The 71,532-nt window shown below is 45.3% G+C and overlaps 1 protein-coding gene across 6 annotated transcripts; it reads left to right on the forward strand.

Annotated features, from left to right (window-relative positions):
- The first annotated feature begins 2,109 nt into the window (after positions 1-2,109).
- On the forward strand, positions 2,110-46,613 carry INF2 (inverted formin 2). 6 transcript variants are annotated; one of them, XM_074825274.1, is made up of 23 exons: positions 2,110-2,215; positions 21,103-21,511; positions 22,843-22,958; positions 23,496-23,655; positions 24,494-24,527; positions 25,594-25,735; positions 25,839-25,980; positions 26,498-27,355; positions 28,566-28,711; positions 28,798-28,859; positions 29,488-29,590; positions 29,675-29,760; positions 30,291-30,391; positions 31,712-31,782; positions 31,887-31,994; positions 33,008-33,078; positions 33,717-33,837; positions 34,398-34,562; positions 35,266-35,368; positions 36,214-36,372; positions 37,376-38,137; positions 39,609-39,668; positions 43,078-46,613. In XM_074825274.1, exons 2-22 carry the CDS (start codon positions 21,118-21,120, stop codon positions 39,665-39,667), a joined length of 3,963 nt encoding a protein of 1,320 aa, XP_074681375.1. In that variant the 5' UTR covers positions 2,110-2,215; positions 21,103-21,117; the 3' UTR covers position 39,668; positions 43,078-46,613. The 6 variants fall into 6 exon arrangements, with proteins under 6 accessions (XP_074681375.1, XP_074681376.1, XP_074681370.1 ...); XM_074825269.1 differs by lacking the exon at positions 2,110-2,215 and having other exon boundaries at positions 39,612-39,668; XM_074825273.1 differs by lacking the exons at positions 2,110-2,215; positions 39,609-39,668.
- Positions 46,614-71,532: the final 24,919 nt, after the last annotated feature.

The raw sequence follows: 71,532 nt of genomic DNA on the forward strand, positions 1-71,532 counted from the left end.
GGTTGCAAGGTTTAAAGGTGCAAAGCACACTGCAGATACAGGTCCAGAGAAGAAAATCAGCTCCTGCATCCCCTCAGCCACATCATGTGTGCTTCCAGCTCTGGACACACATGCACAATGTGGCTTTATCCCAACAAAGAAGCATTTGTGTGTTCACTGTTCACCCCCGCACTCATATCTACTTTGGTCAAAAGGATTTTGGTGAAAATGTGGGGCATTTACACAGAATTTCATTTTCTCTTCTCGTCTTGTCTTTGCTGAGCTTTGCTCCTCACTTCTACATGATGGTGAGAGCCTTTATAGCCCAGCAGTTATAATTTATCTTCCGTAAGTAACTTTTAGGGCTACGTGTACTGCCCCACTCATGTTCAGGTCAGAAAGCATGATTGACAAGTTTCAAGCATTAGGGTAAAGATGAGTAAAACAGTGACACGAAGAGGAAGAGGGAGAGCTGCAGGTAACATATCTCCCCAGCCTCCCTGCTACCCATGTTTGTATGGACATAGCTGATAAATGGGTTAAAGGATCCACTGGACAACTGCCCCAGCACACACAGTCACCATGTGGAAGAGAGGTCTCAAACCTGATGCTGAAAATACCCAAAATGGGCTTATGCATGAGGCAGCATGAGGGGAAGCCCCACAGGTCCTATCATGGCCAGGAGCAAGGTGTCTTGCCTGCCTTCTGCACGGCCAACCCTGCTCATGTGCCAGGGCTGCCCCAGGATGAAAAGGGAACAGACAAAGGCAAAGAAGAAGAAAAATGAACTCAAGTATAAAAGATTTGTTTTCCCTGTTCCTCTTCACACACCGAAGTAGCAAAAACTTGCAGAGAAGGGAAAAAGTCTAAACTAAAACAGCAGCAGCAGCAGCAAAAGACAATTACTATCTCCTAAATAACAAATAGCTCTTTCAAAATCAGGTTTATACCCTCAGAGAAAGATTCCAGGGGACACATCCGTTTTTCCTGCTGTGTAGATTTGTAAAACAAATTAGGTACCCACCTGAGTATTGCATAAGACACCAATTATAAACATTTATTTTGAGTAAAAGAAAAACTGATGAGCCATGCTGTACCATCCCTGAACGATGCAGGCTTCTTCCATTTCTCTCCTCTTCCACTAAAAACAGAGGAGTGTTTTATGAGCAAACAGTAAAACCTCAGGTCTCATTTTCCAATTTGAAGTCTCAGAGATGCTCAGCACTGTGTTCTTACCCTGTAACTATCCTCCAGTCTCCTGTAATCACACTCAATGGTCTAACCTCAGCTCTCACTGGCTTGCAGCAGCCCTTTGCAAAACATTTTAGCATGATTTTTATATCAGCTATCCCCGTCTCCCCCACCCGTGATTTTCTCTGCCAGTTTTTCTCTCTGGATGGTGAAGCTGAGTGGCTCTGCCTGAAACCAGAACCAAGTCTGGCCCCTAACACCTATAGAGGACAGCATTTCTGACCCACGAAGGGAAACAAACTTTTCCACCAAACTCTCCCCACTTGGCTGATATTTATCTTAACCCCGGTTTCAGTGCTCATCTATAGAGCTGACGTGTTTTACCAAAGGAACAGGCATCCCTCCCCTCCTTTCACAGATGTTGATGGTGAAGCACTTAAATTGCTGAGACCGAGGCGCAGGGTCCCTTGGGTCTCTGGCCGCCTGGGCAGCCTGTCCCCAGCGTCCGCGATTCCCCACTCCCTTCCCAGCCCCGGGCCGTGCGTTCAAGCCCCCGTGGCTGGGCGGAGAGGGATCCCACCGGGGCATGGAGCAGCTCGGGCTGTAAAACGCCTCTCGCCGGGGCAGGAGGCAGCGCTTGGCTCCAGGATGCCCACAGGCGACAGGAAGAAGGGGGCACCCTGGGGGACACCTCCCGGGGGGGCGGATCAGGACCCCTCGGTGCGGGGGGGGACGCAGCAGGTTGGCGCCGGGGAGGCTCTGCCCGGACCTCGGCCAGGGCGAGCCCGGGGGAGGGCAGCGGGGCCGCCGTCGGGGATACCCCCGGCTGGGCAGGACCTCCCTCCCGGCCGGGAGAAACTTCCTCGGCGGGGCCGGGCTGGACCCCCCGCCCCGCCGCCCCGCCCGCGCTCCGCCCCGGAACCGGGCGCGGCTCCCGCGGGCGGGCAGAGGCCGGCGGCTGCGGGCGCCGGCGGAGGGTCCCTGCCCGCCCCGCCGCAGGGTCCCTGCCCGCCGCGCCGCCCCCCGCCCGCAGGAGGCCGCCGCGGTAAGGCCGAGCCCCGCCGGGGGCGATCGCGGGAACGGGGGGGGGCGCCTCTCGGTGGGGAGAAGTTGGGCGGAATCCCCACCGCCACCTTCCTCCGCCCCTCCCGGGGTTGCAGCCCGGCTGGGCATCCCCCCCCGGCTCTCCCCCGGTCCCGGCCGGTGAGACGAGGCTGGTGGCGAGGGAGGAAAGACCGCGGCTGGCTCCGCGGGCTGCTCGGAGCGGCGGGGGGATTGCAGGTGCAGCGGGGGGGGGGGGGAGGCGTAGGTGGGACCTGGGCTGGGCTGCAGGTGTGACAGTGACCCCCGCTGCCGGTTGGAGCTACGTCGGATCGGCGGGAGCCGGCCCGGACTGCAGCTGGTGCAACAGTGCAGGGCAGAGGTGGGACGAGGGCCAGGCGGCGAGGGCATCCCTGGAACGGCCAGGTGGGAGCTGGCCCGGACGGCAGCTGCGAAGATGCCGCGTACGGGCTGGACGCGGCTCGGATCGCAGGTGCGGCGACGCGCGTGGAGGTGTGACCCGGTCCAGATTGCCAGCGCGACGGTGTGACGCGTAGGGGCGACGTGGTCCAGATGGCAGGTGTGACGGTGCGATGTGCAGGCAGACCGTGGTCCGGCTGTGCCTGGGTGTGACAGCGCATCTGCTAGCGTATAGCGTACGGCTGCTGCGTCTGCGCGCGGCGCTGGGCCGGTTTCAGGCTTTTATTTTGAAAGATGCTGTTATCCAGTGGTTTTTGGACGAGGTCTTCCAAGTTCTGCTTGGGTTTATTCACATACTTCTCTTGTGCCTCGTCCTCCCTTTTGCTCAATAGCTCTGCGATGATGAAGTGGCTTCTTGCAACATCAGCACCAGGAGCTGAATTCCAGAGCTTGGGGGTGGGGAAGGGGTGCTCGCGTACACTGATCTTAGAAGTACCCCCAGACGGTGTTCATGGTCCTTCCTCCCTGTACTAGATCAGCATTGTGAACTGTTGGTCGTTTTTCCCAGATTCCTAAGACTGAGGAATTTCTCTGAGTAAACATGCTGCAGGCTGCGAAACACGTCAGGCTGCAAGGAAACTTCTGGCCTAAGTCAGTTGAAAAGAAAAGTTGGAGTCAGCAGAGTTACAGTAAGGTTGCAATCGTCCTACTGAACTTGCTCAGAATTTGGGCTGTCTGGCTACTAATCTCATTTATCTTCGATCCACTTAAGCTTGTTTTTCCACTACGCACAGGGACAGTGGCTGCCAAAACTGGAGGGCGAGGGGGGATTGCAGGAACCTATGAGGATATGTGATTTTTTTTTTGTCCTGTTATAAGTTAATAATCCCATTCTAGGCTGTCATCCAAGATTTTTGCTTCAAAAATGCAAGCAGTGTACAAGACCCATTGTATAAAAGATAATCTAAATGTAGGACAGGAAGGGACCCGGCAGGTCAGCAAATCTAAACTCTGAATGATATTACGCCTTACTGCACACCACTGTAATTCATTTGTTCCCAGTCTCCCGGGAAGGGGAAGTTTCAGAACTTTGTTGAACTGATATTAGAATTTTTTTTTCCTAGTATACGCATGTCTCTTACTTTGTCCCAGTATATCCATGTCTCTTACTTTGTATGTGCATTATGATTGCTTAGTTCTCCCAGTCTGATGCTTTTCTCTCTTATCAGTATAGAAGTAGGAGTTGCATGCTTTTCTCTTCACTGTGCAATGCCAAACAAGCTAGAACTTGCTGTCTGCTTTCATGAAGCAGACTCCAGCTTCTGCTGATCCCCAGCAGTCCTGCACTGGGCTTCTCACTCTTTGACTTCCCCGTGGATGAGCAGAGCTTCAAGGCTCAGAGGTCCATCTGGTGCCTCTCGTTCTTTGACACCTCATCTAGAAATAAATACCTCACCTGGTAGGTACTGCAATTAACCTCCTCCTCAGGCTCCTCCTGTCCTGTAATGGGGGTGGGAAACTGGGATTTTCATCTCCAGGTGTCCATCTGACTTCTGTTTTCTGTTCTCAGCTCTGATCTTATTCCGGCCCTTTTATTAATCCCATTTTTATCACATATCCCCATGCTCTGTGTTGGTGCGGTGTTCTCCCAGCTTTCCCCTACTCACTCTGTTGTGAAGGGAGATGTTAAGTAGGATGGAGTCTCCCTCGCTTTCAGTAGTGACCCCTGCCAAACTCAGACTGACTCCTTCCATGAGACTGGCTGTCAGATCCTTTTAGGTCTGTGCCCTATTTATTACAAAATTTCGTCTTTTGTGTCTTAACTCCTGGTTTCACTGACCTGCGTAGCAAGTGGCTGCACTTCAGATGTGTTGGAAGCTGAACTCTACTCCTTTCTTGTGCGCTAGGTGTGCCGGATAGGTTTCCCAGAGCAACTGAGTAGAAAATTGTTCTTATCAAAGCAAAGTACGTTGCATTTTGTCCCTCCTTCCCCCCGTTTACTTCCATGTCTTCAATAATTATTTTTTTTTCTGCGACAATTATTCTGTTGATGAGGGATTCTTAATCCCACCATTGTACCATAACCAGTCATGAGTAGAAGATGGGTGTAATTCGGCAATGGGTAGCAACACAATGCCACAGATTAGGCAGCGAACAATGTTCATAGAGCTGAAACAGTTGGGGGAACTTCAGACAAACTCAGTGCTCGTATCTGAGCTCAGATTTAACTCCCAGTTGAATATCCTTGCTCTTAATATTTGCTATAAGGTCTATCAATAATGATTCAGAGGAAATACCACCCACTGAATCAACAAAGTCAACTCATAGGATCACACAGTGGCACTGAACTAATCCAGCTCTGCTCGATGCAAAATACCGCAGTTGATAGGTGCAAACAAACATATCACAAGGAGTTATCCCTGTTCCATTCGTTAACATTGTAATTGCTTTTTATCTAACTAGGTGAAAAATAGCCAAACATATTGCAGAAGCTAGATAGAGCCCTGTAGTGTGATACGCCCAGCGTTCAGTGCAGGAGGGAGGCTCGAGAATGCCTGTGTGCTTCTGACCTAATATATTATAATCCCTTTGGTATTATCCACCAAACTCAAGTTTATTCCAGTGTTTCTCAGCATTGCGTGTGCAGCAGTTTATCATACAGTGCTTGTAAGCGTTGTGCTGCAGAGGCTGCCTTCATCTCCCAGTGGCCAGAAAAAGCACTGAGAGTGCCTAGTGCCGCAACAGAGCGGGCAAACAATCTGTATTTTAATTATAAAGAGGGCTCTTGGGTCCCATGCTGTCAACCGAGATGCTAAGACCAAATTGGGAGAAGGGAAAAAGTTATGTCAGATTTTGAGCCTTGGCTTTCTCCTTCTAACAGAGGGCAGCATCGTGCTGGTAGGTCTGGTGTGGAGTTGTCATGGCATTCCAGTGGTTCCAGTTCTGCAAGCATGCTGTATGAAGTGGAGCAAAGCGCAAGACAGGAATGCTTCAAAAAAGGGTTTATGCTACGTTTGTGTGACTTCTCAGTGCCACTTAGATCCTTGTCAAGGGCAAGTATTGTCTAGTTCCTTTTTCCTAGGAAAAAATAACTAGTGAGCAACAGCCAAGCCTTATGATTGCTACTAGATTTCATCAATGGTAGACTAGAAGCTGATTTTGTGGAACTGAATGTGGAAAAAAATAGGAAGAGGGTGTGTGGGGTTCATGAGCCCCTGAGTCATAGCCTGACATCTACAAGAGTGGCTGCAGTTAAAAGTAAGCAGTTGTATGATGTGGCAAATGAACATTTGTTGCTGTTTTGTCAACCTAGCCTTTCACATCTGTGGAAAGCATCAGGAGAGGGTCTAACAGCATGATGGTTTTTCTGTTTGATGTAATGAACAGGAATTGTTCACAGATTCAGCTGTTTCTACTAGTTTGATACCTGAGCTGACATTTCAAAGTGCCGGGAATGCTGAAGCCACAGATCAATGAAAATCTGAAGCAAGCGTTTGCAAAAAGCTCTGTAGCATTGATGGTGTATTTCAAGGTGCTCTGAGAAACCTCCTGAGCTGATAAAGGAGACAGGACAAAGCCAGAAGGAGGAGTGAAAGCCAGTGGATGAAGTCCTCATCCCAGCATTGGAGTCACTCAGCCGATTCTCCAAAATGTTTAAATACCCTAAAAGTAACAGCTCACTTCAGAGGAGACATTGCTCCAGCACTACGTCCAGTAAAAAAAGTAAAGGCAAATGAAGAGCTGCCAAATTTTGTAGTTGGTAGGGCGCAATGTTGAACTTGGCATTGTTATAGTAGGTGTCACCAGGTGGTGCTATTTTGCATTGACTTTGCATTTGTTTTTCTTTCCATGACCATTATTTTGCCTTGGCTGAGATGTATATGGTATTAATTTGGGGGAATGTTTAAGGGCAGAGAGGGAATTTGCTCTTTGTGTTGCTGCTCCATTAGAGTCTGTTGTGCAGGTGTCCTTGGTCAATCCTTGGTGCTGGGAGAACTTTCCCAAAAGGGACATGAGAGAAATTCCAGTTGATAGGTTTCATAGCTGCTCACAGGATACTCACAGGTTCAGTAACACTGATTTCTCCCCAAATCTGACTTGCAAAGCCTTCTGTTGCCACTGCTGCTCCCAAGTTTTATGGTTAATGCCGATGCAGGACATCACTAATGGCAGCAGGCAACCTCGGGACTGCGTGGGTCTCCAGTTTTCCAGCTGGGAGAGCTGAGTCATGTTTTAATGAGCGAGGACAGGAGAGGAATTTGGAGATCACTCCAGGAAAGTGTGGGAAAGGAGGCACACTGCAACCATAAAACCTCTAAATTTAGTTGTAGTTTAAAATGGAAAATATTGGTGATTTTGCCCCTGTGGAGGTCAAATGAATTTGGAGACTCACAGGTCTGCTCCGCTCCTGCCTGCTCTCCTCAGGGAGTCGGAGCTGCCTGACCCCCCTTGCCCCCCAGCAGGGCCAGTGCCCCACAGGGGGATGTGCCAGCCCCTCCCCATCCTAGTGGCTGCACAGGGAGCTGGTCCCTTGCTGGAGACACAGCTTGTCCCCAGCCTGCCCCGGCAGGCGGAGGGGATGAAGGAGGGAAGCGGCAGTAGCAGAGCCCCTTTCCTCTCTCCAGATTGATGAATGAGGATGGCATCACTTCTATTTATTTATTTATAACCGTGGTGAGCAGCTCTGTTTGTGTCAGTGTAGCTAAGGAATAACTTTGTTACCCTCCACTCTGTCAGTTAAATTGCATTATCTTTAATAAGGCAGCTATCTCCATGCTGCTTCTGTTGTGCTGGTTTCCCCTATCTGGGAACTGTCTACTCCTCGTCCGTTCTGCTTTTCTGTTAAGTCATTGCACGGCATTCGCTGAAAGCAGTGAGCTAAGCATTAGCGTTATTTTCTGACAGAGGCCCCAGGTGGAAACAGAAGTTCCCATAGTACAAGGTAGCAGCTTTTTGCGAGCGATGGTTTTCTTCCCACAGCCTGCCAAGAAACCAAGCCGTGGCACATCAGCTCTCTCTACCGCCTGGCCCAGGTGAAGGTAGTTCACCTAAATAAAAGGATGGTCCCTGCTGCCAAAGAGTTTACTCTGAGGAGTGGGTGCAGCCCCTCACGGGCTGGGTGTGCAACCCAGGGGGGCTGCGGGAGGAGAGGCAAAGCCACACAGCCCCCCTGTACCATTAGTTTTGCACTGGCCTGACTTCCAGCCGCAGTGCTGCCCAACACCAGGCTCATCCCCTCCAGTGCAGCTGGTCCCTCAGGGGCACGGGGTGGCACCGGGGGGTTCCAGGGTCTGGCTTTGGGGGTTTGGCCCCTTTGCTGCTCACAGCTGTGTACCCTGGGCGGCTGCCTCTACTGTGTTGGCTGTGTGAGTAAGCCTCCCTCCCGCCCCAGAAACAGCCACAATCTCCTCCTTTGTGAGTTTGTAGCTCAGAAAAGGCTGATTCATTCTCTGAAGCAGATTAATTACTTCTGCTATTTTAAAAAAAAAAAAAAAAAAAAAAAGAAGAAGAATCCTTTAGAGTTCGTCGGCTTAACTTTCAGCTGCGTGTACAATGCAGTAAAGCAAATGTGCTCTGAGCCAGAGCAAAAAAGTTTGCATGGAAAAAAGAAACTATGGGTTGCAATATTTACCTGGTGCTTCAGCAGTGGGGTCTGCAATATAGGAAGTATTCATGAACATGTCTTGTTCTTGACTTCTATGACAAGTGGTGCAAATTTGAGCCTGTCATGAAGGTGAATTGGGAAACAAATATTTTTATTCCCTGATATGTTTTATAACTTGTTTCCCTTCTGGTTTACATCATGCTGATGTGGCACCCGGCTCCCCGATTAGCTTGCATCCGAAGCCTGGCTGAGCTGCTCCATTTCTTCCTCGGAAGGCTGCTTTCCAGCCTGCTTGGCTCTGTTCGCTTGTTTATGCACTGATGGGCTGTAGTTCCACATTTCAGAACAAGCTGTCCAATATTCATGAGTTATTTTGTATTTACCAAGTCCTGAGGCTTCTTTTATAAGCTGGGGGATAAATTCTGGGTTTTGTTATTTCCATTGCTGGAAATGGACTGAATCTCCACAACCATTACCAAGCCCTAAACATGGCCTCTATTTATCTAGAAGAAAGGTAGGGGAAAGAACTATCACAAAGCTAAATTGATTTACAAGTCTGTAATCCCCAAACCCCTGTTCTGGTAGGCAAGTGCTGAAGCAAGCCATATGTGTAGAGATGAATCACTTATAAAATTATATCCTAATATTGGTTGTATATTTATTTATCAGATAAATATAGTGATTTTCCTCTTGAAGATCAGTGACAGCCACATGCTCAGCTGGTATAAAGCACTGCAGCTCTTTGGACTATGAAAACCTGAGGATATGACTGAACAACTCATTTCTTTGCAAAGAGAAAAACAATACCAACTACTTGTTTCTAAAGTAATTTAAATTATTATGCAGGAAAAACTAAGAGATGAAAGTGATGGTGTAAGATATCCTGCATGTAAGTTAGGCCTATATATAGTGAGGCCATTTTGCCCCAGCATGAAAATTTCCCATCATAAGCCTCCAAAGCACTGGGCTATATTAAAATCCCTTCACATTAATTCCACAACTGAGTTAGAACTGAAAAGATAATATCTAGGAGGACAACTTTAGGTCTTCTCGAAACAGCTGGACCAAGTACTGTGGCAAAGTGAAGGGTTAAGCCAGTCAGTGTTGTAGGATTACTGTGTTATAAAATAAGGACTTCAAACTTTTTCATCCAACAGTAGAGAAAATATTCAGAAGACGTCTTTGGAGTGGATTAGTTTTGAAATCATGCTAAGCCACTCTTCAGCAAGAATTTATTTTAAACAGCTCAAATGCTTAACTTCTTGAATTAGCAGCTGAGCACGTTCTCTAATTACTCTTAGTAATGTTCATATTCAGACAAACTCACAGAAGAGTATCTGGCAGTATCTGGGTCTGTTCTTAACATGTGCAGTATGTACTTTGCCTGGGCCATTAGGAATCCTAGCTATGGTCAGCCTTATCTGAACAAAAATGTTCGGGATGTTTGGTTTTGGGCTGTTCACCAGGTGAGATGCCAGCCACCATGATTCATCAGCAGTTGAATGGAAAAGCTGATCTCGACAGGAGGGAGTCACGTTTGCACCCTATTTGGAGAACAGCTGGAAAAACGCTGCTTCCTTATGCACTATTCTGGTGTCTCAGTAGCTGTTTTCAGTGGGAATGTCCATAAGTGTTAATATGGATCTGGGTAGCTCTTTGGCTTTAGTGGTGATGACAGCCCTTTCCCCTGTGATCCTCCTGCATCATACTGGTTTTTAGGGAAGAGCTATTCCCTGCCTGAAGATCTTAATCCTTGTGCAAGTGGGAAGAGTGTGTGCCTGTGCCAGAGGAGCATGACTAAAACCTGCACAGGACCTGCCTGCCTCTCTCCCTCTGGGGCAGGGCTTGAAAGGTCTTTTTTTTGTAATTACATCTTCTCACTACTGCAGCACCAGTGTGTGTGCAAGGGAGCAGAGTTCGACCGCCTTGGTAGCCTTCATCCTGGCAATTCCTAAGCGGTTCCCCTGCAGCCCTTAGCATGGGTGTAATATATGTATGGAGGATAAATAAACTAAATAAGTATCAGGCTCTTTACTCAGCCTGTGCTTAGGAGCACATACATCCTTTAGAGACCCTTGCATGGGTCTATGCCCTTTGCTTTGGGTAGAAGTCCTGGTGCAGTTTGGGATTTGGGCAGAAAATTTTTGTCATTGCCTGTCCAAAGAAAACACCAAGTTCCCCAGGGTTAATGGTTTAATCTCCCGGGGTGGAAGCACCCTCCCCAAAACAGGATGTTTTTTTGTTGCAGAAGCTTCCTAAAAGAGCTGTGGAGCAAATATTTCGGATGTTTAAAGCAGATCGACCCCATTAAATACAAAGTTCCCGGAAATACGCATGTGCTGGCAGTAGCAGAGTCCTTTATTTTCATTATCTGAAGTATCCATCAGATAAAGAGTACTTCAGAAGGCTTTTTTTTTTCTCCTTACAGCATCATCTAAAGTGAATGTATTCAGCAGAAAAGCAGTCAGAGAGTTGGTCTGTGACAAGAGGGCTGGAGGGGTGTCAGTCTCCAAGAAGGGCAGAGAAATTCAGTGACCAGAAGGGCCAGCAGTCAGCTTTGCAGCTCCTGTCTTGCTCCCATGACTTCCTGAGGATGCTCAGATGTCTCTGCTCCCCAAGGAGGGAGCAAACTGGCTGCTTTCACTGTGCTCTCCCAGTACTTGTGAAGGTCATCACTGGCCCACCTCACCTGCTCCCCAGCAGCTCCTCTGGCATCTCCTGCTGTCTCCATGGCACAGGGTCAGCCTGCAAAGGCCAGACGCCTTCCCTTCCTTGTGGGCAGCGGGAAGAATGGGCTCTCCTCCTAAATTTGTATGTCTTCACCTGGCCAACCCCCTTTTCAGTGCCCTTTCAGCACTTTCTTTGACATTGGTTCTTCTGGTTGCTTAACACAGAGTTCAGTTCTCAAATGGATGAAGGTGTGTTGTTGAATTATCCATATTTCGTTCCGGTACCCTATTTTTTCCCCTATAAACATGGTTGTCTTCACTGTCTCCATAGGAGCCGCAGTATCCAACAAGCCGATCACAGAGATGCAGAGGCAAATATTACACCTGTAATTCTTGAATGCTGTCTGTGCTGATGTTTAGTAATTTAGTAGCGGGTGATGCTAGGCATTTTAGGCAAGATCACCTAAAAAGAGCCATTGCAGCAGACCTCTGGCTGGCATCTCTCCCTGCCAGCAGAAATGAGCTGGGTGTCTCCTTTCCAAAATCCTTGACACAACTTAGAAGAAAAGCCACTGGCACAGGAGCTGATTTGTCACATAAACATAGAGCAGCGAGAAGACACTGATTGCTGTAATTAGGAATAATCTAATTCCTAAGGGCAAATGGGGTGTATTTATTTCTGTTTAATTGGATTCCTGCATTTTGTGGACCTACCATGTGGGCGGGGGAGCCACCTTACCGCGATCCGGAGGCAGCAGAGCGATACTGGAGCTGGAGAGGGTCTTGGCTCTTCTTTACCTAATGTGGGACTAAACTCTTAGTTTTTGATTTAATCTGTCTGGTTTTGATGTAATTACTATCCAGAGGCCCACCAAATCATCTGCTAGAAAATCAGGGTTGGATTGATTTGCTGGGGGGAAACCATTAGCCCTCTCCCTGAGCAACCTGAAGGCAAAGTTGCTGGGATCAAAGCTCGGATGTGAGGGGATGGATCCATTAAAGGTTTTATGTCCTTAACACCCTACATCCTTGTGGTTTGGGGGCAAATCTTTGCTCCCCAGGACAGCACTCTTCTCTCCTGGGAGATAAGCCTTCAAACTCCCAACCAGCACCGCTCTCCAAGCACATCAGCATGGGGCTGCTGCTGCTTCCTCCAGAGGAAGAGGAGGCCAGTGGTGCCGAGGAAACCCTCAGTCCCCAGGCAGTGCCCAGAGCGTTCAGTCAGAGACACAACCCCACGCATGGACTCTTTCTGGTTGTGCCATGAAAAGCAAACGCCTTTGCTGGGGCTGAGTTACGGACATTCGGGTGGATGGACCTCGGCTGGGGGCTGAGCTTGGCAGGGTGCAGAAGCATCTGTCTGTCCATGAGCTGCTCCCACACAGGCTGGTGTTAGAGCGCGGCGAGGGCGCAGGCAGCTGCCTGCAGCAGCCGGGCAGAGTTGCAAACACCTGGAAGCAGCACAAGTGATGCATGAGCTGGGAGCAGGAGCTGGCATCCAAACCCCCTCATTTTTCTCAGTTACTGCCCATTGCTGCTGCTGTTCACGTGCCATGGGGCCTGCAGAGGGACACTGCAGCCCTAGAGCTGGGTTTTGCACTTTTTAGCTCATTTTCTCTGCTTCTGCTTATTTTTTATGTGGACACAAACATTTCTGGCATATCTCATAGGTCCAGGCTTCAGATGAAGCCTGATGGGAGCTGATAGCCCTTTAAATTTCTTCATGGTTGCAAGGACAAGATTTTGCAACACCAACAATCCTTTCTTTGCATGATTTTTTTTTTCTCATAACTTCTTATTTTTTCCCTGAAACCTGCTGTGAGCCCCATCCTGCTCCCAAGAACCAGATTAGTGACTAATCTTCTGAGGACTTGCAGATTACACTTCAGGAGTGCATGTACTGTAAAGTGACATTCATTTGCAGTTGTAAAACCCATCGTGAATTAACATTTGTCTTGAAATGTATAAACATACCCTCAGAGTGCTTCCTACGGCAGGATGGGGAGCTGTGCAGAGTCATTTCCCTGGATGTTGAATTGTTATGATGAAACTGCCTTAATTAGAAAGCACGTGGGCAAGTTCATCTTGTAAAGGCTAGCTGAATTTGGACCAAAGAGACGACAGATCAGTGTATTTCTGATATTGGTGAAGCTGTGCTTGTGGGTTGAGTTTCCCCACTAAGGCAGGAAAACTCTTGTGGGCTCCAGCTTTTGATCTAGGGGGTTCGACTCAGTGTAGAGACCACACAAAGTAAGAAAAAAACAGCATTTGAAGCCTAACCGCTACCCTGAGCCAGGCAGGAGGTCTCTGCTAAAATGGGCCATGTTGAAATATTCACAATTTAATAATAACTGGCTTTCAGTTAACACCTCCCAAGAGGCGAAATGGATGCATTTTACAACTGTGGCTCACAAACTAGTTTCCATGTGAAATCTCAACCAGAAAGGCACAGAGACATTTTCTGTTAAAAAGAGTCTTTAAAGTCTTCAGAGCCTGCTCAGCCCATAAATGTTGGGCTGGACCGAAGCTCAGCGGGACCTTAGGGGTGCCCTGGTGAGAGCAGGATTCTCGTCATTGAGCCCCTGACCAAAAGGACACCGCCTGAGCCTCCGACCTTTGCTGTGCCGCCCCTCTCCTAGCTGCCCATCCTGGGGTGGGCAGCCTTGGGTCGGACTTCCTTGTTATTTTAAGCTGTCCTGGCTCTCCCAGCATTTCAGAGACCTCTGAGATCTTGCAGTGTTTAAAGCCCCAGTGCTACAAAGACAGAAGACCCTGCGCAGCTGATGCAAAGTGCACAGGATTGTCCCTGCTGCCTGCCACCCCCACGCTCTCCATCCCACCCAGCCTGGCTATACTTCTTCCTCTTTTTTTCTTTTCTTTTTCTTTTCCCTTTCCTTTGCCAGATCATTTCCCTGCTTTGATCATTTCCCTGCTCTGAGTCACCCCATGCCAGGACTGCTTTCTCGTGCTGACGGATGGAAGTGCATGGAGACGTGTGCAGTTCGGTGCAAGCCTTCCTCCTTCCCTGGAGCCCATGGAGAAGTGTCACCCAGCATAGAGTGAATGAGGCGGATGAGAAATGACATGCAAATGCCTTCCCTGGAGGCTACAGAAAAGTCACTTCCTTGCACCTTTCGGAAGACTGGCATTTACATACTATTAGACACCGATATTCTGTTGAACTTTCTTAGAGCGTGTGATTTGCAGACACGCTCGTTTGGGGATTTAGACTTTATTGACTGAAGGTTTCTTGGCAGAGAAGGGGAAATGAGCTGGCTGGGGAAGCGAGGGCTCGCACAGCCAGTCAAGAAGGATCCTTCCGTGTGAGAGAGACAAGGGAATAATTTGGCTTCAGCTCTGAGGTAGGAATTCTTCCCTCTGCCTGTTTTCTCTGTCCTCTTGGCATCTTGTGGAGGTGTTTAAAAACAAAACAAAAAAGCAGTAAAGGTTTTTGGCTCTCATAATATCTGTTTGTGTGACAGCTTCCCACTGAACAGGAGCCGGGAGAGTCTTAGAAAGTTTCCACTGCACTGTCCGTGTTGCTGGGTAACAGTTTCTGCTTCTCACATGACCCCCAAATTTTAATAATAAATTGCATCCCAAAATGCTGAATGATGCTGGAATCACTGGTAGGTGGAGGTGCTGCCTCTACCCAAGCACTGGGGCAGGGAGCGTGGGGAGCCTCCAGACCCACCTTACACCCTGTCAGGACTTTTGTGGGATTCCCGACCTGAGTCCAGTTCACTTCTGGCTGGGGTTGGGACACCTCGCTGGCTCCCGTGGGTCTGCTAACGGCAGCAGGGAGGAAGCGCTGGTGAGACCAGGGTGAAGTGTTTGCAGCCCCACCACCTGGCATCCCTCCAACCTGAAATCTGCCGTGCCTCCGAGGGCCTGTGGTATCATACGAGGCTGCTTCAGGGCTCACATTCACTGTGGAAAGCTTTTGAATTGGGTCGGCTGACTTGGCACTCAAACAGGGAAGGCTGGTGCCTTGCTCCTGGCCAGGTCTCCCCAGTGGCAGTGGCCATTTCCAAAGCAAAGGTCTGACAGCTGCACCAACCTGATTTAAATCTGGTTTACCAAGTTAAGGTAAAGTGTCTTCAGACAGTGTTACTGTTGTAACGAAGAGTGTTTTTAAACCCATTTAAAGCTAAGCTAGTGCAACCTTTAAATATAAATAAGGCTTTAGATGCCACTGAAGATCCTAACATAAACATTCTTGAGCATCTTGCTTGAGCTCGATTTGTATGTGGTACCTGTAGCAGCCTGATGATTGATTTACTTACTTATTTACTGGCCAGGAAGAAGGCACTGGTGATTATTTTTGCTGGTGTGGTTAATCCTGGTGTAACCCCACCACTACAAATACATATTGAACGGACACATTTACCCCTTGTACAAGACATCACACGAGATCATAGTTTATATTTGCCCAGGAGAGAGAATGTGCTGGCACACAGCATCCTAATAGTGGTGGATGGGACTGAATCAGGACAATGTGGTTTTCCTTTCTTTGTAAAAGAATAAGCTAATAAGCTATACTGGCAAAATACATATACATTTATTCCAGTATGGCCATGGTCCTTCTTGTCTATGCACTGAAGTCCTTTTCTGGGAGTTTGCTGCCAGAAGAAGCTGTTGCCAGCCCCGTGCCACCCCCAGCCAGTGCGGGGATGGCACAGCTCCTGCCCGCCAGCCGCAGCGGGCTGCGTGGCCGTGCTCCCTCATTTGCTAAAGACAAAACCCTCCCTGTATCGGTGCGGTGCCTCTGAAGACACAGCCGACTCGGGCTGCTTTGTGAGAGCTCCTGCTTGCCTCACACATGGGCTGTGCCAAAGCAAAGCATAGTATACCAGAGACTTCATTAACTTCTTCAGTAATGCAGAGCAAGATTGGGCACTCATTCCAAGGCCTTTTAATTTTTTAAGCATAAATCACTCATTCTGCCCTCTGATACAGGTGAGAATCAAGAATACATAGATCTAAAGTTGACTGAGACGACTGGTTATGGCAGAAAAAGGATGAAGCAGCAGTTGGTTTGCATGCTGAGGCAGTCTGTTGGGCAAACTATGTTTGCACCCCTCCATTTCCCACCATACCCTTACCGTCAGCTCCTCTGGGAGACTAAGTATGCTGCTGGTTCCTACTGATGCTAATGGGCCCACACCAAGGGGTCAGGTTGGTTTCTAAAAGAGAGATTTGTGGGGCCCCCCCCCACTTCTTTTGGTGCATGGGAGGGCGATTTCGTTAGCCTGTACATACACAAGCTGTTCAGACGCTGCACAGGCACACACAGTAGTACAAATGAAAGCAAGAGGAGAGGAGGAACAAACCCATCATGCTTCTTGAAGTGGTTTTAGAAAGCAGAAAGCCAGGATGTTGTTTCTTTTTAGTGACTGAGCAGTCTGACATGTTTCAAAATACAAAGGCTCGACATATTCCCAGCGGCAGAGTGAAAACTGGAACTATCCAGAAGCAAAACCTATCATTAGCAGTCAGCCATGCAGAACAGGCTCCTGAGCGCCAGGAACAAGCACGGAAGGGAGGAGGGGCTGAGCAGCAAAAAAGAGCTTTTCTTGAGGGCCGGTGGTGTGCTCCAGCAGCCTTGTGGAGGGAAGTGGAGGGCTGTAAGGGCAGCACGTGGGGTTGGGATGCTCTCAGACTTCTTCAAAGGGCAGCAAGGGGCTGCTGTTCCCCCCTCACACCCCCCATCCTGCAGCATGGGCAGGAGGTCTGCTCCCAAAAAATCGGAATGGTTTTGACCTGTAATTTTTCTCCCTTTTGTTTTCAATCAATTATACTTAGCTGCCCTGATAAATCTGATTTTACATGTCCTCCCAGGTCCTTGCTGTGATCCATGTCATCCTGGTGGCATGCAATAATTTAGACTGAAAGCTGTGCTGTGCAGCTCTGTTCTCCACAACTTTACACGATGGAGAAAGTATTGACATGCCCTGATTTATCTCCCACAGATGTCATCTCCCTAGGAGCTGACTTGAAGGACAGAGGGGGACAGAAAACTGAATCTGGGAAGCAGCTGATTCAAAAAGAAAGGAGGAAATTTTATGAGCTGGGTTGGATGGATGCAAGGAACATCACAGCTTTGCAAACGCAATGATCCAAAAAGTTAGCACCATGAACCACGATGTTGCTGTGGCTGGATGCAAGAAAACAAGCCTTTATGATGCCTTTATGTTTCCCAAAGGAATCTCTTCAAATTAAGAGTATATTTGCATTGACGTTTCTTTAGTTGTCATTCCCCATCAGGCCTAACCAACCTCTGAGGGTGAGAAGCAAGATGAGGAGAGGATTGCATTTATCACGGTGAATGCCGTGGGTGTCCCCACAGCAGCATGCACAGATGTGCCATCAGAATGTGCCCTAGGGAGCAGCACACAGCACTGATGCCGAGCCTATAGCTGGGGAGGGTAGACCATGGGTGCTGCAGGCATGGTCGGACACAGAGGCTGGGGACCTTGCTTCCACCATTGCATCCTCCTCTATGGCCCGTGCAGCAAAAAGCAAAGCTCCCCATGCCCTTCTACTGGCAGGAGGTGAGAGGTGAGATGTATTCAGCCTTTTAAGTCTAGTGCCTTGTCTCTTTTTGTCAGGGAACTTTCCTTCCCTCAGCCAGCACAGTCTAAATGGCCTCTGTGAGACAGCCAGATAGATATGTTCCATTCTAATCCCTTATCTGTCTCATTCTGCTGAGATCATTTACCTGCTAATAAGCTCCTGTGGTCAGAGATAAAGGGTAAAACTACCAGCCCTTTAAGGATGTTTCTGCGTGGCTTTGGAACACTGTGCTTCATGGAAAATATGGAAAGATGTTGCATTCATAATATATCACTCATATCTGTGTTTGTAAACAGATTTATCACACCATCTGCAGAATCGTACTGCAGTCTCCTCCATAGTTATTTCCTTTCCATTTATATAGTACAGCTCCTCTTTATTTTATTCCCTTTTTACTATTAGATACATTAGCCGTCTTTTTTAATTCCCTACAAAAAGAGTGCATATTCTGTGGGAAAGAATATTTAATCAATCCAATTTGTTCAGTTTAGTGCATAAAAACACAAGTCGGTACTGTTTAGAGAGGTACCTGCCTGGGTTTGTTTCTCATCTCTTCACATCTGTGCGGAGCAGGTGGGGAGGAAAGGATAATTCAGAACAAATCCGCTGGTAAACAGGATGCTCTGTCGGTATTTCCTGCCTCCTGTTGTACTGATTGAGCTTAATTTTCAGAAATCAGCTAAACCTAAGGTCAATAATGCTATTATAATTTCTCTGACTTTCTGTAGCTGATACGATATATAACGAAGTATTTGTACAACTGGGAGCAAAAAGCCAGCCCACTTATCTGGTTTGATAAGAAACATTCAGTCATATGCAAATTTAAAAAATTATTTGCTGAGTATAAAAAGAAGTCACACTGAGAGAGAGGGAAGCTTGCGGTTGGCAGCCACTTCTGCAGCCCCTTCTACAGCACGAGCCCCGGCACAGCTCTGGGCAGGGCAGAGCCCAGGCATGAGCCGGCAGGGCCATCCTCCTCCAACAGCTGCTCCTGCAGGCTTTCCCACCCGGTGGGACCACGAGGCTCTTCTGTGCACACACAGGGCCCAAAACCGGATCCTCTGCTTGGTGCACACTTTCATTTTGGGGAGAAGAAAGAGTCTGGGTTACAGCAGAGCCCAGAGGAGGGAGTCCCACCCAGTGAGCCAGGGCTCGGCCCCCACTGCCAGCACTTGGGTTTGTGCCCATCCCCTGTGCAGAAGGAAAAAATCCAGGACAGTTGATTCCTCCTCCCAGGTAGGAGGCTGAGGGATCTTGGCTCTTTGGGGGAGCCACCAAAGAACGGGGATGGGCAGGATGAGCTGTGCTCCACTCCGATTGGATGGTCCTCAGCACTGCCCCACACTGAAGGTCTGGCCTTGACCCCAGGCACTGGAAGAGGACTGATGGGCTTGATGCACAGCACGGGGCAGGATTTGACCGCAGCTCCTTAGGAGCGCCTCTCCAGCCCCATGCATGTAAATTTGCTTCCACGAGAGGTGTAGGACGCTGCCCTATCAACAGGGCTGTGACCCTGAGGCAGGACACTTTCACTTCTCTCCCTCCAGGGAGGGAGGATTTCTTTTCTCCTTTACATTGAGCCTAACCCAAATTCCTGGGCTTGGGTACAGAGGAGTGACTGGGGATGACTAACTCCAACAAGAATTTTACCAAGAGTGAGTCAGGGCTCTGGGCTGCAGACAGTGATGACAAGTCTTAGAAACTCAAGCCTTTACTTTGGCAAGAGGGTTTGTTTTTGGGGTTTTCAGTTTTTTTATATGGTCCTTTTTTCAGCTGTACAGTGTGTTTTCAGATGGTATATTCGCAACTTCACGTTTTTCGATCATGACCATCAGTTTTTCAGATAAGAGCTGTGAACAACTGGGCACTTGGCCAGCTCTTTTCCCAGTGAAGCAAAGGGAAACTCTGTAAGAGAGTTTCTCCAGAGCTCTCTGAAAGGATTTTCTGTGACCATATCCTGCTAACTCCACCACCCCCCTAACCCTTACTCAACACAGCCTTTGATGCTGTGAGCTGAGTGCCCCGCCAGAGAGTCCCATCAGCACCTTTTCCCAGGGGAGCTGTTCAAGCTCTCTCGAATATCCCATCCCATCACACTTTGCATCTTTCCAAGAGGCATGTTTAGACCTATAATGCCATGCCTACAACAAATTAGTGAGCAAACTTTTTGGCTGTGTATTTGCCAAGGGGTGACTGCCAAAATGAGATTTTGGGGTAAAGCAGAAGCCATGCAGCTCAGCTGCAGCGAAGCAGCCAGGACCTTTCTCAGCAGTGCAGTCCCCAGGAGAAATCACAAGGCAGGCTTTAAAATAATGAGGTTATTACTAACTGTGGTAAATGGTCCATCCTTTATCTTGGCTTTCTGGAAAATAAGGCCTTTCAGAGATTTCTCGGGTTAGATTTTTCAAGCCTTTTCCTACACGCTGCAGGGCTAGAAACCCTTGTGCTGGAGCTGATAAGGGAAACCAAGACTCTCCTATAATCCCTTCAGTTCCCCAAGTGTTGGGTTTTGGGTGCCAAGTGCCCCCAGGTTATTTTGAGCCCCATGCAGGCTCACCAGCCCAGGGTAACAGAGGTCCCAGTGGCACGACAGGGAGGGGAGGTAGTGTTAGTGGCTGGCTTTGGATCCAGCAGGTTTATCCCCCTTTTGTGGGACAAACTGTCCTCTGTGGGAGCAATTCAGCTTTAAAACGATTGCATTCAGCTTTAAAATGATTGCATTCAGCTTTAAAAAAGGACTTGTATTGTATAACTTAATTGATGTGAGTCTGAAAAATAATAATCCTGCCTAAAAACATAAAATTGGGCACCAAGAGTTAATTAGACTTGGTTTTGCTGTCTCTCTGTGCTGAATAATCTCCTCACCCTCCTTGCTGCTAACAGCGTGGCTGAGACAGGCCATGTCCTCCAGGGAGATGGGCCTTGAAGAGATGCTCCCCATCTCCGAAAAGACACACTGCTGTTTTCACAGCCTCCCGCTGCCATCTCTTTGCTTGCAACCTGTTGGGCTCTCACATTATCACATGCAAGCACCATGTTTTGCAAACATATTTGCTATTACAGCAGACAGGAAGAGATTAAGTGAGTGCTATGAAACTAACCTCCGCATCAGTCAAAAGAAACAAAAGCAAAAAATAACAGGGTAATCGGATGCTCTTATGAGCAGGATATGCTCAAAATTATTTCTCCATCCCATTACAAATGCTTAGAAACTGCACAGCCTCTCCAGCGCAGTGAGATTTTAAAGTGGTTTAATGGGAATAAGGAGTTCAGAGCTGATAATGCCGCCTCCAACCTTATCCTTTTGCTGCATGAAAATAGGTAGTGGCTGTTGACTGGTGTAAATTGGCTAATTTTAAATCTGTATTTGCTGACTTAGATGTGCTAAGAGTGTCTCTACAGAGTTTTCAGGGCCTGAATGTAATGTATGTGGTTAAGGAGGGGATATATTGAGTTTCTTCAGCAGAGGACTGGTTCCAGTGTGTGCTCTATGTGCTGGAGAGCTGGAGACCTGCTGCAGTTGAGCTTTACATCCCGATCACTAGGAGAAAAAACAGGGCTGCCGGAGAGTTGTTGGTCAGTCCAGACAAACTTCTCACTTTGTTTTTTCTTTTCCTTCAGGACAAACTGTTCACGATGTCAATCAAAAAGGAGGGTGCCCACAAGAAGTGGGCTGCCCTGAAGGAGAAACTTGGACCCCAGGAGACTGACCACTCGGAGGCCAACCTGGAAAATGCAGAGCCAGAGCTGTGCATCCGTCTCCTGCAAATGCCATCGGTGGTGAACTACTCCGGGCTGAAGAAGCGGCTGGAGAACAGCGATGATGCCTGGATGGTCCAGTTCCTGGAGCTGTGTGGGCTGGACCTCCTCCTGGAGGCTCTGGACAGGCTGTCTGGGCGCGGAGTGGCCAGGATTTCTGATGCCTTGCTTCAGCTCACCTGCATTAACTGTGTGCGAGCGGTCATGAACTCCCACAAAGGCATCGAATACATTGTGAGCAATGAGGGCTACGTCAGGAAACTCTTCCAAGGTGAGAAAACATCTTCCTGCATCATCCATCACAGACAGCATGGTGGGGGGGACTTTCCTGTTGATTATCTTCCTGTCCTGCACCAGGTTTCTTGCAACTTGTTGGTCACAACTGATTAATGAGATTGTTTTCTTCTTTAAAATGATAATACTGCTTTGAAATCACATTGCCTTTGCCACCCAATGCTATTTCCACACAAATATCTTCACAGTTTACTGAAAAGTCAGGGATAAACCCAGCCTTAGCTGTACACAGGCATGAGAAGTCCTTGACCCTTCAGTTGTCAGCAGACATTTGCTATTTAGCCTTTGTGAGCCCCAAGGGCAGAGGAAGAGGAATTGACAGGGCCTGAAGACTTGTAGCCTGTTAAAAGGAGGAAAGGTGGCATGGTTTAGGCTTGAGAGAGCCTGTTCTCTGCCCTGCTCAGTCTGTTCCTTCTAGAAAATGATATGTAATACCACTCACTTTCTTCTGCCATTCACTTGGCTTGGCGTTAGGTATGAAACTTGTCAGGGTATCTCCTAGGTCTTATTGTATAGCACCTAATGATGGTGATGCTGAGAGGATAACTTCTGTGCTGCTTCACAGAACTGAGATCACAGCTGTGCCCAGAAACCCTTATCAATAGCTCTTTAAAATATATTTAGTCTGAAAGGTAGCTTGGTCCCCTCTTCAGTTTTGACGATCTCTTCCTTCCTCTCCACCCTGTATTTTCTTAACCAGTGTGAAATATAGAGCTGGCGTTTTTGTGCTGTGAAAAACAGGGGGGTTCCCTGGACTTTTCAGCAGTCAAGCTTCTTTGTGCACTAGTAAAGGAAAAATAAGATGGACTAATCCTCCCAACTCCAAGGGCTCACAAAGAAAGAATAGTGGTAAAAAGGGAATACGTGGGGACTCGTTAGAACAATTTGCCTGCTTGATATGCATACTGGGTGTTTCTGCACTAAAAATAAGACTCATTAATTGAGGAAAATGGTTCATCTGCTGTTCTAGAAAATACCCATATGTGAAAATGGGAAATAAAATATGTGATTACGGGTGCTGAGATCTTGGCTGCTGTTGCAGTGCACCACTGGTACATGGGAGAACTGAACACCTACAAGAAGCACCAAAATACCAATAGTGTACCTGAACTAGCATTTACTGTTCTCACTAGAAGTTACTACCAGATATTGCTATTGGGATATTTTTCTTCCCATCTTCCACGTACTGTATCCACTCCTTCGGTCTTTTTTCTACCACTGGTCATAAGCCATGTAGCAGAAGACACTGAGATTCAGAAATTAATTTCATCATAAATTCTTTTTTGTTTTGTTTTGGTTTTTCTCCAGCACTTGACACAACTAATGTCATGGTCAAAAAGCAAGTATTTGAGCTCTTGGCTGCACTGTGCATTTACTCATCAGATGGCCACGCTTTGGCTTTGGATGCCCTGGACCATTACAAGGCAAGTGTTGGGCTGCAGCAGGAGGTACAGCTCTGCTCTGATCCGTGCAGGTAGATCCATGTACCACAGAAAAGGACTGAGAATTAAGGTCATTTCACATCATTTTTGTAAGAGAGGCAGGGATTTATAAGGTGAAAACTGTAGGAAATTTGGCGTGGTTGGTGGAAGTCCACGGTGCTGCTCAGTGACTTGTCTGGACAGATGACTGCCAACCACAAGGTCCTTTCTGGCAGGAAAAGCACTGCCAGATTAGCAAAATAGATAGTGCTGCATCCGTGGGTTTCACGAGCCACAAGCCCAGGTAGGTGCATCGGTTATTAGAAAGCGTAAAGGGATCCAAGAGGAGTTTCACTGACTTTTTCTGCTGACCAGACCCCGCTCCGTGATGGAGGAGTGCTGCTTTTACCTGTATCTTCCTGTCTTGTGCACAGCAGGATAAACTGAGAGGTTTTAAGATGCTAATTCTATTTGAGAGCCTGCACCAAAGTGGTAGATGTTTCTGAACTGTCTGAACAGAAATATCCCTTGTTTTAACAGAGTGTGAAGAACCAGCAGTATCGATTCAGCGTCATAATGAATGAGCTCTCCAACACAGATAATGTGCCGTACATGGTGACACTGCTGAGTGCTATCAACGCCATCATACTGGGGAAAGAAGAGCTAAGAACAAGGACACAAATCAGAAACGAGTTCATAGGTAAGGGTGTTTGTTGCACCTCACTTTCTCTGGAGAAAATCAGTTGCCAAGCAGTTTTATTTTCAGATGTATCCATAAGGTGACTAAAGAGGGCTGGGGAGCAAAACTGCAAATATTCAAGGCAGACTCCTTTAATATTTGTCTTTTGGCCTCTGTTTTCTTCAACAACCTTTCTGTAACCAGATTTTTTTAACTTTGCTGCTTCCCCATAGCTTTGATCTTTTCTGGAATCCCAGCAGCATTGTATCACTTGAGCTTCTTCAATACTATAATTCTTTGATTCTATAACCAACGCATCTTATGTAACCACATTTCCATATATTGCAACTCCTCATAAGAGTAGGTAAGGTTTCTTTGCCCTGTGTCTACTCAGCTGAGCCACAGAAGCTGTCCTGTGATTCAGAAATAGTTTCCAACTGCTTGAATACTGGGATCCTAGGTACCATTGTTAGAATTCATCTCACGTAATGCGTGCATCTGAGCTGGTGGGCCTGGGCTCCATTTCTCCCTGTGGAGAGCAAGGGATATTTGACCACACCATTCACCTGACTGATTTTAGATGTCTAATTTGGAAGGAGGTGACTCATGCTGCAGAAGTGCCTGTGTCCCTCAGTAACTCCAGGGGGATGCTGCAGTGGTTCACGTAGCTGCTAACATGTGTACCGTGGGTCTCTTCATTTACCATGTGACCCTACTCACTTTGGCAGATCCATCTGAAGATATTTTCCCTTTTTCTCTCTGCAAAAAGTGTTTATGAGCATAACGTTATATAAAGATCATAATAGATCAGTACCAAGTAGGTCATAATACCAATATATCTTTTTTTTTGTTCTCCCAGGGCTTCAGCTGTTGGATATTTTAGACAAGCTACGGTAAGGATCACTGTTTAAATTTTCTTTTGTAAATGAGATTTACAGTAACATAGTTGTGGAAATTAAATACTTACCAGCCTTCAGCTGTGTGAAGTGAAGTGTACTCGGGTGGAGTGGACCATGCTTGTGTGCACCCATTACATGGGAAACAGAGACATTAGGCCAGTGTTAAGATGCTTTTGCCTGCCACAGTGTCACAGGGACAGCTGTTGGTGCAGATGGCATGGACAGAGGCTCTGGCACAGATGGAGCAAGGCTCAGCAATGTCCTCATTGAGGCTGCATTTCAGACTGAATCTGAAGCAGTGCTGTGGGCTCACTGAGCAGCTTGCTGTATTCAAAACCCCTTCACTGATGGTGTTGGTCCCAGAAGCATCCAGCTAAAATAATTTACTAAAGAGTATCTGGACATACCTGTCTTTGCAGTTTCTTAATTTAAAAATTATGTTGTCAGAAACACCCATGATAAATTCTAGAATGCATTATGTGAGTTGCAGTTACCCATGTAACTGGAATTACTTCATCCAACTCCATAAAAATTAGGGATGAGAAGATCTTTCAATAATGCCAGCTAGCAAGGGTAGAGTTCCTGCACTGAGTGGTCTCCAGAGTGCTGAAAAAGTTGGCCTTAGAGTGTTTGGGGGTTTTTTAATCCAATTTTGAGTAACAGAGAAGGAAGTTTTTCAAATAGAAATGTCATTAGAATATTTTCAATTTGTCTTGACTTTAAAAAAAAAAAAAAAAAAGAAGGTGGCCCAGTTTCAAAAAGGTGGAAATGCCACTCTGTTGTTACAGCTCCAAGGAGAAGTCCATACAAAGCATACAGTGGGCCAGGTTATGCCAAGAAAAGTCCCATTCATTTGGATGTGTTGACTGTAGAAAGAGGTACATTCAGTTCAAGAAACACACTGATGGCATTTGATCCTTTATAAATAAGGTAGAGGTGGGTACTTTCAACATCAACTGTCTGAGTCTGAGAGGCAGAGATAAAAGCCATTCAAACAAAAACAATCATCTGAAAATCAGTGAAGGGCTCTCCAGTGAAAATGAATGCTGTAATATTGCAGAGACATAGAGGAGGAGGATCTGCTTATCCAGTGTGATACATTTGAGGAGTTCAAGATAGAAGATGATGAGGAATTATTAAAGATATGTGATGGGATAAACATGAACGATCATCATGAGGTCTTTTCATCTCTCTTCAATAAAGTAAGTAGGCCCTCATGTGGGGCACAAAGTCATGCAATGGCAAAGTTAACACCCTTTGCTTGGAACCAGCCTTGCTGTGATGGAAAGCTGCTCTGTCTTCCAGGTGAGCCGCTCTCCAGTCTCCATCCAGCTGCTGTCCATCCTCCAGAGCCTGCTCCACTTGGAACCATCCCATCACTCTAGCCTCCTGCTGTGGGAGTCCTTGGATGCAGTAGTTAACAGAGCCCTTTTGCTCGCAAATGACAGTAAGAATATCTATCCAGCCTTGCTCTCTCCTCTTGTCTTCCCTTGTCCCACCGACAAAAATCCTTCCCAAATGCACAGGAAATAATCTATGGGACTTGCTAAGAGCTGAACAGAAGCTGGGACAGAGCTGCACGTCCTGCATAGGGTCAAGTCTTGATGCAAAGCCCCAGCCATGTGGATGTCAGGGGGAGCTGGTCACGTTTAGCAGTGGGCTTAGGATTCACAGTCTTGCTTTGATGGTTAAGACCTGAGCTTTGGGTCATGGCAGTGAGTGGGAATCTCTCCTCATTGGCATCCGGCCACTGGTGCTAGCTAGTCTTGCTGGCAGGCATGCTCAAAGAGTGTTTGTGGGCCAGGACCATGGGAAGGAAATTGCCTGGAAGCTAAAAGTGCAGTTGTGTAAAGTGACACCAGGGAGTGACTCTGTGGCTCCAGATCTGCTGCTTTGTGAGGGTTGAATAGCATGAACAACCTTTGGGCCCCATCCCCTCCTCTGACTGTGACTTGTTTCTCTAGTCCAAGGGAACACAGTTGAAGAAGTCATCGAGAGGCTGCTGTCTATCAAGAAACATCCAAACAAACAAAAGCGGGCTGAAAAATGTCTGTCTGGGAGTGCAAACGGAGGCGTCCAGGCTGAGCTAGAGCCATGTGTACATGCAGCTCGGAGCTCAGCAGGATCATCAAACCCCTCCTCCAAGGCACCAGCAACTCCCTCAGGGCCACCCACCAATGAAAAGATCTCATCCTCCCAGCTCACAGCCTGCTTTGCTTCGCCAGAGACATCTAACCCTCCACCCAACACTGCTCCTGCCCCAATACCTCCACCCCCACCACCTCCACCCCCACCCTCTGGCATGGCAACTGTGACCCCCACATCCCCCATGATGAATGCACCTCCAGCCCCTCCGCTACCTGGCATCCCTCCACCCCCACCTCCACCCCCATTGCCTGGCATGGGGGGCATCCCTCCCCCTCCACCCCCATTGCCTGGCATGGGGGGCATCCCTCCCCCTCCACCCCCATTGCCTGGCATGGGGGGCATCCCTCCCCCTCCACCCCCATTGCCAGGCATGGGGGGCATCCCTCCCCCTCCACCCCCATTGCCTGGCATGGGGGGCATCCCTCCCCCTCCACCCCCATTGCCTGGCATGGGGGGCATCCCTCCCCCTCCACCCCCATTGCCTGGCATGGGAGGCATCCCTCCACCCCCACCCCTCCTGCCTGGCATGGCAGGAGATCATATAGAAGCCGTGGTGGCCTCCCAATCCAGCTACCTTCTTGGCTCGGGCAGGCCTCCCCACAAGACGGTGAAGACGCCAACATTGAGAATGAAGAAGCTGAACTGGCAGAAGCTGCCCTCCAATGTCGTGAGAGGTGGGTGATTCTGGCATAAATTTACTGCTGCTTTAGGAGTCACACAGAAGAAAAAACACTGTCTTTGAGTTTGTTTAATGTAGTTGACTCCGTTTAGATACAGAACTTTCCTGATTTCCTTTATATTTGACCTGCAGAGCTTAAATAAATAAAAGTAGCATGAAACTACTATTATATAATAACCATTCCAACTAAATCGATAGTTTGGAATAGCTTGTTTATAGCTAAAATACTTCAACATTAAAAGAAGCAGGAGGGATGGGAATATTTCCGTAATCCATGATGACACACCTTAGGCTTGAGTTCTCAACAGGCTCTGATCTGGGTTCCCCAGACTTTTGTTCCCCAGTTCATCTATACTTCTATCTGGGTATATTAAAGTAATGAGTAAGAGTGCAGGTAAGGATTACATCACAGTTCAGGAAGGACATTGAAAGAATTGGAGAGCCATGAGAATCATTGACTTGTCTCTTGATTTTTGGGTTACATTTCCCTCTCCTAGTGGATCCAAAGAGAAGCATCAAATGTGAGAAGAAGCCAAGACAGCCAACGTCAGCTTTGTCCTAGATAAGCAAGGCATACACTGCATGGAAGTTGGCATAGGTTAAGTCTAAATAAGGCGTGTTTTCAATCACAGGAGCAGCTAATTGTTGGGATTATTTCAGTAGAGACTTCTACAGGCACATTTGGGCATTTGTTTTTGTTTTTTTTTTTTAAATTTTTAAGGAAGTGCAGTGGGAATTAATTCAAACAGTCCTACAGCCAGCATTATACAAGGAGGCTTGATTATAAAATGAAAAATGGAGGAAGACTACAGTCAGAAAATGTCCAGGTTGTGTCCTCAGCTAGCATGCAAGGAAGCAAATAAGACGTCAGCCATGGGACTAGAAAAGAAATGGTCAAAGTTCTTCTCATGCTGATCCAGTTTGCCTACTGTGGAGGAGAATGCAGTTTTATAGGGAGGGCTCTGTGTGCCCAGTGCTGCATCACTGCACCAGCACATCTTCGGGTAAAGCACCATGTCTAATTACCCTTCAGTACCTGTGGGACTTGCCCCTCCTCAATAATTAGCATTTATCCAGAACTAATATGTCTCTTGTTATTTCATTCATCTTCTGAGAAGTGTCCTTTCTAGCAACTCACATTGCCCCAAAAGCCAGCAGCTTTCAGCTGTCCCTGTAGCCAGTCTGAACACCTTGTCTTTTTTCAGAAAGTCACTCAATGTGGGCTTCAGTGAGCAGCAGCAGCGAGGAAACTATAGAGCCCAATTACACAAGCATAGAGCAGCTGTTTTGCTTTCCACAACCAACCCCCAAGGAGAAAACGGCTGCACCAGTGAAAGCAGAACCGAAGGAGGTGAGGAGATCCCTCTCATTCTTTCGAATAAAGATCACTGCAGACAGCTCATCTAATATGAGATATCTTCTTTTTCTTTAATGAAGATCACATTTTTGGACTCCAAGAAAAGTCTCAATTTGAACATATTTTTGAAGCAATTTAAATGGTAAGATATGGCTAATTTTTGTGACAGTTGACAAAACTTTGCACAGGTTTTGCATAGCATCTGGAAGGTCCTCATGAAGTCTATTCTAGCCAGTGTGCTTTGGTGATCTGTGTTACTGAAACATCTGAACATTTACCAGTTTGTCCCACATTGTCTTTAAAATATTGAGTTTAGGGGTTTAATTATGTTTTTACATAGGACATCCCCCTATGTTATCAAAGGCATTACATCTCCACCGTACAGATAAAGTTGTGGTGCAAACTCTTAGGGTGACTTAGGCTGTGAGACACCTCTGGAAGTCAAATCCCTCCTCAAAACAGGGCCAATGGAGAAGTTAAGAATTACATTTTCTTTTAAGGTAATCAGATACCCAGAGGCAGAGATCTGACTTGCAGGATTGATCTGTGGCCTTGAGTCCTTTGACCAGAGCCAGAAACAAAATTTGGGGCATAGCAGGGATCCAGGTCCCGATTCTGAGTTAATCATGGGGACATATCTTTCCTTTTGGATTCCTGTGGCTCTGACTATGGAAAGCACGGAGTGTTTGCACAGGTACATGTGTCAATAGTGTGTGACTGTGGAAGAAGGGTCTTTGGTTGATGCTTGACTCTGCTCCTCCTCCCTGCAGCTCCAATGAAGAGGTGGCTGCCATGGTCCAGAATGGGGACCGAACCAAATTCGATGTTGAGGTTCTGAAGCAGTTGCTGAAGCTTCTGCCTGAAAAGCATGAGGTCAGGAGGGAAAATGGTCCCCTTAGTTCACAGAGCTGAACACGCAGTGTAGTCCTGCAGTCTTGATTCTTTATTTCTCATTAGATAGAAAACCTGAAAACCTTCAAAGAAGAGAAATCAAAGCTAGCAAACGCAGATCAGTTTTATCTTCTCCTCCTTCAGATTCCCAGGTAAGGGTGTTGGTCATGAATTTCAGCCCAATCTTTTTCTTGGTTTGCCTCTGGGGAGTTCAAGTTTCCTTATAGGATCCCCACAGACCGACACTGATGGATATAGCTGGTGGATTCCCCCTTGCACCTTAGAGCCATCCCTTTCCCCGTTACCCCTAGATGAAGGGCTGTTGCTGCTCCAGCACCTCCTCTCCCTCTGAAGTAGCAGAAGCTGGCCCAGATCCAGGGTCAGACCTGCCCAAGGAGGCCCCATAACTTACTGAAAGGCAGTGCCAAATGCAGTGCTGAGAAGGGGGAACCCATATCTCACACAGTGGTCAGTCTTTGCTGATCACAGTGTATCAGCAGACACTGGTCCCCAAAGCAAGTGGCAGCCCCTCGCCTCCCTCTACAAGCCACAGACACTGGTTTGATGTGGATGTGGTTGACAGTGATTTTGTGGGGTTGCCAGACATAACGGTGATGTGGGAAGAGGGCTGCTGTGCTGGCCAAGATCACAGTGCCTTTAAACTTTGAATCTCCATCCTTAGCTACCAGCTGCGCATTGAATGTATGCTGATCTGTGAAGAGACCACCGTTGTGCTAGACATGATTCAGCCAAAAGCTGAAGCCATCCGGAGAGCCTGTGAAGGTAAATGACCTGACCTTATTTCTGGATCATTTATGACAAGAAGTTTTAAACCCCCCAAAATTCCCCTGGAGCTCTGCAATGATACTACTCAGCCCCAAAAAAACTCCCCTGTGGTCCATTCACTGGTTCGCTGCAGAATACAGGATGCAGCTTTAGGTATCGCCACTGATGGTCAAAGCCCTTAATAGAACCAGAGATCATTTTCCCTCACCCTCAGCCCTCTTTTTCTGCAGCAGATGTATTCCTCTGAAACACATTCAATGGTGAAGCATTGGAAGCTCGTCAGCCCTTTCAAAGGAGCTGAATTTAGACCGTGGAGCTGGGCCCGTTACAGCTAATTCATCCAGCATTATGTGCCACGTTAAGATCTTCACATGGCAATTTTCTCTGCTGCCAGAAAAGCACACCCCAAACTTCCCCCAGAAAGTAGTGATGCATCAGTTTTTCCCTGCCTACAAATGGAACCAGAAGATAATGTTTGTTATTTTGGACTATAAATTGCAGATATTCCGATTTTGTGAGTATATGGAGAGATTATGCAATAGATTTTGGCTTCCCATGGCAGAAACCTCTGGTCCCACTCTGCTGAGAGCAGGATGCTCTTCTTGGCATTGTCAAGTGCTGCCTGTCCTACAGAGCCGGTTCCCCCAACTCCTGCCGGGAGTTTCTCCAGCTGACATTAGAGCTGCCTGCTGGGATGAATTGAAGCTTCCCCAAAAAAGTTTCTTCCCAGCAGCCCAGTTGTCCTTTTGGAGCTGTTCCTGCCTCAAAGCCGAGTGCTTCAGAAAGCACACCACTGCAGCACCCTGTCGTAAGAGCAAGGACAAGGACTGTGCCCTTCATGCCCTGATAATCACCTCCACCATGCATGACCAAGAACAGGACAAGCGTGTCTGGTTTTAGCAGCTGGCAGATAATCACAGAACTGTCAGAACTGGCCTCACTGCACAGTTGAATGGAGTCTGCAAGATTAATATTGCAGCCCAGTTACCCCCGCCCACACTAGGGTAAATCAGGGTACTTCCAAGGAAGGCAACGAGTTGATGGCTATTAGTGAGGAGGGTTTAACTCCAAATTATTTTCCATTAGGAGTGAGAGACCAGATGTAAAGAAAGGAAGGAACATAAGCCAACAAAAGCTTTTACAACTTGTGGAATTGAGTATATGTAAAGTCAGTTTCTCTGCAGGTTGGGCCATTGGGCTGCAAAGTGGAAATATCAGATTTGGTTGGGTGGAACTCAGCATCCCAATTTCAGTGCAGTTTAGGAAATGTTCTGGTGTAACAGAGACTTTTGTTTAAAACTCCTTTATGTTTTTCAGATCTTCTGAACAGTCATCGCCTGCCACTCTTTTGTCAACTGATTCTCAAAGTTGGAAACTTTCTGAACTACGTAAGGACTTCTTTTGTCCTCTGTTACAGTATGGGGATGATCTCATTTAGGGTTGTAATTTGGGTGGACACAGGAGTTACACCTTCTTTCTTTCTATCTTGTAGGGAAGTCACACAGGCGATGCCGATGGGTTTAAAATCAGCACTTTACTCAAACTAACAGAAACCAAAGCAAACCAAACCCGCATTACGCTGCTCCACCATATTCTGGAGGTACCACTGCCAAATCCTTGGCGATAGGGAAGAGGGAGGATTTTATCACAGAGGAACCATTTCTCCTACTCTGCTTTCAGTTAATGCCACACGCTCGTATTCGTATCCTCCCTGGCTAGCCACAGTGTGTCACAAGTTGAGAGCATTCAAAGCACGTGGGCTGGTGGAGGCTGCTTGTGGGTACTACTCAGGAAGCTCCTTATTTTAACACTTGTTCTGCTTTCCTCCAGCATCTTTCCCCGCAATGGCTGGAACTTCCTTTTTCATATTTGTGCAATCTGTGCACAAATTGTGCAGCACATCATCAGCTGCAAACCACAGAGCACATGGCTACCAAAGCTATCCTGGCTGGTCTGTACCCATTCAGCCCTTCTGCCTTTCCACAACCTCTCCCTTTTCCAGCAGACTATGCTTGACCTTTTCATGCTCCTTTCCAAACCCCCATGGCTTTCTTATTCCCTGCAATACTGTTTTTTTCCTTTTTTCTCCATGGTCTGCTCGCCACCTTTATTTATCAAGGTCCCTCCGTTCCCGTTATGCATGTTTAAGGACTGCTTTAGCTGTCTATAGCTTCAGCAAGCACAGCCATGAAGGTAAATTATGCAAATAAGATTCAAGCCCTCCTGATACACTCCAGGGACCACAGAAGGTGTCAGACTGCATCAAACCACAGTCCTGCCTTCTCCATTAGTCAAGAGTGGGTGTCTCAGAAGAGGGTAGAAGACGACTTCAGTGGGAGTCCAGCTTTGCTTTGAATTATGAGTATTTCTCAACATTCAGCCCTCTTGTATGTCTCTCTAGCCCAGGAGCAATGCCTTTCCTCTCTGAACACGCTGTCCTGTTTTGAATGCAGCTTGGTTCTGAGAGGCAAAGCAAACTGCAGAGGCAGGGCAGCAGCAGGATGCGGTGCATTCGTCCTTCCCAGGCACTTCTGCCAATGTCTCTTCCCCCCAGCTTCCTCTCTCAGGTCCTGCCACACAGCAAATAACACTTCTTTTTCTCTTCCACTTCAGGAAGTAGAAAACAGCCACACGGACCTACTGGAACTGCCAGAGGATCTTGAATATGTTTCAAAAGCAGCAGGGTAAGATTGTGTGTCACTTCCTTCAAATTAAAACAAAAATAAATCCCATACACATCAACAATGTACCAGAAATTAGGACACATGCAGCTGGTATAGCACATTAACAAGATGGCATCTTATTTAGTTTTAACCGAAAGATTTGGTTGATGAATGTTGAAACCCCTTTAATATATAATAGTTCTACTACAGCTGGCAACACTTAGGGCTGAAATTTGCAGAGTATTCAGTTAATGCTGCCTCCCAGGCCCTTCCAAAATCTGCGCTGCCTTTGTGGTAGCAGGAGATTGTGGAGGCCAGCTACCCAGAAGCATTTCTGAAGCATCTTCAACCAGGGAAAGTGAGCTAATACTGAGCTCTGATCATGGAGAACAGCCCTTTGAGTGGGTGGACTTTTTCTGGCATCCATCTAGTCAATACACAAAGTTCTAGGTAGTCCTGGCAGCCTTTTCATAAGTGCTGTGGAGGGAAGCTGTTTTCCATGAGCTCAGACTGTACAGAGAGTTCAGAGCTCAGGTTTCAGTTCAGTGAAGTGGTGGGAAGCAGAGGGACAACCAAACCACCAGCTCAGACTTGTCCGCTCTTTGGTCAGTGCAAGATGCTGGAGTGTCAACTAATGGGGAGGTTCTGTGTGATTTCAGAATTAATCTTGATATTATACGCACGGAGTCCAGTACCAATTTAAAGAAGTTGCTGGAGCTCCAGCGAAAAGTCTTGTCATCAAATGACGATGTGAAACAACAGTATGAGAAACCCATCCAGGTCAGTAATGGAGCTCTATTATATCTCCCCCATTACACACACACAGGCAGTGCACAGTACACGTGCAGCTGAGGAGGCTCATGAAAGTGTGAAAAATACTGCCACAAGACATGCTCTCAGATTTGAAATAGGCTGCCACACAACCCATCAGTGTCTATTTGCCAGCTCCACCCCAAACCTAGATACCTTTGGTGAGGCCATTTCTTAAGACCCCTGCCCCAGCTGTTCTCTCCACTCTGTTGTGTGACTCTTCACTTTGAGTGAAGATGTTCACCCTCTGTGTGGATCACCAGAGTAAAGGCCTTCTCTTGGGATTAAGCTTTGCATTGAGTTTTCCATGTTTTGCTCAAGCCACCCCTGTAAACTGGCACAGTACAGTTGTCAGGAGCAAAGATCATCTGCAAATCTTAGTTTCTTCCCACCTTATAAACTTATGCAGTTAAATGCCAGGGCCTAGAGTCCTTCTTCAAGCTCTTACATTGACATCCTTTTTTCTTTAAGTGCATTTCACTCATTGTCCTCTGGATCATGTTTTACTGTATATATTAAATGCATTTCAGGATAGTATTGATGCCTCCAGAAAGCTGGAAGAAGAATTTGAAACCATTGAAAGGAAGAGAGAAGAACTTGCAAATTATCTCTGTGAAGACCCAAGCAAGTTGTCACTAGAGGACATATTTAGCACCATGAAGACCTTCAGAGATCTCTTCATCCGAGCCCTGAAGGTTGGTGTCTGCACACATGATGCTGGGCATCTCTAGTACTGGTGCTCTGACAGACAGGGGTGGGATGGGCACCCAAATCCCATGAGGGGAAGATGCTAGTTACAGCCTCCTCCTTTTGGCACTTGGCATGAGGTCACCTGGTGAAAAGGTGTCTGATCCTTACTCCACTGCATCCTCATGCAGTGCTGGTGCTCCTGGCCTGGCCCAGACCCTGGTGATTTGTGATTTTGGTGCAGCTTCAGCTTCAGAGTCACAAAGATGCTTTGGAGTCAAGTGTGTAAGTTTTAGAGGAAGGGGCTTATAAAACTTAACCCTTTGCTCCAACCTGAGCAAACAGACTCAGAAGGGGGGTGTGTAGTAAAAAAAACACCAGTTTGGAGGAAATTGTGGCTTCAGTATATTCCACTTTTGCCTCAGGTCAAGGTAAGGCAGAAGATATGCACACTGGTAGGTAGCTGTGTTAGGCAGATCACCGCTGCCACCTCCTACTGGGTTGTGACAGAGTCCCGGACAAGCCAGTGGTCTCCCTCTCACCCTCCTGTCAAGACAGTCTTTATTTCCCATGCCCATTTTATTTATTGCATGCAGTAAGGCCAGAATTTCTCTTCCTCCTTTGCAACCATCTGCAGATCTTCTTTCTCTTCATCAGCTTTTCTGGCAGACATTTAGCCAACCTTCTCATGCCCCTGTTACCTCACTGCAGGAAAACAAGGACAGAAAGGAGCAAGCTGCCAAAGCAGAGAAGAGGAAGAAACAGCTGGAAGAGGAAGAGGGGAAGAGACAGAAGGGAGAAAATGGAAAAGTCAGTGAGTACCTAAAAGGGCTTCAAAAAAAAGATGGAGCCGATAGGAGTTCTTTGCTGGTCCTGCTTTAATGAAGCAGTAGTGGTAATTTATTTTTGGAGTTTCCAGGTGCTGACTGACTAAAAGCTTTTAGGTGTCTTACAGCCATAGCTAAGAATTGACTTCACAGTTGCAGCTGGGCAGAGAAGTTAATTTTAGGTTTGCTGGCTGAACAGCAGAGGAAAAAAAAATCAAATTGAAACATTTCAGTTAACTTTTTCAGTTTCTAATCATAACTTCTGAATCCTAAATCTAACAAGAAACATTTGACTTCTTCCCCCTCCAAAATCCCCATAGACACTTGAATAGTCTGTCTTTACCACAGACTACGGACATCCCAAAAATCTTGCAGATAAGTCTGCTTTTCTCTGGATGAAAATGAAAGGCATGACTGAAAAGTACAATTGGAAGAAGCTGAGAGGAAAGAAAAATCAAGATTATTTTCCTTCCATCCTCCCTCTCCCCCACCAATAAAGGGCCCTCACTGACACAGATAGCAAACAGGAGGTGTTTCAAGGTCATGGTACAACCAGGCACAAGTCCAGGCAGAGCTGGTGCCACTGGTGCCAGACTGTAGCACCCAGACTTTGGGGTCAACCCTTTGACTTCAGCCAGGACATGCTGCCACGGAGGCACAGAGCATGGGATGCTCCCAGGTCTGGCATCAGGGCATTGCTTTTGCCCAGTGGTTGCTTGTAGCGGGACAGCAGTACCCACCTCAAGCAATAGCATCTCTGCAAAGTCTCCTTCTGCCCCATCTCATGGGCAGATTTAACACCCATCTCTCTCTCTCTCTCTCTCTATCCCAGTTAAGAAGGGGGTGGTGAAGCAGGAGGAGGTGTGCATCATCGATGCACTGCTAGCCGACATAAGGAAAGGGTTCACGCTGAGAAAGACAAAGAACAGACATGAGTTGGATGCAATTCCTAAAACCTTGCCTGCGGAGAGCCTGGAGGAAAGCCAGTCTGGTAAGGACACAGACCCAACTGTACCTATAGCTATTCATTCCCATCTGCTTCTGAGCCTGAGCCAAGCACACAAGCAAGAAACCTTTGCATTTGAATTTGGGGCATTTTATTTAAGGAGGCTTTTGCAGCCAGTGCCATGGAGAAGAGGAGCAGAGAGCCCTGAGCTGTTGCCAGCCAGGTCTGTCCCAGAATTAGCAGCAATTTGGAGCAGCATGGCCTTGCACCCATGCTGATAAACCCTCTGAGAGGCACAGCCCACAGGTCAGCTAGAGAACCATGCTGATGAAGTGCTGGTGTCATCCCCACACGAGTCCCCTGCGTGCTATTGAGTCTCAGTAGCACAGCTTGTCACTGCATTAGAGACTGCTGTGCTTTGTCTTAGTCTACATTTGGGAGTCTAAAGAAGCACTTAAAATAAGATTAGAAAACCCTATTTGCAGAAGGACCCAAGTCCTTTAAGTGCTTGTTAGGAGACAGCCCATGGGTTTAACTTTTTTTTGGTCTCTTGACCTTGGTGTCAATGCATGTTAGATAAGTCCAAGGACACTGGCCTACCATAAAGCCTGACTTGTGCACTGTGGCTCTCCTGAACCTGCTCTGCAAGAGCAGGATTAGGATGGCTGATGGACAGTTTTGAAGTCCTCATGCAGCCAAGCCAGCAGTCCCACCTGGTTCAGGTCCTCGCAGATGGGTTCCCTCTTCCTGCCGTAGGCTTTCGGGCACCCTTGCGAGTCCAGGGGTTCCATGGAAATTAGCCAGTTGGCAGCAAAGACATATGCTGAGCTGGAGCCTTGGAGTCCAACTGGGGTGACCACATGGGGTATAAGAAGGGGAAGTATAGGGAGGGTAGAATGGTGCTGCCTCTACATAGCTGCTTTAGGGTCAGTGCACCCTCCACAGGCAGCTGCTAGCTTGTAACCTCCCCCAGTGGCAGAAGCACCTTGGTTGATCCCAGGTACAGCTCTGCAGCAGCCACAGCTGATTGCATGTTTTTTGTTTAAAGGAAAGAGCATTAAGCATCCACAAGCAGCAGGAAAGCAGATTGATGATGAGACGAAGCAAAACAACAGTCATCCTTCAGAAAGCACTCCTCCCTCAACCCCTGCCCTGATGGAGATGGGTAGAGATGTTACAGATGCCTCGGCTTCAAACCAGGCATTATCTAAAAACAATGCTGGAGGAAATTTGCCACCAGACTCCCAGATGGAAAGCCCCTCAGTAAGCTTGATGGAAGCTGATCGGGGTGATCAGCCCATGTCAGGTAGCAGGATGGAGCAGGCAGACAGCTGGACAAGCCTCCAACTGAGCACAAAGAGTGGCTCTATTGCCTTCTCTGCTGCTAACATAGGCACGGGAATAAGATTTGTGAGCAGCAGTTCAGGCACTGCTCTGAGAGACCAACTCAACGGCTCCATCTCAGAAGGCCAGGACAAGGAATGCCCAGCTGATGGCTTGGAGAGCTCCAGGCTGTCGGAGGAGCCAGAAACCCAGCTGGGCGAGACAAGGGTTGACTCTGGCAGCACTCAGTCCACTCCCTGTGATGAGGCTCATCAGGCATATTCAAAAGAGATGGCAAAGGAAAATGAAGACCCTGGTACAGACTCGCTGTTGGACACCTCTCAAGAGAAATCCTTCTCGGAGGAGCCAGCCACCGACTCTTCTTGTTCAGCAACGCTCCCCCCAGGGCAAACTCACACTGACAGGGAAAAACAGAGGCCACCTGGGAAACGGAGGAAGAAGAAGAGGCATAGCAAAAGCTACTCAGGTACCTATTTCATATATAGTCCTTGGGGACTGAGTTAAACTGGGGAGGCTTCCTCATATATTTGTATATATCTCTTCCTCCCCACTTCGAGGTCCAATGCCCTCTGCCCCTAGAGCCATGCTGTTGCATGAAGCTGTTATTTTTTTAATCCAGAGAGAGATTTAAAAAGAAAAACACAAGCATAGTTCATTCTCTTGACATTTATAAGTAGTTTATAAAGAGGTGATGATGAATCAATAATTAAAAAGCCCATTACACATACGCAGTAAAGATGGCAATAAGCACATCTGTCAACTGTGCTAAAGACAGCTACAAGGCATGGTTATGTGCAAACAAGAGCTCCATTAGACTCCAGAGCTGTGATTAAGAGCAGTTAATACTGGGTACTTAATCAGCGATCGCCCCCTCTCAACTACTTATAAACACATAAAGGCAGCAACATCAGTGCTGCCGTGGGGTGGTTTGGTTTTTTCTCTCCTAAGCCTCGTTGCAAGAACACTTTGCCTGCAAGTGACTTGACAGCCTGCCCCAGGGGTACATTAGGTGGCTCCTGAACATCAGGCTCTCAAGCCATCACTGCAGGGTGAGGGGATAAAGTCAACAATTTAAAAAGAGCATCTTGCTGATGCTTCCACGAAAGATCGTATTTGGCTGGCAGAATTGGTGCCTCGCACTGGGCTGCCCCGCCGGTGCCGGGAGAGAGCTTGGTCACTGGAGGCATGGAGCCACCCAGGTCTTTGCCTCATGGCGAACATCTACAGCTGTTCCCAAACCTGGGAAGTGCATCCAGGTCCCTCAGACTCTACCGATCCGAAGCCACCCTTGGGTGGGTACTTTAGTCCCAAATTAGAGGTGCCTTATAGGGGAGACACATAGCTCTGTCAGCCTTTAGAACATGGGCATGTACTGTCCAAAGCCTGTTTTCTGCAAGATCCTGGGGACAAACAAATGGGCAGGAAAGTGGTGGAAGTCTCTTTTTATCAACGTTTAATGTTTTTCCTTCCGAGAAAGGTGGAGAAGAAAGGAAAGGAGAGTTTGAATACTGCTGAGGAAGACGGCATGAGTTGAGCATCTACCACAGAGGGACTTACCCTTATAATACCAGCATGCCCTGGGGCTGTAGTTATTTATGTTTCTAAACATGCTACTTTTCCCTAGTTAAAAAAGAAGCCATAAACCAGAAGTGATTTCCCAGAACAGTGGTTCCCAAACTTGCTTCCCAGGAGGCAGCAGGAGGATCTGCAGCAACAGGAGCACCCCACACTCCCAGCCATGGCAATGCTTTTCCTGACATCTGAAATTAGTACTTCTGCCTTAAGGAACTGACCCCCCAAAAAGCCACGGGGCTCCCTGGGTATCCAGGGATGGCATCTTAGGAACCTCTCTGCTACTAGAAAATGTTTTCATCGTAAAAAGTTGCATTTGCCTTACCATGATCAGATATATTTAGTGTCTCTCTTTTGTTTAAAAGCAGAGGTTGAGACTGATACTGGAGCTAATAAAACAAAAAAAGGTTGTGTGGTACAATGAGGTATGTAAACTCGCAAAGGTGTTTCTATGTGAACTAACCCCAGCATTGGGACTTTACAGACCTAATCAGTATTCAGCATATCAGCTAAGCTTTTTGTCTTTGTGTCTAATCACAAATACATGTAAAATAAATTTGTTGCTCTGATTTTTAGTCTCCAGGGTGTTGATCTTATGTTGAATGGAGTCAGTGCTGATCTCCCCTCGACACAGGGTCGCAGCCCACATGTCTGTCCTCTGTGTCGGCAGCAGCCAAACCTTCCCTGCAGTTAATTAAAAGTCATTATTCTAACCAAGTGAATCCAGCTTCATGTGATAAATAAAGCCCTTGCTTTTATCCAATTATTTTCTCAAAAAACGTAAAAATGCAATTTCAGGACCTACCTCCTGTGAAGAACAATGTTTGCTTTGCTTGCAGGTAGCCACTTCCTACAGCACTGTTTAAATATAGGTATCTGGAAAAGGGAATAAAACACTGAACCTGGGGAGAAGTACTAGTTGGGGCAAGATACCAGCTCAAACTCAAAGCCAAATTCGATTCCAGAGTTGCACACAGAGTAGTCCATTGGAGCAAACAGATTGTACATACTTCTTAAGTGCATTCATGTGGCTTTCTGGGATGGGGACAGGGCGGTGTTGTAATTTGGGTTTTGTCTGCCCAAAAAATAGTACAGGTAAACCCAATTTCTAGTGAAACTGTGTACGAAGTTCCCTGCATCCTTCACTGATGCTGGCAACATACAGTTGCCCCTCAAAAGAAAACTTAAGGAGTTTCAGGACGAGACTTTCATTTGCAAAATTTTGCCTGTTTTTACAGCAAGTGGAAAGAAAATCAAGAAAAAGAAATAATCAAAATACCTGCTGTACTGAAATTGCATAGTTACGCATTGTCCTTTCCATGCTGATGAGCATCTCTTATGAACTCAATCAATAATAATCAATAATCTCTCTCTCATTTCCTGAAAGTAATGTATTTATTCTCCAGCATCCCCAGTGCCCAGGGCTGGGAGCCCAGCTGGGAGCCCTGCTCCCACACAGCTCAGTAGCCCCAGCCCCTGGGGTGGTAGAACAGAGAAATCGCTGCAGGATTTCCACACAGGGTTGATTTTGTTCCTGCACCTGGAGCATCACTGCTAGCAAGAGAAAATGAGATATAAATTGGGTAGTTACAGTCCTGACTACTCCTGCCCTCCTCTTGGCCCTTTCCATGCTGTACCACATGATTACATCAAGTGGAAAAGGGAAGTAGCTCTGTTGGTTTAAAAGTCCTAAGGAAGATTTACTGTAAGAGCAGAAAATAGTAGCAGCAAAGCATAGGTAAGAAGTATGTCAGGACCAGTGGTTGTGCTGTACAACAGCTAAAACGATGAGTTAAGCATAACTTGGATTATGTATTTTTTAAGCACAGGGATTCTAGCATGCAGGCTTCAAAAAAGTAATATTTGAAAAAAATAGAAACACAGACAGCTTTGAATTCCCCTTAGAAGACACAGGAAAGCAATATGGAGGAATGCATGGAAAAACAGTACCTTTATGAAGTGACAGAGCCAGGCAGGAGCTTTCAATGCATCCTCAAAATGCAGTGCCTGGCACAGTTGCATGGCACCAGCAGTGCCTGGCTGTGCTTCGGTGCCGGGAGGCCAGAGACAAGCTGCACCTTGAAACCTGCAGTTCTCTTTTTCCTCCGCTCCCATCTTTATGTCACTTGGAAAGGTTAGAAGAAACAAAAATCCATTTGCTTCTCTTAGTGTCCAGCCCCAGTGCTTCCTCACCCAAATGCAGCTCAGTTCCATCCCTCTTGATATGACAGACTCAGCAAGCCTACAGTGCTCCTCATCAATATTTTTACCTAGCACGTTCCACATAATTTTTTTTTCCTTTATTTATTGTCCCAAGTGCACATGGTCTGTTCAGGTCACAGCACCAGTTCTCTTTTGGTTCAGGATATTCCTCTCTCTGGTGGATTTGCTGGATGTGGAAGTTTCTGGGTCTCAGTGAAGCTGCAGAAACCTTCTTCCTTCTAGTGCAGATCCAGCCACAGGGATCAAGACTCGATTCCCTTATCAGTTTTTAGAGCTTCTGTAACGGCAGCAGAGTGACCGGAACAGCCTGTGACTCTATGAAATAACATTTCAGAGCAGTAAAAGACTGTTGTAATCAGCTGCTGAGCTCTTGCCTCACCTTGACTATATCTTGTTGTGCAGCAATTTCTGTATTAATGTTAATGTTCTTTAAATGTCAGCTTTTACACCCAAAGAGTGGTATCCCACATTATATCCATGTTCCTGAAATAAACGGTCTAGATGGTTTTCCTGTAGAATCAAGGCACTGGTGGTCACACTGTGCTTGTGTGCACCCAGGTAATGTCTGAACTCATTTCCAACCAAATCTGTAAAGAGCTTGAAGAAGGACCATTTAACAAAAGCTGACAGTCTGTTTGACTGAGAAGGGACTGTACAAATGCCTGAACTCAGGGGAGGTCCTCTTTGAGTTCCCTTGTCTTAGACCCTAGAGAACTGCTATAGACAGATGTTCATGTCTGTTTGTGCAGCTCTCTTTTTCCTCTCCTCCCATCTTTATGTCACTTGGAAAGGTTAGGGGAAACAAAAGTATTGAAAGCACAAGTCCATAAGCAACCAGGCTTTGACAGCTTCTCTGCTCACAAATCTACTTGATTTAATCCCTAGAAAATAAAAGAACAAACCAAACTGGGAACATAGGCCAGTGCTCAGAGACCGCAGCCTAGTGAGGAGGGAGGGAAGGGGCAGAAGGGGGATGCAGCAGCTACAGCATGCACATGGCACAGTGGGACATCAGCCTCCCCCAGCAAAAACAGCAGGGTTTGAGAGGGAAGGTTTTCCTTTTTTTTTAAATTATTTTCCTTTAATTCTAGTGCTTCACCTCCCCTTCTGCAGACTCTGTGGGCAGTTTTCTAATGGACCACAAGAATGTAATCAAGCTAATGCTCATCTTTCTATATGGCCTTTGCCTTCACGTCTGTCATTAGAAATGGTACTTGCTTTGGTTATGGAGTGAGACAGGCTCTTAAAAATGCCAGTGTGCCATCCCATCCTTTTGACAGTCCTGCTAAATCCTCTAGATTTACTAAGTTCAGCAATTTAATATCTAGAAGCATATTCCAATATTCTGCTTGGAAAATGCAAGACTCAAGCTGTTGGACTGAACTAGTGCCCAGATCAAAAGCAAAGTTGCCCAAACTCTCGAACATCAGGATCAGTTCTGGAAACATGAGTTTTTTATTAAGTACATAAAGATTTAGCCCTACCTGGGTTTAGGTTATCTGAAACTGGTTTCCCTAGTAGCACCCCAAGCATTAGATGCACACACATGCAAAATCATACCGCTTTCATTTTATAGCTGCAAATAATTTGCATTCCCCCCTCCTCCTGCAGGTGTCACGGCAAGGCAGAAGAAATAACAGAGACCCAGTGAACCGCTCTCACGTCCCCAGAGTGCTGCCAGCTTCTCAGAAGCCGGGTTCTGCATTGCCGAAACACCACCTCTGCCCTACCAGGACACACCGCTTCTCCTCGCGCAGCCTTCCACTCCACTCCCCAAGACCCAAGGAGCCTCCCTGGAGACTTTGGCCCCCTTGGCCCATGCCTTATGCCAGGGGCCCACAGGGATGGGGGCCAGTTCTGTGCATGGCAGCGTGCAAGGGTCAGGCCTCTCATCCGCTGTCCTGGAAGCCAAATCTTTTAACCTGCTCTTAAGCCAAACTCCTCTTGAAACAGCTGCTGAGTGTGGCCCAAGAAAGGACTGCAGTGTTTAGCCCTCAGAGAAATTTTTAAAATAGCAGTGCCTCAACTAAATTAAGGGTATAAATTAAGCAGTGGCTGTACCATCACAGGTGGAAGCATGTTAACTCCCTCTTCTCATCGCCCACTGATGATTTATATTGGACCAGGTCCAAGACCCGGATCAGACAAATGTATTTTTACTCTCAGTCATTTAAAGCAAGGGAAATCGGTTACAGGGAAAAAAAAGTAAAAAAAAAAAAAAAAAAAAAGTATGTATTTTAGTAAGCATATGGCCATATAAACAGTGTCTGGTTCCTAAATGACACTTATGAGCAATTAAGTTGAAGCACGTCAGTAGTCTTGCAGTAGTCTTCTTGCACACATAGATGCATCCATCAGCTTTTGGAGAATTCTCTTATTAAAGCAACAAAAAGAGGTTTTCCAGTTGGACACATTTTCAGCTCATCCTTTAGTAAATCTTTGGGTTTGAATGCCATTGTCAGCTGCTTGCACTCAAAAGTTTGTGTTCAAGCTGCAGAACGTGTAGATTTATGTTACTTTTGCTTTAAAACTGGGAATGTGCAGTATTGTGTTTTCAAAATTCAGAGCTTTATTTCTCAAGTTTTGTAATAACATTGTATCATAGTTTTGTACATAGCTGTCCATTTAAAATGATTTATGTTTGTTGAATCTGTGGTGTGATACTATGCTGAAACATGAATCAAGTTGAAGAGCTGGGTACATTTAAGAACAATGCCTTTATATGGTAACTCACTGTGGCTAGACTAATGTTCAGGCTAAAGCTTATTTTGCTTTGCTTAATAGGACTTGTCCTTGTAATACTGAAAACTTTGCTGGACTGTTAGAAGTTAAACCAAGAATTAAATCACTGTTTTATTTTAACCAAAGCATTGCTATGAGCATGTTGAGAATCGGTTAACAAAAGCAAAGATGAGTTGAGAGCAGACATGTGGGCAGCTTCAGTTCAGGAGACCCTGCAGAGTGGCACAGCCCTGCTGCAGCTGAAATCCTGTTCCTGGCTAGCAGAAACAGGCAGAGGCCCACAGTTTCCTGCAGAACCACGTAACCTGCCCCAGGTTTGTCTTTCAGGACTGTCTCTATCCCATTTACAGGTTTCTTTTTATTTCCTCTTTTCCAGTCTCAGAGCACATCACCTAAGCATCATCCTTTTGCTCTTAATCTATTTTATCTGCTCTCAGATTGGATTCTAGGCTACAAAAATCTGAGTATCAAATGTGTTTTCCCAGCAGCTTTGCAACCTCCGTGTTTCCAGCAAGAGCCTGCAGCTTAGGTGAGCAGTGAGCAGCCAGCCTCCTCCTCACCACCCCACTGTTTTATCAGTAGGAACAACATCATTTGGAGATTCAGAACTCAGGAACAAACAGGCTTTCTGGGTGTTACCTAGTGAACCTTACCTGCAGATGCCCCACAGGCTGTTCTCTTCAGATGCTGCAGCAGGAACCCACTTCTCCGTCTGGGTCTTTCAGCTACCCCCATTTCCATCTAGAAAGAGCAGCTCTTTTCACACAGCCAGAGGTTTTATTGCTCTGCAATCCTACCTTGGCCTTCAAAGAGAGAGCATTTGGCATTATCTTTCCACTGCCCTCAGAAGTTTACTGAGAAATGGGTTATTTTGAATCACTGCTGGTTCTTTGTTCCATAGTCATCTGTGAGAACTATATTAAATTATGTATACAATCACATCCCAATAGGCACGCTGAAGCACACCATTTATAATTTATTACTCCAGAGCAGCTCTGCTTCCATTACAGTGATTATTTAAGAAGAACAGGGGACAGAATCAGAGCAGGTCAAAGAAAGATGTTCAACTGGGACATGCAGTTTTGCTCCATTTGTGACCTAGAAATAAAGCTCATGATCCTGAGGATTTTTTCAGTGTCATAAGGCCAAATTAATTGCTGATAAAAACAACATCACTTGCAGCTACTTCAACAGGTCTGTGGTCATTTAATCCAACAACGAGTTTGAACCTTAAAAAAGAATTCTTGTGATATATTACAGTGATTGCACACGCAGTCCAGTATGTAAACCAGGCTGTGACACCACAAGTTTCTAGCTGCCAAATAACTGCATATTCCTTAATTAATCACTGGCTATATGATACAATGAAGCTATGGAAGAAATCAGCAGAAATCTTTTCCAAGTATTTCATATCAGAATTCAGATATATTTAATGGGATGGATTTTCAGGGTTTTTTTGTTTTCTTGGTTTTTTTAATTTCAAAACTGAAAATATTTCAAAGTTTAGAATAAAATAAGTACTTGACAAGTTTCCTTTCTGTTGTGGGGATGGGGAAGACCTTTGATTCACCAGAATTTGTCCATCAAACTTCTCTATTTTTCACATAGTTTATAAAGCACGTAAGCATATAATTTTTGTATATGCTTAGTAATAATTACCCATTGTTTTCTCTCAAAGAAACAGAGATGTATAAATGGAGCTGTTAGGTGTTGGAAATGTGAGAAAAACAAAACAGTGAGAAATCTGCAAAACACATATTTCCTTGACACGGGGTGCCCAGAGCAAGCACAGGACGGGATGGAGGTCCAGTGATTTGTGTTTGTCATGGCGCCAAGGAGGAATGCGAAGCGGGGCGTAGGCTGCGCGGTCCCATTCTTGCATTTCAAGGACAGATTTATCTCCTGCTCTTTGCAGTAGCCTGCTGGCCTTGTTCCCCATCCTCCCTTTTTTTTTCTCACAAAACCCAGCTGCACTCCTCACATCAAGCCACCCTTGTTTCTCATCGTCCCTTTTCTCCCACAAAAACCAGCTGTACCCCGGCACCAAAGAATGTACTGTGTCCTTACTCAGAAGATAACGGCTTGACTACAGTCCCACCCACTCACACATACAAACTAAGATAAATACTACCTCAAGTTTCTACCTGACTTGGAGGGATGATAATCTGACACCAAATCGGAGGGACAGATCGATGGGTTTGTGCTCTCGCCCCCCCCAGAAGGACACCTTTTGGTAAGATTTCCTTGGCTATGCCGAGTGTATACCCGGGAACTGTGTGTGTGTGATTGCAATCATTTTTCTTTTGTGTAGTGCTATATAGCCAACCTGCAGTTTGTGCATTTATCGTAGGCAATCTTAAAGAATCTGTAGATGTTGCATGAAAATAAACCGTACTATTCATGAATCTGACTGCTTCTCTTGAATGCAACCAGACTTGCAGTGTATGGGCTGTTTGGGCTGGGTCAGACCTATAGTTACAGCCCCAATTGGCATACCTATTAAGGGATAAGTCCAGCCGCCCCTAGCCCCTCTAATCTCTGAGGACCGGCTAGAACGCAAGGGGATTTATCTCTTACCAGATTTATTCTCACCCTAAATCCAACATTAAATTGGCATCACGGACAGGATTGCCATGGATAAACTGCTGCAGGATCATAAGTGTGCTCCCTCCCTGGCAGGGGTGGAATGGGCCCAGAAATTTTTGGAAGGATGAAGATAAAGTCGTAGAGTGAATACTGCAGTGTAAGAACCAATGAAAAATAAAACTAGGAAAAGGTAAAGGAATTATTTGTGCCGTCTTGGGGGCTTGTTTGTCATGCACGCAACAGGAAATCAAAAAGTCACCCCCACTCAGACAGATTGCAAATGTAGAATATGAGTCTATGGAATCAGAAAAAAAGGCGCTTAAAGCATCACTGGCTTTTGAGAGAGAGACACAGGGAAAATTGGAAAAACAAATAGATGAACTTTTAAGTAAAACAGAACTGCTGGAAAAGCTATTGGCTGAGGCTGGTAAGCGAGAGGAACGGCTGCAGGAAAGGTTCGATAAATTACTTGATCAGGCATATTCCAATTTCAATTCAGTCCAACACATTCGCAAAGTAGCCCGCTGTGATGATACTGAGACTTGGGACAATTGGTGTGATGACAGTGATTTAGGAGAAGACACTGACTTTATTTCCAAGTCTATAAATGTTCAGCCAGTAACTAAGACTGAGTTAATTAATGATGGAGATGGGGAGCCACAGACTTCCACCCGTACCATACCTTGGTCCCCTGCGGAAATAGCTAAATTACAAGAAAAATATTCTAGATGCCCAGATGAGACAGAAACAGAGTATGTGTGGGGAGTTTCCCTCACGGGCAGAGATCGGGTCCTGTTGAGTGAGGAAGAGGCAGAAGGCTACTGGGGACCTGGAGTTTTCCTAACTACCAGTCCAGGCAATCATAATTATTCAATAACTACTCAAGCTGCTTATTGGGCTGGTGGCATAGACCTGCAGGAGAGGGGAGATCCTCTCAGGATTATAACTTCAGGATTCTCAGATCTGGCAGCCTCTGTGGAAAAAGGAGACGAATGTATTACATCGATCCCCCATGCTGGCTCCTGTTGATCCGGCTAGATTGACCCCTCTCATTCGTGGCTTTCCAGACAGTTTGAAAATATATGTATCAAATGCCCAAGATTGTATTCAGGCACATCAGGCTATGAATGCTGTGGCTGCAGCAGCCCAGCCCCCTAGAAAGCAACTTACATACCTACTTGGAGTGAATTTGTTCAGGAATTGGTGAGCTATGGGCGCCGCATGGGGTGGATTGGACTGACCCCAGGGAAACCCCCTCTGGGTCCCCGGCGAGTCCGTCAAATTCAGGCTAATACACATAGGTCAGGCTTTAAGAGGCAATCCGATCCAGATCGGAATGCTTTATGGAGACAAGCTCTAACCTTAGGAGCACTGTGCTGTCTTTTAAATGGCATGACTACAGCTGACCTCCGAGCTCTGGTCCAAGTATTAAAACAAAAATCAGAACTAAATAAATCTAGCCACCAGACTGAACGCAGGTCCGCGCCTGCCAGAGCTATACCTTCAGCCCCACAGCAGGACTTGATTGATTTAAAAGTTTCCCCAGCAAAAAACATGCATCCCCGGGAAGGACAGTGAGTCACCCTCCCCGGCAGGTTTTAGCTTTACAGTGGCTCTTGAACAAACATCAAGACCCTATTATTAGTATCTCGATTGGCCCAAGGAAAATTTGTGTAGATTTTCTTATTGACACAGGTGCACAAGTGTCAGTAATTAATAAAGAAACTGCAAAATATTTCAATGTGAAGCCTTGCCGTTGCAAAGAAGCTATTTCAGGAATTGATGGCATCATAAAGAAATGTCCCACTGCAAAAATTACTCTGTGGCTTCCCGGGGAAAAAAGACTGACCCGAACTGAAGTGCTAGTAGGAGCTGCCAGCAATAACATTTTGGGATTCGACCTATTGTATGGCAGAGTGTGGAAACTCCCTGATGGAACAGTGTGGAGTTTTGCAGGGCGAGGTGAACTTAAAAGTATCAATTTGTTAGAAATAGCTATATCTCTGCCCCATCAAAAATTACTAATGTCAAATAATACCCCCTGCCATCAGCTACACACTCTGATATTGACAGGATGGTTGTAGACCTAGAAAAAAGAGATATTATTACCCGCACTCATTCCCCCTACAACTCTCCAGTGTGGCCAGGGAAAAAAACAAACGGACAGTGGCAACTTACCGTCGATTACAGACAACTGAATGCTAACACTGCTTCGCTGACAGCAGCTGTGCCAAATATAGCAGAATTAGTGCTCAGATACAGGGAGCATCTCATTCCTGGATGGCAACCCTAGATATTAAAGATATGTTTTTCATGATCCCACTTTGGGAACAAGATAAGGATCAGTTTGCATTTACTTGGAAAGGAATACAGTACACCTTTAACAGGTTACCTCAGGGGTACAAACATTCCCCCACCATTGCTCACAATGCCTTGGTGAAAATTTTAGCAGACATCTCTCATCTGCCAAGTGTTACAGTGTATCAATACATTGATGATATACTAATAGGAGGGGAAAACCCTGACAAAGTCAGGCATGCCATGGAAAATATACAGCAAAGATTGACAGCTCTGGAACTGCACATTCCACCATCCAAATGTCAAGGGCCAGCACAAGAGGTTAAATTCCTAGGAGTCTGGTGGATTAAAGGAGCCGCCTCTGTTCCCCCTGACACCATAGAAAAAATAGAAAAACGACAGAATCCTGCTGTTACGGAGGCTCCCAAATAAGCAACCAACCACCAATATAAAAAAATAAAAAATTTATTATTAATAACACAGCCAACCAGCTCTCTGTAAATTACAGGTTCGAATGTCTGTGAGAGGAGAACAGAGCAACTTTCTAGGGTTTAACGGCAACCCAAAATGCTTCACAAAGAATTCTATGGGGTTTAAGGACAACCCAAAACGCAGAACAAAGCCCCACTCCCTAGGGTTTAATGGCAACCCAAAACACTTTATCACTCACCTGATAAGTGAGGACTCTCAACCTTGAGGGCCTGCTCAGGGCAGTGTCCCGACCCAAGGCACCTCGAGGAGTTTCCTTGGGCAGCATCCCGACCCAAGGGGAGAGTCCTCGCAGCGTGCTGCTCCAGGGAACGAGCTCAAAATGGGTCCCCCAGGGGACTCCATTTAGACCCAGGCCGAATCTGACCTGTAGTCAATAGCGGCTCCCATTGGCCAAAGGTCCCAACTACCGTGAGACCTTGAGAACAAAGACAGCCAGAAGCTGCCACACTTCAGCAGCCAAGAAGCTCTGCTTTCATTAAGCGGATGCACCTGCCACAATCCACCCCATGACTACATGGGGTCATGATTCGGCTGGTTTCCTTGAAATGGTGGTGCAGTCACCTCTTGCCTCCAAGGTTAAAAGGGAGTGCGGTCCTGGTGAGTCTCCATACTTGTTGTGGTTTGTCATCCCTAGATGATTATACAATCAAATCTTAAAGAACCAACCCTCCAAACATACAATATATTACAATCAAAATTGAAGGAAGCTGATTAACCATTCTAACAAGGAAAATTCAAACATATCCAATTAATCAATCAATCACCAAGTCCAATCACATTTTTCTGAATACTGCCAATTTCACAAAATTCATTCGCCACCACGTTGTCATCCAAGTCTTGATTGTCCATATGGATCTCCATGGCCAAGCAGATTGTCGAAGTCATCTGTTTCTCCAAGATCCTAACAAAAAAACAGAACTAGGCCTCGGATCAGAACCCAGGCATCAGGTTAAAAATCAGGGATTATCCATCGGGCACTGATTCGGTGGGTTTTTCCACCTTTATCTAAGGCCTCCCAGGTATGTAAACCCCTAGATTTTACCAGGGTCATAGGCACAATGCCAACTGAGGGCGACCATGACAGGCTGGCCTGCATATATTTTCAGGGGGAACTGGCTCTTATGATTGTCAAATATAGGAGCATCACCACTTGATAATCCCATGGGACAAAATGCTCGTATTTTTGGGCTCCCATAATGTCACCAGCGGTTATTATCAATAAAAACTGCTTGTGCCAACCTTATGTCCCAGTTAGGTCATGAAACATTGGCATGTCTCTTGATCAAGCCATTAATTTGCTCAACCATGCCAATAACTTGAGGGTGATATGGTGTATGAAACACCCACTTGATGCCTTATGTGCCCACTCCTGGACCACCCCGGCAGTAAAGTGGCTCCTGTCTGCCATGTGTGGCAATAATGATCTAAATGCACACAGGGCTTCCTCGCAGTGAGAAACTGCCGGACTCCCACGGTGGGGGGGGAGTTTGAGCAACACTAGGGGGCTTTTTTGCTCGTGCCAGCAAAATTTCAATTTTTTTTCCTAATAAGCGCCTTTCTCTCTTTCTCGTAATAATTCTGTCTTTAAAGGATCAATTTCCAACCTCTTCTCTAAGGCATCTCTCTCCACTGCTACAAAATAATCCTGCACCTGAATCAAGCAGGCACCTAATATGGCGCACATTTTTCCTTCACTTCTGCTTATCCACCAACTTCCCCGGCTTTGTTCCAACTTTCTCACAACTTCCACCAGATCAAACCACCTCTCTTTCGCCCATTGTATCTCTGGGGGAGAAGGGGCACAACTATATTTCTGTAATAATTCCTCTACCAACATCCTGCCGACTACGCCAATTGTTACGGAGGCTCTCAAATAAACAACCAACCACCAAAAATAAAAAAAATTAAAAATTTATTATTCTAGCTCTCTGTAAATTACAGGTTCGAATGTCTGTGAGAGGAGAACAGAGCAACTTTCTAGGGTTTAACGGCAACCCAAAACGCTTCACAAAGAACTCTATGGAGTTATGCAACCCAAAACGCAGAACAAAGCCCCACTCCCTAGGGTTTAATGGCAACCCAAAACACTTTATCACTCACCTGATAAGTGAGGGCTCTCAACCTTGAGGGCCTGCTCAGGGCAGTGTCCCGACCCAAGGCACCTCGAGGAGTTTCCTTGGGCAGCGTCCTGACCGAAGGGGAGAGTCCTCGCAGCGTGCTGCTCCAGGGGACGAGCTCAAAATGGCTCCCCCAGGGGACTCCATTTAGACCCAGGCCGAATCTGACCTGTAGTCAATAGCAGCTCCCATTGGCCAAAGGTCCCAACTACCGTGAGACCTTGAGAACAAAGACAGCCAGAAGCTGCCACACTTCAGCAGCCAAGAAGCTCTGCTTTCATTAGGCGGATGCACCTGCCACACCCGCTAGTAAAAAAGAATTACAACAAGTTTTAGGGACTTTAGGTTACTGGCATAAACACATCCCTGGCTTCTCTATTATTGCCCGTCCTTTGTACAACCTACTCAAAAAGGGCAGATCATGGGAGTGGACTGAACAACATGAGATTGCATTAGATTTACTGATTAAAGAATTAAGTCTTTTCCAGCAATTAGGCCCTGTACACCCAGGTGATTCAATCCACGTAGAATGGGGATTTAGTGAACATGGCTCCCATTGCAATCTTTGGCAACAAGGACCAGAAGGACCAGAGAGGCCATTAGAATTTAGCTCTCGCTCCTTCAGTGATACTGAAACCAGGTATTCAGATCTCGAAAAGGGTCTGTTATCACTGGTATGAACCCTGAATCGAGTAGAGCAGATCAGATGGGAACAAAGTGTAATTATCAGGGGACCTTTCCACCTCTTAGATGGAATCCGAAAAGGCACAGCGCCACTCACTGCCATTGCTCAGAAACCAACAGTCTGTAAGTGGTATGCTTACTTGGAAAGCATTAATGAAATCATGCCTATTACAGTGGGTAACATCAAAATATCTAAACTCCAAAAAGATATAGATAGCAATCTGCTATTTCAAACCCCCCAAGCAGACCATCTCCCATTAAGGAGGCACCTCCATTAAAGGAGGACGCCGACCTTAAAGGGGTATGGTTCACTGATGCCTCATCCTACAGACAAAATAACAAGTGGAATTACAAGGCAGTGGCACTGAATGTGGCTACAGGAGACAGGCTAAGTGAAACAGGCAGAGGGAGTGCACAAGTAGGAGAACTCAGGGCAGTCCTACTAGAAACACATCAGGGTGCCGATCATATTTATACTGACTCATACACAGTCTTTAAAGGAGCAACAGAGTGGATAGGCCACTGGGCAGTTAACAATTGGCAAGTGAATAGAGTCCCAGTCTGGCAGACTGGCAGCTGGAAACAATTGTTAGAAATAGGAGAACAGCAAATATTACATACTGGATGGGTGAAAGGACATGATCCAGCAACATCAATAGCTGCTCGATTTAATTAGCAAGTCGATAGCCTTACCCAGTTGCAACAAGTGGACGTCGTGAATGATGATCATGAATGGGAACATTTACTCGAGTGGCTACACATAAAATGAGGCCACATAGGATGAACCGATCTATATTAGGAAGGTATAGCCTGAGGATGGCCTGTTTCTGTAAAATTATGTGAGCAAAGAGTAACTGCCTGTTCACACTGTCACTTACAGCTCAGTAAAGATCATCCGGTTAAAGCACCTCCCTTACACATCCGGGATGGGAAAACGCTGTGGCACACCTGGCAAATAGATTATGTAGGCCCTCTACGACCCTCAGGAGGGAAAAAATATATCTTGGTGGGAGTAGAAGTTATTTCAGGAATTACCATGGCCACAGCTGTCTCTGCTGCCACTGGAGAAAATACAGTTGATAGTCTGAGAGAATGGTTTAGTACCTTACCCCTTCCAGAAGAGATTCAAAGTGATAATGGAACTCACTTTTCTGCTGCAACAGTACAAGAATGGGCAAAAGAAGAGGGTATCACTCTGGGTATTTCACACTCCATATTATCCCCAGGCTAACTCCTTGAGAGAACAAATGGCCTGGTCAAACGATTTGCTAAAACCCATGAGACTGGATGGCATTTAGGACTCTCTAATGCCATCTATCAATTAAACAATAGATGGAGTGGAAATGACTGTCCCAAGATGAGAGCTTTTTGTGTTTCTGCTACAACTATAGCACCACAGGTGCATAAGATACCTGGAGAATATCCTGTGGGTTTCCACACAGGACAAACTGTGTTAGTCAAGCTACCACAGATTGGAATGGTAGCAATGGTACTAACCACTCCAAAGAATCTCTATGCTTGGGAAGCAAAGGACAGCTCTGGGAAAATCCATCAAATCAATACCAGATGGATCATGCCCTCTTTTTAACCCACTGTGCGCCAGCTAAATATAAGCCGAGCGATTCTTCCTTCTGTTTTCTGCAGGTTGCCAGTACCCCGGACTGAACAATTGCACCTGGAACGAAGGACTCTCCTATGCTGATCTCAAGTATCCCCAAGGACTATTGATTTTTATGATTGGTGTGATTCTGTTTCTGATTTGTGTACTTGCTTGTAAACCAAATGTTTTTGGGGATGTGACCCTTGGTTGTGAACAAGGGTGCCAACTGCAAGCTAACTGTTCAGTGGATTAGTTAGATAACGCTTGCAATTAGGATTAGCAAACATGACACTTATAACCGGTATTTGTAAGATATGCTTTAGTTTAACATGCTTTTGTGTATTAGGGATATGGATGACCTCCCCCCTGGAACCAAAAGAGTACTCAGAATAAGAATAAACAAACTGCACCTATCCAAACCACCGCATGGGACTAGACTTAATGCTAATACATCTGTCACGTCCCGCTCAGATGAGGGAGACAAGTGACTCAGATTCGCGAATCCCCAATGGAGCGGACAACAAGTCTCCAAGTCCAAACATTTATTAACTACCTGCAATGTACTAAATGAACACACAATAATTGGCTAAGTATATAGCAAGTTGTGGCAAGCAATACAATATGCCTTGCATTTCTTAATGGGAAAGGGAAAAGAGGGAGATAGAGGGAATGGGGAAATACAGATCACTGGTCTGGGTTTCTGCGCTGATCCCGCCGGCGAGGGTTCCAGGAGGCGCAGGAGGCATCCATCTTTTTCACTTGCATCCATCTTCTTCGCTTCACTGCACTCTCCAGGGGGCTCCCTTTCTTCCCCCACCTTGATTTATACACACTTTCCTTGGGTCCGTCCCCTAGGTTGACACACATACCTATGTATCCCATGTACAGGGAGGGGTAAGGTGTTTCATGGGATGATGTAATTAGCATGATCATGTTAGCCTTCGTTAGCATATTGAGGGATGTTAACTTTAATATGCATTTCGTGGATAATGAAGTAAAGTTCATTCACTGGACAGACGGCCCTTGAAATTTGACCAGGTGCACCAGAGCAGAACTGTCCTGTCTCCACAGGGCTCCCCCCTCCAGCTGCATCTTGTGTTATTCGGGCAGCCTTATCAGCTTCGACCTCCACAGAATTCACCCTGTGACTCATAGTTTTGTCTTGCGAGTGTTTGAGGCATTTCTTCAATCAGCCTCAACTTTTGCTTTCTCAGGCTGTTTTTCTTAGTTTCTCACGGGCCTGGTTTCTCGTCTCTCACAACATCAAAATGGACTCTGTGGTTATTTGAACCTCTCCAGTACTGACTGCTGTGTTTACATCCCTAATGTTACACAGGACCTCAACATCCAGTTAACGAAGATACAACAAGTAGCAGAAAACACCCACAAGCTACGAGAATCCAGGAATGACAGCTGGCTTTCAAAATTGTTCAGTTCATTTGGACTTGGTGTTACCGGTTGGATCCAAAATTTGATACAGCATATATTAACTTTCATTGTGCTTATAGTTGTCTTAGGCATAGCAACAAGTTGCATAAAATCAACCATAATGAAAACTGTTAATATAAGAATGATTCAATTAACTAACTATATCCCTTTAGAGGAGGACAACCCAATCAACATCCCTGGTCCTGACGACCATAATTAGAGATCATGTTCAATTGTGTGGGTGTGACTGTAGTCACAGGGTGGAGCTGTTAGGTGTTGGAAATGTGAGAAAAGCAAAACAGTGAGAAATCTGCAAAACACATTTCCTTGACACAGGGTGCCCAGAGCAAGCACAGGACGGGATGGAGGTCCAGTGATTTGTGTTTGTCATGGCACCAAGGAGGAATGCGAAGCGGGGCGTAGGCTGCGCGGTCCCATTCTTGCATTTCAAGGACAGATTTATCTCCTGCTCTTTGCAGTAGCCTGCTGGCCTTGTTCCCCATCCTCCCTTTTTTTTCTCACAAAACCCAGCTGCACCCCTCACATCAAGCCACCCTTGTTTCTCATCGTCCCTTTTCTCCCACAAAAACCAGCTGTACCCCGGCACCAAAGAATGTACTGTGTCCTTACTCAGAAGATAACGGCTTGACTACAGTCCCACCCACTCACACATACAAACTAAGATAAATACTACCTCAAGTTTCTACCTGACTTGGAGGGACGATAATCTGACACCAAATCAGAGGGACAGATCGACGGGTTTGTGCTCTCACTCCCCCCAGAAGGGACACCTTTTGATAAGATTTCTTTGGCTATGCCAAGTGTATACCCGGGAACTGTGTGTGTGTGATTGCAATCGTTTTTCTTTTGTGTAGTGCTATATAGCCAACCTGCAGTTTGTGCATTTATCGTAGGCAATCTTAAAGAATCTGTAGATGTTGCATGAAAATAAACCGTACTATTCATGAATCTGACTGCTTCTCTTGAATGCAACCAGACTTGCAGTGTATGGGCTGTTTGGGCTGGGTCAGACTTAGAGTGACGGCCACTAATCCGCACTATTCATGAATCTGACGACTTCTTTTGAACGCAACCGGACCTACAGCATACAGGCTGTTTGTGTGTCCAGGTCAGACCTATAGTTACAGCCCCAATTGGCACACCTATTAAGGGATAAATCCAACCACCCCTAGCCCCTCTAATCTCTGAGGACCGGCTAGAACGCAAGGGGGTTTATCTCTTACCAAATTTATTCTCACCCTAAATGCAACAGGAGCTATATCTAGTACATGAGCACCACCACAGCATTGCACTTTACTTAGAGCATGGCTGAAATCTCTGTCCAAAGTTATGTGAGTATCTTTCAGTTTCAGTGTGTTGTTTGGTCCTCTCCTGCATTCAGTAGAGCACAGGGGACTGAGAAATACCTTCTGTTCTGGTTAGAGAGAGGAAAAATTGAAAGAAAAGAAAAATGCATGAGCCCATTTAAGCAAAATTAACCAGTTTTAATTCTGTCTAAACATAAAGCCTGGATCTAGAGCTTCATATTTCCGGTTTTCTGTACATGGTGGTCAACTGATACAACGTAAAATCTTACCAATACTGAAAGTCAGCACTGTACCAATCCTAGCTCCCTCTATCTATGTGGTAATAGTCACAGCCATGAAATATGGGTGAACATGCTAATCAATGGGGTTATGTTCACCTAGCGTATCTGAAAGCAAATAGTCATAAGCCAACTCCATCACAAAACACATTTGTTTGGTCACCTCACAATCCAGCTGTGGGCAGGATAAGACAGCTAGCTTTGCCATGTCTAGGAGTGTGACTATGGAGGGTTAAGAATGGGGCAGTGATAGTGAAGGGACCTCTCTGGGTGTTTGCAAATACTACACAGTGACAATCTTGCAGAATAACCCCATTGTTTGCAGGATTTGCAATGGAAATGAAAGTCCATAGTACAGAAAAAAGGTTTCCAACTCCTTAATGCAGAGCAGGTACCAGACCTTAAATACCAGTGGAGAATTGGATCATTGCAAGTTAATCAGCGCATTCATCCCTGTAAGTGTAACTCATCCCTTTGCCCCTGCTGTGCCAGCACTTCATTGACATGAGGGACTCTCTCACTCTCTCTTTAATGCAGCACAAACAGCCAGAGCTGGCTGTGACAGTCCACACACGGGCAGGTGACAGTGACAATTCGCTCTCCACAGGGGAACAGAGTTTCCTGAGGCAAAGCCCAGGGGTGCAGCGGCGAGGCAAGGCAGGACTCGGTGTCCAGAGGCAGCCAAAGGCCAGGGCCACTGGTGATGTGGACTAGGCCTTGGCATTGCTGGGGCAATCGCAACCGCCCAACACCGACAGCAGCAGTGGGAGCACCCGCGACCCCAGCATTGGACATGAATGAGGTCGTCAGCCAGCCAGGTCAAGAGGCTGCTGCCTCAATGGGGCACGCTCACCCCACAGAGCTAAAATGAGCATTTCTACAGCAAAAGCCCCTGAGATGCCCGACGTGTCCACCCAGATGGAACTGATAAGGAAAGGGACCTCACTACAGATGGTAGATTGCAACGAGTGCCCAGACCTTTCTCCTGGTGAAGGGGAAGTACCTGCAAAAGATGTGCACAGGTCGATGATCTGTTGCATCAGGTGGCTGAGTTGCAGGAAGCAGTTAAAAGGCTGTGCAGTATTAGAGGGGCTGAGAGGGAGATAGATAGGTGGTTTCAGAACCACACTTCTGTGGCGGACACCACAGAGAATGAGGCACCTTGGACTCTGGGGACCCACAAAAGCAGGACTCTGCTTCAGTCCCCACCCTCCAGCATTACAACCAAAAACAGATATGAAGCTTTAACAGCTGTAGACACCCATAAGCAAGGTCTGCAAGGAGAAACTGTACCAGCATCATACAGCAGATACCACAAAAGGAAGCGACAAGTGCTCATATTGGGTGACTCTCTGTTAGGGGGCACTGAGGCGCCCATCTGACAGCCTGACAGGGAATCATGAGAGCTATGCTGCCTTCCAGAGATAAGGTGCAAGATGTTGCCGAGAGGGTGCCATAACTTGTTGTCATGGTTTGAGCCCAGAGGGCAACTGAGCACCACACAGCCACTCGCTCACTCCTTTCCCCTCAGGAATGGAAAGGAGAAATAAAGCAAAAGGCTCGAGAATCGAGATAAAGACAGGGAGGGATGATACCCGTTGAGAACTACAAGGCCATTGCCAGGGCATGCAGAGATGCAGTTAGAAAATCATAAAGCTCAGCTCGAATTGAAATTGGCCAGAGATGTCAAAAACTACAAGAAGGTGTTCTTCAGGTATGTAAACAGCAAGCAGAAACCGAAGGAAGACATTGGCTCACTGTTAAACAAGAGAGGTGAATTAGCCACCAACAACACTGAAAAAGCAGAGGTTCTCGATACTTTCTTCACCTCTATGAATCTCTGTTCAGCAAGAACCACATACGAGAGAAGCAGAGTTGTTCAGAAAAGATAGGAGTAGTAGGAGTCCAGAAACCCTTTCAGGTCTGTATGTTTGGTGAAATGGTATCATACACTCAGAAGAATATGCCCCAGGAGTAGTGACTACATTCACCATAGCAGCAGTCTACAAACCCATCCTGAATCACAGACAAAAGGTTTGCTTTTCTAAAATCCTTAATTAGAGAGATCCCAGGGAGAACAGGAGGACAGAAGGGTTTTTCTCCTTCCAGGTACTTTTAACTGCTGTACTTTGCTTGTAGAGGTCTAAAGGACAGAGGAGAGACCCTGATCTCCCCAAGGCATGTTCTGTGATACGTACAGCTGCCTCCAGAGGTCTGGGTGCAGACCACAGCATAGCTGCATGTAGATCAAATCATATAGATCAAATGACAGCCAACATGGTAATCTCTTCAATCCAAAGATTAAAGCTATTACATCCTGTCACTAATCCCTTCAACTATACAAACCTCAGTTAAAGTAGCTGCTGAAATTCCTTTTCATTTTGAAGAGTTCATCCCTACTCCTGACTAAGCCCTGTTAGTCCTACAACCCACCTTCTTCCAGCCTCCTACCTTTCACAGCCCATCCCTGTACTTTACACACACCTTCACGTGGTTCCTTGGTTGAACTGCCTCACCGCTCTGCTGCAGGGCACAAGGACCAGCAAAAGGGTCTTAGCAGCAATTTCCCCCAACATATGTCACCCACAGCTGCTGCTGCTGGTCCAGCCTCCATCTGCAGCAGATCCCAAGGCTCCTGCCTTCTCACCCGCTGCCAAAAACCACAGCCAGTACCTTTAGAGGGCTTTTTCATTAACTCCATCACTAGAACCAAGCCTACAGGCATTAAGCACATAGACTTCACAGCCACACTCTGGCTAGCAGCAGAGGCAGCTACACAGTGAAAAGTGAGCGCTTTTACTCTGTTTCCAACTGCCTCCAGCTTTTTGATATAAGAAAACAGAGGCACAGTCATAGCTGGATCTTAATAAGGGAGAGGTAACTTGCTAGATTGCAAAGACTAAACAGGTTTTTTGAGAGCCAGAGCACTGAAATGGAATTCTGGGGATTTGGGTTACTGGAGTCACTCTTCTTCTGACACTGGCTTCCTGAGTGTCTGTGGAAAAGACATTTCTCTGTGCCTCAGTTTCCACATCTGTAAAATGGGTTCAATGGCATCCTTTGCAATATTTTGACAGCTTTTGGTGAAAAATACCACAAAAGAAATATTGTTAGTAATAAGCAAAAAAATATTTATTCTTATCTTTTCCTCTTTTTTGACATCATAACACATGTTTGCAGCCATGTTAGTGTCAAAACAAAAGGTGAGGGTAACTTTCAAAGAACTAGTGTTCCCCTAAGACCTCTCTGAACCCAGATTGCAGAAAACCCTTGGAAACTCCTAGGACTGTATCTGAAAGGAAGAGGATGACCTTTATAGCAACAAGATTGCTTGTGCGAGAAAGGATTAAGATCTCTAATTTCTTCTTATTTTTATCCTTGTAAGAATCATAAACATTAAGAATAAATTAAACCTGTTGAAAAGTCAACAGCAAAGAATATCACACCGGGAGCCTCTTAACACAAGCAGGTCCCTGAATCCAAACTATAGCAAGTGTAGCCCATTGGGAGATCACAAACAATAGCGTTGTACTAGTTAGGGACCATCTATCTGCATAACCAAGTGACTAACCCTCTCCCTGGTTGGGTATAAATCCTGTAGCTCACTTCCCACCATTTGGTAAGCAGTACATCTTCTTACCCTCAAAAATATCTTGCATTCCAGTTATTGACTCTTGTGCTTATGCTTTTGATGGTTACCTTGGAAGTGTATGGGGCACAGCTTTTAAACAACTTCCCCCCCTTAAAAAACCTATTTAGGAATAACAAGGATAAAGGGCAGGTTTTCTGAAACATTCATTGAAGTCCCTGTTTCCAGCATAATAATGATCAATAAATGAACTTCTAGCTATAAAGAATATCAAGTTTTGCAAAATAACATAGCCCTGAATCAGCCCATTGGCAACACTAGAAATGAAAAAATGGGAGTGCTTACATGGCCCAAGACACAGAGGAAAGATGGTTTTTGGACCTAACTTAAAAATCTAAACCTTATGCCATCAAAATACAACTTCTTTTTCTAAGCTAATGAGAAGTATGCCTGTTTTTAGCATGTCAGCAGATAGAAATGAAAACCTGCATTGCGGCAGTCCTCAAACATCAGTGGCCTTCCCAATAAAACAAAAGGTAGAATAGCAGAGCACTGAAAACAGCTTCACAGTTAATAGCAAGTTAATTGATTTTAACTGGATCATCAGAGCTGGGCTGGTGTATTGAGTCAATCTCTGTTCCCTGCCCTGCCTAAAGAGTGCCAGCCAGCTACTGAGTTACTGGAGCTCTCTTCAGTATGCTAGTCCTTGTCTGGTTGCATTGAGATGTGTGTGTATATATGTATATATTTACCAGAGGTGGATTTTTGCATTTTCTAAGGAGAAATTTCATGCAGAGATTTTTTTTTTTAAATATACCCCCAAGCTCATTTGAACAGTATCAGCAATGTAAGTTACAGCTGCCTTGAAGATATACCAAAGCTTTAATCTTCCTAAGAGCATGGATTTCTCTACACAGTCTCAAAAGTATAATCTTTGGAGGTACATTATTATAAGCCTATTTATCATTCAAAGCATATTAGCAGTTTCTTCTGTAGTATTTCATGTTTATTAGCATTTTTTAAAAACAAGACTTTCCTTTACACAAACCCTGTAGCAATTTAGATTAACACTCTGATTAAAAAAAAAAAGCTTCCTAATTAATAGTCTTTTACTAATTCCTCCAATAGCTTAATTAAAATAAACAAGCAGCAGAATTTTAACATAATTATTTCTAATAAGATTTTTTTTTTTAATCAGCTCATTTTACTCCTAATATTTCTAGCAGAAAGTGGCTTATTTCTCATTGGGCTCTTTCATAGTGCTGAATTGCTCACTTGTCCTGCTAGGGTAATTACAGACATCTGTACAAGTTTAGCACAAAGATTGTGAAGTCCTAAAGGGGATACATTAAGTTGTTTACATAAATTAAATGTAAGCCTACTTTACCTTTGGGAAAGTGTTACTGCTTATTTGTGCAAAAAATTATTTATGGAAACCAACAGCAAATTAATTCAAGTAAACAGCAAACACAGTTAATACTCATTCTCTGTTGTAGGCCTTTGGCTTAGCTATTTTAACTGTTCCCACTTTGTATGTAAATCAAGTGTTATTTTCTGGTTGATTTAACATTTAATGTTTTTAATGTAAGTCATTCTAAGATTAAAACCACAAAAGTTTTATTGCTTTCTTTTGCCTTTGATCCACTGGTTCACAATTTTACTGAGGCTGTTGTAAGAGCTGGACACTATCATCACTATGAAGCGCTAGGTTTCAAAGACAAACTGTTTCAAATTATAGGAGATGATTTAGAGGTATACTATGGACCAGAGATGAATCAGTTGTAGGTTTTAATGAAGCTTCCTTAAAGAGTTTTGTCTAAGTCATTACTTAAAATTGCTATGTCAGGAAGAAAACAGTTATTCCAAGTATTAATCTAGTCCTTTGGGAACATAAACATGGTGTACGTACCAGATAAGTCTCTAATCTTGCACTGAACATAAAAATGAAAGTACCCATCCAGTTGACTCCCTTAAAGCTGCTGATGCCACTAATGTGTGTTTTGTTAAAGACTTGTGTAAGGTCTGGCATGACAGGGGTCTCTGTTTCTGTCTTTATATACTCTCTAAAAAAGCTGCACTTACTGTGTCATTTTTGGAGTGTTGATAGTTTTCTCATTGCTCCTCATTTAACATGTGATGTTTCAATGGTTGTTGATGACCATTGCTATAGGAGCTAGCTAAAGAGAGAAATCACAAAACAGCTACAGCTGCTGAGATTAAGGATGCTCACTGACATGGACACTGTCCATCCACAAGAGATGCAAGTGTTTGCAAAAGAAAGGTTCACTCAGTCAAGCAAACAAAACCAAGTCCTGAGCCAGCAAGCAGTCTACTAACTTTGGAAGGTCCACCTCCGTGTTTAAAATTAGACATACATACAAGATGGGGACTTCTGCACAGTCTTTTGCAAGAGGCTCTGAGAGAAACTGTATAATCTCAGGGTAAATGTAAATATTTGTCCTAGATGAAAAGTTGGTTGAAGGGCAAAGTGATACCATATTATTCATTTTAATGCTTACCAGTCATTTCCCTTTGTGGTCACAGGTCCCTAAGCAGCTCAGCCTGAGTCCTCCTCAGCTGTAACTTGTTTAATTTATTAGGCTGTTTTGAGAGTTCCTCTCAAAATCCCCACCCTTCTGCACTCAAGGTAAGTTGTGGTAACATGGTTTCTTAGGAACAAGTGGCTGTGCTCCTGTTGTTTGTAGAAGTTCCCTCTATAGAGGACCTGTAGCAACTTTTGTAGGAGGCATCCATTTACCTCTTCAGAAGAAAAATCTCACTGAATGGCTGAGTAACAAGGGGAAAAAAGCAACTAGGTAGAGATTTACTATCCTGATAGCATTCGTTCTTCCTTTCTTTATGTGTCACAACAAGAAGGTAGAAGAATCAAGAGACATCAAGAAGGAGCCTTATGGCCAGCAGTACTGCTTTGCTCTTGACTCACCCAGCTGAAACCACCATGAAATGTCACTTGTAAAGCAGATAGATATAAATATTTCTGCTGTTTACCTTAATGGGAAGGTTACTGTTATTTCTGGTTCTCTGTAGGAGTTAGCAGTAGCCAGCAGTTGTGAGGAACTTTGCTAATCCATGCACCTCCTCATTGTCTTGTAGAGCATGAAAATGAGACCAGAGCAAGCCACAGAGAACCTGCTATCAAGTGTGAAGTGCTCAAGTTGCCACAAATTAGCGCCCAGAAGATCTGTTCAAAAGATGAACAAATGCATTCAGGTTGATATGGACTTGGAAGAGGAGAACCGCAGTGCAGACCTGAGTCTTTCTCCAACAGCTGGACTTTCTGGAAAGCCACAGCAATCTCCAGGGAACACGTCACCTTCCCAGCAAGGTGCTTCCTCATCCTTCCAAGGACAGTCTGCCATGCCAGCTCTGCCACTGCTGCTGCCAGCCTCTACATCCCTACCCCCTGGGAATAAGGTGCCTTGTCCACCCCCTCCCCTGCCTGGCATAAATGGCCTGCCGCTCCCACCTCCCCAGCCATGCAGTAATCCCAAGTGTAATCATTTTACTTGTGGATATGGGAGGCAAACCCAACTGAAGAAGATACCGACATTGAAGACGAAGGTGTTGCACTGGCAGAAGCTCCCCTCTGAAGTGGCAAGACGTACGTGCTTGTTTGTAACACTGGGCTGATTTGTTCATTTATTTCACATCCAAACAAAAATGCTAATGTTGGGGGTAATGTTGGGGGGCTAGGCCTTGAGTCAATAAGTTAGGTCACACAGGTGGTCCCATTACTTGCTCTTAGTCCTACAAAAAATTAATAAGCATAAATAAGTATGGAAAGCCAGGCCTTTGCCAATAAATGGATGAAATAGTAGTTTGGGGAAAGCACTGAACTGAGGCTCTGTGGCTGCTAAAATTACCTTCTCTTAACCTCTCAGTCTCTATTTGTACTTGTTAAAGTGATGTTGCGAGTCTGCACTAATTAAGGTTTGCAAAACGCTCAGAGTGTGTTGAGCAGAAAGATCTGTTGAACAGTCATGCTGTGTGGTTCCTCCTAATGAATGAACTCCTAGCACATCACCGGTGAGTATCTTCTCAGCTGAAGCTTTTACTTTTTTTTCTTGCACAGCAAGAAGATGCATCAGCCAAGATCTGAGGCTGAAATCTCTTGTCAATAGGGCTGGGGAATATGTGAACATGTACCCTCAGGGTAGGATGTAGCCTCCAACTTCATTTCATACTGACCGCAACCATGTGATTTGTGTGGGTTCCCCCCCCCCCCCCCCCCCCCGAAAATAACACTAAGGTCTGTGGTTAACATGTGATCTGCCAAAGGGTTTTGCAAATCCTGTTCAACATTCAGCAAGGAGTCTGTGAACATGTTTCCATTTTTGCTGCTGCTTTTAATACTCAGTTTACACAACACATCTCATAGTCATTCTCCATTCTCCATTGTGCTTATCACCAAGAAAAGGGGACATCAGGGGGTAAGAACTTGCTGCTGTGATAAAATAAAAATGCATGTAAAAAATGTTTGAGCCACAGTCTGCTTTCTTGGGCAGAGATACAAATTCAGATTCATCCTCAATGTCTTCAGTGCCATTGTTGCATTCTCTCCTAAAGAAAAAGGAGGTGAGATCCTTTGTTAAAGATTCCAGTGTTGTAGACAAGTTCATGCTTTGAAGTGCCATGTGTTATTCAGATGCCTCCTGATGAACCTGGTAATAATGCTGGGCTTGGGAGCCCTTATCTCTTGAAAGAAAGAAGTTTACCTAATTGGATGCAACATCCCATGTTTGGGTATCACAATTCTGCGATGTGTAGCTGGTCAACAATAGCAAAAAAGAATTTGAAGCAGCCCATTAAGTTAATCTGCTGCCTTCAGTTCAGTGAATCAAATGTGGCAGTAGTTTTCCAGGTTTAATTAGCCTTCAAACCTTTAGGAGGCTTCTGCAGGAGCTGCCACTCTTAATTAACATTTGTCCAGGACTAACGAGCATTGTATTTCATTCACCCTCTGAAGTGTTTTCCCTTCCACAAATCACGCTGCCTTGAAAGTGTTCCTCTGCCTCTGTGGTCCATCTTGAAGTGTTATTCTCTTCCAGAAAGCTGCTCCATGTGGGCTGTGATGGCAAGCAACAGCAAGGACCTTGTAGAGCCTGACTACAAAAGCTTGGAGCTACTTTTCTCTGTCCCACCAACGGCACCTAAAGAGAAAATGGGGCCAAACATGAAGAAAACAAAAGAGGTACTTGAACTGATTGCTTTTTGTAGAGTCTGTCAAAATTCTTGAAAGTGAAAAGCTTATTAGCTGTTTATTGTTGTGAATCAGTTATAATAAGGAAGTTTGAAATATTTTGCTATCCATTGCCTAAGATTACCTAAAAAAAGCGCAGGAGAGGTTTAGAGTTAAACATGTTGAGGTAACTCTGTTGAGGGACAGGTGTTCATCTGATACGCTGAGGACATGGGAATTTCAGTATTCTTATAAATTGAAATATTCTAGACAAATCAATTCCCTTCTCTATGCTTTTGCCTGTTTCTCTTTCTAAAATAAATCTAATGACCTGTACTGTTGTAAATTGCTGAATTTGATCAATGAAGATTGTTGATACTGTTATTACCAGAGAAGAATTAATCTTCCCCAACAAACAAACAAAAGCTCTAAAATATCTGTTAAAATCAAGGTAAATGTATTTCTAGCTGACTGGGTTTTTTTCTTTTCATAGATCACGTTCATAAATCCAAAGAAAACCTTAATTCTGAGTATATTTCTGAAACGAGTTAAGTGGTAAGATTTGGAGAATACCATCTGAATTACTTATTTGATGTGTCTATGTGTTTATTCAGACATTAAAGGAAATAAATGTAGCAGAAATACTTTACAACTACTATCTTTCTTTATCAAGGAGTCAGCTGTTTTTCCTTTTTTTTTTTTTTTTTCAAACTGATGAGATGTGGCAGGCTCTTTCCAGACAATTAATATCATGTCTTAAACTGTTATTAAACCTAAAATAGACTGCTAATTCCTAAAGTGACAATATTCATAAATAACAGCAAAATTATGTGGAAACATATTTTCCTTTGGTATTATTGACATAAATATCAACTGCTAGCAGCAACTGTTAGTGAAGATAACTGACTGGAAGTTTCAAGTTACTTAACTGATTTTAAAGAGACATCTCATGGGGTTCAGATCCAAAATCGTATAGAGTTTTTATGTGCAGTTTTTCTATAAATAGGAAACAGTTTCTATAATTAAACAAATGGAAATTTACCAAGTTACAGCCCTCAAAGGGAGGGGGGGAAAAACAAAAGATTCTGTACTATTTTTGCCAAAATAATATTTACTCTTAGATTCCCTGACACTACTCCAGGATGAAGATGGATGTTCTGCTCTCTCCCTCCTCTTTGTGCAATGGCCCATGTTATGAGGGCTTCAAAAAGAAACTCAGCCTAGAAGTTCCTTTGTGTTTAAGAATAAATCAGAACCATTCAGAGGGAATTTTTTTTTGTTTTATTTTATTCTTTTTTCATTGCAAACTGCTTCTTGGTGGGGAAGATCTGTGCACAGCCTAATCCAGATGCTATTTCCTCTCACTGCATGATTCCCTGGACAGCAGTTAGGCTCTCCTGAGAGCAACTAGTGACCGTGGGATCAGAGTTGAGCCCCACTTGCACTGGTGAGGGATGAGGCTGCTCTGCAGCTGGCTGCTGCCTCGATTAGCGCTGATGGCTGCAGGGAGCTGAGCTCTCCAGAGCCCAAACCAGAGCAGTCTGGACTCATTTCAAAGACATGTTGTCTGCCAAAGTTTCAGGCAAGGATTTTAGGTAAAAACTGCTGGGATCTTTATAAATACTTCTCAGCAGGAGGAGAGCAATTGATTTTAGCCTTGGCTTTGCTGTGAGCAGTAGAGAAATTCAAAAGTAAATCTCTTCTCAGTGACACTGGGCACCCACAGTAAAAGGAGAGCCTTCAGGGTTTGTTGTGTAAAGATGAACAAAGCCCAGAGAACACAACTAAATTATGAGGAATATTGCTTTATGCTTAAAAAAAAAAATCTCTTGCTTTTTCATATCTCCACTGTATTTTTGAGGACTAAGGCCCAAAATGTAATGGGAAGCAAGTGTAGTAAAAATTACTTCATTTACTCCGATAGTGCTAGCTGAGAGACTGGGGTCTCTTCTGACTGTCATGTTACTCTTCCCTATGCCATCGCTCCACAGCATTTCTCTATTTCCTACAGCTCCAATGAAGAGTTTGTTGCCATGATTCAGAAAGGGGATAGAACCAAGTTGGATGCTGAGATACTGAAGCAGCTACTTAAACTGCTGCCTGATGACAATGAGGTACCTATTAAGTAAGATATTCTGACGGAGTTCAGTGTGGTTTGTGCTCACCTTGAAACACTTGCACTGCTAAAGCAAGAAACTATGACTGGATCCTACATTCTCCTGCATGATCTCAGTCGATGACCTTCTGAGCTAGAGTGGTGGGAAGTCTGCCCCAACAACAGTCTGGCCTCTTCACACAGAGGTTAGTCAAGAGCACATTGGGAGACTCAGCACAGTCAAACAGGCCAAGTGCTCCTCTCTATTCCTATAATAACTAGATGGATGAAGTGCATTAGCATTTGTGGACTTAAGTGGATAAAAAGCCTTTTGGAGTAGGTTACAATAAGGAGAAAGGGAAAGGACCCATCTTGTTAAAGGGGATGCTGGACTTCTATGCTTGCTGAATCCCTGCCTATGGATCAAGGATTCTTCCTACAAGATGGTGTACAAATGCAGATGACCTTCCAGTTAGAACAAGAGCTACATGTTTGCCCTTGCAAATGAGTTCCTATATGGAATTTATTGTTCATCTGCTTCACCCCCATTGCCTGTGCACACAGCAAGTTCAGAAAGGACAGTTTCATGCCTGTAAGAAGTAATGGGCACCAGAAATATTTGTGTGGTTATTTTCCTGTTTTATTCCCTGTTAGATAAATAGCCTGAAATCTTACAAAGAAGAAAAATCAGCACTAGCAAATGCAGATCAGTTTTATCTCCATCTCTTGGCAGTTCCTAGGTAAGCAAAATTTTCCTTGTTCTTCAACCCATGAGTGTGGTTCTTATAAGATTTGTCTGTAAGAATTAAGGCCTCTGTTTCCTGTGCTAGAGGGATGTTCCTGATATTCAGACATCAGGGTAAATCATCTGACGGCTATTTGTAGAGCTGGTTTGAGAAGCTTTTCCTTCCCAAAGGCCAAAGAGGCTTTCAGACACCTTTGGCAAACTACAGATAAATTAACCTTGGTATGAGAAAACTGTTGACTGTTGTACAGCTACTATCTGTATGGCATGAAGTTGCAGACTGAATCCTGCCACCAGGCTGCTGACTCACTCCACGCCTGGTTTAGAAATTCCAGTCTACCAAAGAGAGCCCACAAATGCACGAGTGAATCACAGCACTGCCTCATTTTTACCAAGTCAAATGAGGTGCGCGCAGAGAAATTTTTATGCTGTTCATAAAAACATGGAGATATGTTATAATTCATAGCAATAGCCCTCCATAAATCTGATCAGTTACCATGCCACAACCAGAGAGACTTTTTTAAAAATGTCATGATGAAAATGTGGCTTTTCATTTTCTCAAATTTATAGCTAACTTTAAAAGTACTTTAGAAAATGTTTTCATGGCTCTTTCAAAACCTTAATCCATGGTGAGACATAATATCATTAACGGACATCACTGCAAAAATATTTTGAATTTCTGTTTGGGAAGTTAAAAAGAAGAACAAAAATCCTGGCTAGTGCTGCCCAGGAACTGTAAAAAGTTATGGCCTCATTATGCAAGGAAGCCACTGCCAGATGTCAGTGCAACGTTGCTTTCTGAAAGAGGAGATGATAATTGTTTCTAGGACATCTTTGGAAATATCTAAGTGTTTGATTTATTTATAATCTAGTTCTCCTGTCACAGCATTAAAGAGAACATAGCGATGCTGGTACTGCACTTTGCCTAAAATGGGTGATTCTCTTGCTGAACACAAGTCAATTAATCAGGCATGTGGGTTTTGTTTTTGTGGTGTGTGTTGGGTTTTTTTCCACTGATCTCTTTTAGCTATGAGTTGTGGATTAAATCTATGCTGATTTGTGAGGAAACAAAAAATCTGCTGGAGTTTCTGTGGCCAAGAGCAAAAGCCATCAGGACAGCTTGTGAAAGTAAGTACATTAGTGCTGTGCCTATGCCCAGGCTCTTTCATAGGAAACCTTTCTTCTACTTGAATAGCATCAGTGGTAGCATATGCTGTAATCTAATAAAAATTAACCTTGTAACTGCTGAATAGGCAGTGAACATCAAAATTATTCTGCAGATTCCTCCTTCTAGAATTCATTCAGCAGAACTGCAATATGTGCTGTCCTGCTCTGAAGTGGAGCTTGTGTCAACATGAATAACACAAATGTCTCTTCTGCCAGTGGTTCTGTGGAGAAGAAAGAAATTTCCTTTATGTCAATGGCAGATTCTGTTTGAATATAGGTTAAATTTTTGTGTGCAGCGGAGATCTTTGTCCGTAACAATGAATCAGTTCCAGTTTCTCCTCTAGTGTACACTGGTTGCAGTCCATCCAGCTTAGCTCTGCAGTGGAGCAGGACACAGTAATATGCCAGAATCTGTTTTGGCTCCCAAAACAGACGTCCCAGATGATGTTCACCAGTGTTTCAGGAATCCCCTCCACACAAAATTAGCCTTGGTTTTAGTTTTAAGTTGGGTCTTTCTTGAAGTTGCTTTTGGATTATAGCTTCTGTTCAATCATTTTAGAGAGTCATTGACCTGTTGAACAGTTAATCTGCAAAACTTTTGTTTATGTTTGCACATAAATCTTGGCTATACCTGGCTGTCTGATGTCAGTGCTATAGTCACTCTTCACTGTGGTGCAATCAACAGCTCTCTGCAGTCCCACTCTATCATTCCCATTCCCCCTCCATCCCATTGCGTGGGTCAGTGTTTCTGTTCTAGTTCTGTCAAAAACATTATCTTACCCCAGATTCTCCTGCTAAAACGCACAACTTCTGGTTATCACTCTCAGTAACAATGATAATGAGGCAAAAATTCCCTTGCTTTTCTTCATCTAGAATAATATGTGCTGGAAATGGGGGCTATAGACTTTCACAAGTTTATACGCTTTCTTATACGTGGCTCTCCCTCATAAGTAGCTGCAGGAATGATACATCCATACTTCAAACTTGGTGGGAAAACTTGTATTCCATCTATTTGTAGAGAAGTGACCACAATAGAAACTCATTCCACTTCCATTCAATTGATTTCTGTACTGGTATATTTCCAGTTCCATAACAATGACTTGACATAATCTTGGATGAGAATTTTGTTACCCTCACTGTCAAACCTAAGGATAATCTTATTTCAGATCATTTAATTTAATTTATTGAAAATGTCTCTCTCTTTATTCTTCAGTGCTTCTTACCAGTCACCGACTGCCAGTTTTCTGCCAATTGGTTCTTAAAGTTGGAAACTTTCTGAACTATGTAAGTAAACTGATTTCTTTAATTGTTATTTAATTGTTTGCCGACAACATCAAGCTGTGTGGTGCAGTCGACATGCTGGAGGGAAGGGATGTGCCATCCAGAGGAACCTAGACAGACTTGAGAGGTGGGCCTGTGCAAACCTCATGAAGTTCAACAGGGCCAAGTACAAGGTCCTGCACATTGGTGAGGGCAATCCCACGCACAGATATAGGCTGGGCAATGAGGGGATTTGGAGCAGCCCCAAGGAGAAGAACTTGGGGGTACTGGTGGATGAAAAACTGACTGTGAGCCAGCAATGTGCACTCACAGCCCAAAAAGCCAACTGTATCCTGGGCTACGTCAAGAAAAGTGTGGCCAGCAGGTCAAGGGAGGGGATTCTCCACTCTCCAGGTGAGACCCCACCTGGAGTCCTGTGTCCAGCTCTGGGGCTCCC

This window comes from Strix aluco, chromosome 4, assembly GCF_031877795.1.
Source record: "Strix aluco isolate bStrAlu1 chromosome 4, bStrAlu1.hap1, whole genome shotgun sequence".
NCBI classification, from domain to species: domain Eukaryota; kingdom Metazoa; phylum Chordata; class Aves; order Strigiformes; family Strigidae; genus Strix; species Strix aluco.

What these genes read in the sequence shown, in the direction of transcription:
- INF2 (XM_074825274.1), top strand. Translation starts at nt 21,118, where the DNA reads ATGTCAATCAAAAAGGAGGGTGCCCACAAGAAGTGGGCTGCCCTGAAG. An exon ending in CTCCTCCTTCAGATTCCCAG is followed by an intron (nt 29,761 to 30,290) that starts GTAAGGGTGTTG and finishes CTCCATCCTTAG; the next exon opens with CTACCAGCTGCGCATTGAAT. An exon ending in AGTATGAGAAACCCATCCAG is followed by an intron (nt 33,838 to 34,397) that starts GTCAGTAATGGA and finishes AATGCATTTCAG; the next exon opens with GATAGTATTGATGCCTCCAG.